Source organism: Miscanthus floridulus, chromosome 18 (genome assembly GCF_019320115.1).
Source record: "Miscanthus floridulus cultivar M001 chromosome 18, ASM1932011v1, whole genome shotgun sequence".
NCBI lineage: Eukaryota > Viridiplantae > Streptophyta > Magnoliopsida > Poales > Poaceae > Miscanthus > Miscanthus floridulus.
The window spans coordinates 56,695,280-56,767,368 of NC_089597.1; the positions used below are offsets into that span (position 1 = coordinate 56,695,280).

The 72,089-nt window shown below is 47.8% G+C and overlaps 1 long non-coding RNA gene and 1 pseudogene across 1 annotated transcript; one reads left to right on the forward strand and one right to left on the reverse strand.

The window, feature by feature from the left end:
• The first annotated feature begins 3,123 nt into the window (after positions 1–3,123).
• On the forward strand, positions 3,124–25,653 carry LOC136523885 (uncharacterized; annotated as a pseudogene).
• Positions 25,654–33,037: 7,384 nt separating this feature from the next.
• On the reverse strand, positions 33,038–37,376 carry LOC136522568 (uncharacterized). Its single transcript, XR_010775928.1, has 5 exons — positions 37,015–37,376; positions 36,800–36,930; positions 33,968–34,100; positions 33,718–33,825; positions 33,038–33,223 (listed from the first exon to the last, which is right to left on the reverse strand). It is a non-coding gene; the product is annotated as an uncharacterized lncRNA (long non-coding RNA).
• Between the last annotated feature and the right edge of the window lie 34,713 nt (positions 37,377–72,089).

Below are 72,089 nucleotides of genomic sequence, written 5' to 3' on the forward strand. Positions count from 1 at the left end.
CTCTACTCCGTCTTGTCCAGCGAGATGTCGCAGACATCGACGTCATCTTTTCTGAGTTTCAGGAGGGACCTATATATAGGACAGGTCAAAGTGTTAGCAGAGGTAACATAGCCAAAGCTTTAGCAAAATTTACAAGCTAAGGCTTCTTCCCTACCTCCTTGTTCAGGTCAAAATCCTTGTCCAAATCTTCCTCCGTTGGCCTCCTTCTTGCTTCAGGTGGGAAAGGATCCTCGGGACTTTCATATCCCTCTTTTGACTCATCATCCTCTTCTCTTCGCCTTCAGCAGCCTCTCCTTCAGGGCCTTCCTCCTCGTCACACTCCTCCTGAGTAAGCATCACTTCTAGATCTTTTTCTACCTCGTTATTGAACTGTTCCTAAGTAAGCTGGTCCTCTAGTGCTTGCTCCTCAAGGGTTGGCTGCTCATCATGCTTGGGGCATCGAGCTGCACGGTCTGTTGTCCGTGACATTATTTCGTGCTTTGTTCTAAAAGATGCAAGAAAGTGTGCTTTAGGTACGCGAGAAGGTATAAGAAATCAAAAAGGTCTATAAACCAAAGTAGTCCTATAAAACAACAATATAAAAAACAAGAAGTAGCAGTGGTAGAGGCCTCAGAAACATGTCAATCATCATCTGATCTTGAACTTGGAGCATCTAGGCATCATAACAGAGAAGAGAGGAGAAGGTAATGTAGGGGTGGCTGCTAATGATGCCAAGTTCCTCACAAGTTCTTGATCATCAGCTCATATTCCATATAATGTATGGACTTGGACAATTTCATCATCGGCAAAATAAAGGAGAGGAGAGGAGAGGGGAGATTTGGCAAAAAAAAGCAACTGCTGCTTAACAAACTAGCAGTATATAAGAGGAGTAGTAGGAGTAGTTGTAGGAGTAGTAAGAGGAGGAGTAGGAGTAGTAAGAGGATTAGTAGTAGGAGTAGTGGTAGGAGTAGTAGTAGCAGTAGCAGCAGCAGAAGCCACTACACACCAGCAGTATATAAGCAAAAAAATAGAGGAGTGGTAGTAGTAGAGTAAGAGCAGCAGCCACTTAGGAGTAGCAAGTAGTAGTAAGTAGAAAGTAGTAGAGTAGAGTAAGTGTAGCAGTAGAGTGGTAGTAGTAGATAAGAGAAGCAGCCACTTAGGAGTAGTAGTAGGAGCATCACTGAAAGAAGAGCAGCAGTAGGAGTAGCAAGTAGAGGGAGGAGTAGTAAGAGAGTAGGAGTAGCAAGTAGAGGGAGGAGTAGTAAGAGGAGGAGGAGTAGAAGGAGGAGGAGGAGTACGTAGTAGGAGTAGTGGTAGGAGTAGTAGTAGTTAAGTAGTAGTAGTAGCAATACGCCACTACACACCCAGCATAAGCAAAAAAAAATAGAGAAGGAGTGGTAGTAGTAAGAGGAGGAGGGAGTAGGAGGGAGTAGGAGGAGTAGGAGGAGGGAGGAGGAGGAGTAGTAGTAGTAGCAGCAGCAGCAGCCACTACCACACCAGCAGTATATAAGCAAAAAAACAGAGAAGGAGTGGTAGTAGTTAGAGTAAGAGCAGCAGCCCACTTAGGAGTAGCAAAGTAGTAGAGTAAGTAGAAGTAGTAGAGTAGAGTAAGTGTAGCAGTAGGAGTGGTAGTAGTAGAGTAAGAGCAGCCGCCACTTAGGAGTAGCGAGTAGTAAGAGGAGTAGTAGGAGTAGTAAGAGGAGGAGTAGTAAGAGGAGGAGTAGTAGGAGTAGTAAGAGGAGTAGTAGGAGGAGGATGAGGAGGAGTAGTAGTAGTGGTAGGAGGAGTAGTAGTAGTAGTAATAGTAGTAACAGCAGCAGCCACTACACACCAGCAGTATATAAGCAAAAAATAGAGGAGTGGTAGTAGTAGAGTAAGAGCAGCAGCCACTTAGGAGTAGCGAGTAGTAAGAGGAGTAGTAGGAGTAGTAAGAGGAGTAGTAGTAGGAGTAGTAAGAGGAGTAGTAGTAGTAGTAGTAGTAGTAGTAGTGGTAGGAGTAGTAGTAGTAGTAGTAGCAGCAGCAGCAGCCACTACACACCAGCAGTATATAAGCAAAAAAATAGAGAAGGAGTGGTAGTAGTAGAGTAAGAGCAGCAGCCACTTAGGAGTAGCAAGTAGCAGCAGCCACATGGTCGAATTATACAAAATCTCAGAACTGTACAACACACCAGCAAAGATAGGATAAAATCATGAAATTTTTAGGACAACAAAGATACTTAAATTATCTACAACTTTTATATTATCTAGGTTCACATAAAAGGTCATTTAAAGCATGAAAACATTTTTCTAACCAAAACTATACCAGTAGGAATTTTTTAAGCACACAAATCAAATGTTCTTTTATGCATTTCAGTACTCTTAAAGACAGGTCATTTAAACTGATGAAGCAATAGTTTAAAGGGTGGGGGCTCAATCTTCAGGGGGAACTTAGAAAGCTTAGGAAAGAACTTCAAGAAGAATTGATTACTCTTGAAAATTTAGAGGAAACAAACTCTCTTTCTATAGACCAGTGGCAAAGGAAAACCTGGATTATCAGTGAAAATCTTAGACTTCTTAAACAAGAAGAGCTATATTGGTATAACAGATCCCATGAAACATGGTTGTTGAATGGTGACCTAAACACCAAATATTTTCATAGAGTTGCTAGTGGAAGAAAAAGGAAAAACATGGTTGTTGAATGGTGACCTAAACACCAAATGATCATTCAGACCATCAACTACTAGGTACCACCAGCAGAAATGAGCCAATAGCAGCAGCTAGCTCATAGTTACAAGGACAGATTCAACTTTCATTGAACAACAGACATTTTAAGATAGTGGATAGCTGTAGTTTAGGTAACTAAAAATGTTGGCATGCAACATCCCAAGCAATAAAACAATCAATGTTGCCATAACAGCGACAAGCAGTTCTTTGAAAAAAAAGCAGTTCCTAGCTAGATGTCAGTAGCAAATGTCCTAATAATATCATGGTTTAGTTTTGTGTATTGTGGAAGAGAAACCTTTAATAGATACATATCTAGCATACACAGCGGCAGAAATTTCTAGCACAACAATAACCCCTTGGAACCTTAACCCTTTTACCAGAACAGAAAGAGTGCAGGTTAAATCATGATGTACAGCATAAAGAGTTAACAACTGGCACAAAATGGAGGAAATGCTCAACAGATGTATGGCAACCTCAAGAACAAGCCAGCCTACTTCAGAATGACATCTAGCAGGCAAAATTACTAAGAACAGATCATGCAAGATCAAACAGCTTCATGGTTTTCATGAATCATTTTCACCATAGCCTTGAGTGAAGTTGCATCAAACCAGATCTAATAGCTTGATGACCGAGCAGTTCTACTAGATTAACACACAAGCTATTGAGCAGACTCGCAAGGCAAAGCTAGCAAGAATCACCAGGCGGAGGCAGGGGCGGAGATCACCTGCGTGGCTTGTGGCAGGCGGGGTTGAGCTCGCCCGTGCGGCGCATGGGGCCCAAGGGTGGTGCGGGAGGCGGGCGCCAGAGCCGGCGTCGTTGGCGTGCGGGGGCCGGGCGCGGGGCGCCGAGAGCCTGCGTTGTCGGCGTGCGGGGGCAGGACGTCGGGGGCCGGGCGCGGGGCGCCGGGAGCCTGCGTCGTCGGCGCGCGAGGGTGGGCGCCAGGGGCCGGGGGTGGGACACCGAGCACCGAGGGCTAGTGTGGGCGGGCGTGGGACCGGCGACGGGGCCGGCAGCGTGGGTAGCGGTGGAAACCCTAGGCAGCCTGACGGCGTCGGAGGAAGAAGACAGCGCCCAGACGATGACTCCCGTGCGCTACCCTCCAATTTATACTAGGTATCATTTGTAGGGGCGGTTCCTAATCCAGCCGCCCCTACAAATACATTTTTAGGGGCGGTTCCTGATCCAACCGCCCCTACAAATATTTTTTTTAATTATAAATTCTATATTTTTATATCATAAAAACACAATTATAAATTCTACATTTTGTTCAAACTTTCTCAAATGAAAAAATGGACTATATAAGTATTGTAGATCTTGATGAGATGAACAACCTTGTTATTCAGAGTTTTTCATCTGAGGTCATTTAGTGTCTCATTTGAGCAAGTTTGACCAAGTCAAATTTGGTCAAATGAAAAAACAACACTTTGACTCTAGTATTATGAACTCTAAATAACTTCAAATTGAAAAGTTTTGAATACCAAGTTTGATCATCTCAGCAAGATCTACAATTGTTGTTTTGGTCAACTTTCCATTTGAGAAAGTTTGGACGGTTCAAATTTGTGATTTTTAAATTTCGACGCCTACAAACTAGTTTTCGGAACCCTAGCTTATCTCAAATTGAAAAGTTTTGAATACCAAGTTTATTCATCTCATCAAGATCTACAATCCTTATATAGTCCATTTTTCATTTGAGAAAGTTTGAACAAAATGTAGATCAAATTTCACAAGTGTGTGACATAGTTTCAGAAAGTCTATGAGATTCAAGAATTTATGACTAGTGTTTGATAAAACTTTCTCAAATGAAAAAATGGACTATATAAGTATTGTAGATCTTGATGAGATGAACAACCTTGTTATTCAGAGTTTTTTCATCTGAGGTCATTTAGTGTCTCATTTGAGCAAGTTTGACCAAGTCAAATTTGGTCAAATGAAAAAACAACACTTTGACTCTAGTATTATGAACTCTAAATAACTTCAAATTGAAAAGTTTTGAATACCAAGTTTGATCATCTCAGCAAGATCTACAATTGTTGTTTTGGTCAACTTTCCATTTGAGAAAGTTTGGATGGTTCAAATTTGTGATTTTTAAATTTTGACGCCTACAAACTAGTTTTCGGAACCCTAGGTTATCTCAAATTGAAAAGTTTTGAATACCAAGTTTGTTCATCTCATCAAGATCTACAATCCTTATATAGTCCATTTTTCATTTGAGAAAGTTTGAACAAAATATAGATCAAATTTCACAAGTGTGTGACATAGTTTCAGAAAGTCTATATGAGATTCAAGAATTTGTGACTAGTGTTTGATAAAACTTTCTCAAATGGTGAAATAATCTATGTAAGGATTGTAGATCTTGACGAGATGAACAACCTTGTTATTCAGAGTTTTTTCATCTGAGGTCATTTAGTGTCTCATTTGAGCAAGTTTGACCAAGTCAAATTTGGTCAAATGAAAAAACAACACTTTGACTCTAGTATTATGAACTCTAAATAACTTCAAATTGAAAAGTTTTGAATACCAAGTTTGATCATCTCAGCAAGATCTACAATTGTTGTTTTGGTCAACTTTCCATTTGAGAAAGTTTGGACGGTTCAAATTTGTGATTTTTAAATTTCGACGCCTACAAACTAGTTTTCGGAACCCTAGCTTATCTCAAATTGAAAAGTTTTGAATACCAAGTTTATTCATCTCATCAAGATCTACAATCCTTATATAGTCCATTTTTCATTTGAGAAAGTTTGAACAAAATGTAGATCAAATTTCACAAGTGTGTGACATAGTTTCAGAAAGTCTATGAGATTCAAGAATTTATGACTAGTGTTTGATAAAACTTTCTCAAATGAAAAAATGGACTATATAAGTATTGTAGATCTTGATGAGATGAACAACCTTGTTATTCAGAGTTTTTTCATCTGAGGTCATTTAGTGTCTCATTTGAGCAAGTTTGACCAAGTCAAATTTGGTCAAATGAAAAAACAACACTTTGACTCTAGTATTATGAACTCTAAATAACTTCAAATTGAAAAGTTTTGAATACCAAGTTTGATCATCTCAGCAAGATCTACAATTGTTGTTTTGGTCAACTTTCCATTTGAGAAAGTTTGGATGGTTCAAATTTGTGATTTTTAAATTTTGACGCCTACAAACTAGTTTTCGGAACCCTAGGTTATCTCAAATTGAAAAGTTTTGAATACCAAGTTTGTTCATCTCATCAAGATCTACAATCCTTATATAGTCCATTTTTCATTTGAGAAAGTTTGAACAAAATATAGATCAAATTTCACAAGTGTGTGACATAGTTTCAGAAAGTCTATATGAGATTCAAGAATTTGTGACTAGTGTTTGATAAAACTTTCTCAAATGGTGAAATAATCTATGTAAGGATTGTAGATCTTGACGAGATGAACAACCTTGTTATTCAGAGTTTTTTCATCTGAGGTCATTTAGTGTCTCATTTGAGCAAGTTTGACCAAGTCAAATTTGGTCAAATGAAAAAACAACACTTTGACTCTAGTATTATGAACTCTAAATAACTTCAAATTGAAAAGTTTTGAATACCAAGTTTGATCATCTCAGCAAGATCTACAATTGTTGTTTTGGTCAACTTTCCATTTGAGAAAGTTTGGACGGTTCAAATTTGTGATTTTTAAATTTCGACGCCTACAAACTAGTTTTCGGAACCCTAGCTTATCTCAAATTGAAAAGTTTTGAATACCAAGTTTATTCATCTCATCAAGATCTACAATCCTTATATAGTCCATTTTTCATTTGAGAAAGTTTGAACAAAATGTAGATCAAATTTCACAAGTGTGTGACATAGTTTCAGAAAGTCTATGAGATTCAAGAATTTATGACTAGTGTTTGATAAAACTTTCTCAAATGAAAAAATGGACTATATAAGTATTGTAGATCTTGATGAGATGAACAACCTTGTTATTCAGAGTTTTTTCATCTGAGGTCATTTAGTGTCTCATTTGAGCAAGTTTGACCAAGTCAAATTTGGTCAAATGAAAAAACAACACTTTGACTCTAGTATTATGAACTCTAAATAACTTCAAATTGAAAAGTTTTGAATACCAAGTTTGATCATCTCAGCAAGATCTACAATTGTTGTTTTGGTCAACTTTCCATTTGAGAAAGTTTGGATGGTTCAAATTTGTGATTTTTAAATTTTGACGCCTACAAACTAGTTTTCGGAACCCTAGGTTATCTCAAATTGAAAAGTTTTGAATACCAAGTTTGTTCATCTCATCAAGATCTACAATCCTTATATAGTCCATTTTTCATTTGAGAAAGTTTGAACAAAATATAGATCAAATTTCACAAGTGTGTGACATAGTTTCAGAAAGTCTATGAGATTCAAGAATTTATGACTAGTGTTTGATAAAACTTTCTCAAATGAAAAAATGGACTATATAAGTATTGTAGATCTTGATGAGATGAACAACCTTGTTATTCAGAGTTTTTTCATCTGAGGTCATTTAGTGTCTCATTTGAGCAAGTTTGACCAAGTCAAATTTGGTCAAATGAAAAAACAACACTTTGACTCTATTATTATGAACTCTAAATAACTTCAAATTGAGAAGTTTTGAATACCAAGTTTGATCATCTCAGCAAGATCTACAATTGTTGTTTTGGTCAACTTTCCATTTGAGAAAGTTTGGACGGTTCAAATTTGTGATTTTTAAATTTCGACGCCTACAAACTAGTTTTCGGAACCCTAGGTTATCTCAAATTGAAAAGTTTTGAATACCAAGTTTGTTCATCTCATCAAGATCTACAATCCCTATATAGTCCATTTTTCATTTGAGAAAGTTTGAACAAAATGTAGATCAAATTTCACAAGTGTGTGACATAGTTTCAGAAAGTCTATATGAGATTCAAGAATTTGTGACTAGTGTTTGATAAAACTTTCTCAAATGGGAAAATAATCTATGTAAGGATTGTAGATCTTGACGAGATGAACAACCTTGTTATTCAGAGTTTTTTCATCTGAGGTCATTTAGTGTCTCATTTGAGCAAGTTTGACCAAGTCAAATTTGGTCAAATGAAAAAACAACACTTTGACTCTAGTATTATGAACTCTAAATAACTTCAAATTGAAAAGTTTTGAATACCAAGTTTGATCATCTCAGCAAGATCTACAATTGTTGTTTTGGTCAACTTTCCATTTGAGAAAGTTTGGACGGTTCAAATTTGTGATTTTTAAATTTCGACGCCTACAAACTAGTTTTCGGAACCCTAGGTTATCTCAAATTGAAAAGTTTTGAATACCAAGTTTGTTCATCTCATCAAGATCTACAATCCTTATATAGTCCATTTTTCATTTGAGAAAGTTTGAACAAAATGTAGATCAAATTTCACAAGTGTGTGACATAGTTTCAGAAAGTCTATATGAGATTCAAAAATTTGTGACTAGTTGAAAGCTCTAGTTTGGTTTTGGTGAATTGATGAAACCCTAAGTGCTAACCTAGTTTATCAAGTGATCATGACATAGGTAGCACACTTCAAGTAGAAGAAGCTAATGAAGATCATAGCATGACAATGGTGATGGCATGTCGATGATCAAGGGCTTAAACTTGAAATGAAGAAAGAGAAAAACAAAAAGCTCAAGGCAAAGGTATAAACCATAGGAGCTATTTTGTTTTGGTGATCAAGACACTTAGAGAGTGTGATCACATTTAGGTTTGATAGCCGTACTATTAAGAGGGGTGAAACTCGTATCTGAATGCGGTTATCAAAGTGCCACTAGATGCTCTAACTCATTGCATATGCATTTAGGATCTAGTGGAGTGCTAACACCCTTGATAATATTTGTGAAGATATGCTACCACATGTGCAAGCTCGGCGGGATTCGGCGCTTTTGGAAAAATGAAATGTCTATTTTCTATTGCGCCGGATGCAAAATTCTTGGTGGTTGGCACATTGGAGCAAGGGTGAAGAAGTTAGAGTTGAAATGGAGTTGGTCAAAATGATGCTGGCGTCGGTCTACTGACCGGACGCTGGGTCACTCAGCGACCGGACGCTGAAAGGCTACGTCCGATCGAGCTGTCAGATGGCACAGTAGGTAGGGTTGAGCACCGGACGCTGGTCTGCGTCCGGTCAAGGTGGACCGGACGCGTCCGGTCGAAAAAACATGCCTCGGGGAGCTTACTGGAAACGACCGGACGCTGGGGCTTCAGCGTCCGGTCAGTTTTGATCGGAGCGTTCGGTCAGCTTCGTAGCCGTTGGAATCTGATGAACTGTGTTTGAAGCTGGTGACGCGTGGCGTCCATCGGGCGACCGGACGCTGAGGGCCAGCGTCCGGTCAGTTTGACCGGAGCGTCCGGTCAGAGCGCGTTTTGCCCAGTGAAGGGGTATAACGGCTCTATTTGATGGGGGCTCTATTTATAGCCCCATGGCCGGCTGTGGCTCACTTCTTTGGCCATTTTCATTGACATAGCAACCTTGTGAGCTAAGCCAAAGCCCTCCCACTCATCTACATCATTGATTCATCATCATAGTGAGATTGGGAGTGATCCAAGTGCATTGCTTGAGTGATTGCATCTAGAGGCACTTAGTGATCGTGGTTCGCTATGGATTTCGCTTGTTACTCTTGGTGGTTGCCGCCACCTAGACGGCTTAGAGCAGCGAGGATCGTCGAGCGGAGGTGGTGATTGTCTCCGGCTCCGATCGTGGTGATTGTGAGGGGTTCTTGACCTTGTCCCCGGTGGAGAGCCAAAAGGTACTTTAATGAATTGCTCGTGGCTTGTGTGATCCTTATCTTGTGTTGGTTGTGCGGCACCCTATTGAGGGTTTGGCGTGTGAAGCCAATTAGCGCGTGAACCTCCAAGTGAGTGAATCGCCACAACAAGGAGTAGCTTGCCGGCAAGCAAGTGAACCTCGGTAAAAATCACTGTGTCTGTCCTTTGATTCCGAGGTGATTGGTCTCCATTGTTATTCATCCTTGTGATTGATTGGTTCACTCCTCTACACGGCGGTATAACTATCCTAATCACTCTCTTTACTTTACCGCAAACTAGTTAACAAGCTCTTTAGTGTAGCTAGTTTTGAGAGCTTGCTTGCTTGGTTGGTGTGGCTCTTTAGTTAGTCTTTGAGAGCACACTAACATAGGGTAGTGTCTTTGCTATTGTGTGAATAGACACTATCTAAACTAGAATTGTGGTAGGAGGCTTGCATTTTGAGTAGGCTAGCGCAACACTTGCTTCGCCTCATAATTGTCTAACCTTTTGTTAAGTGTTGTTGTAGAAATTTTATTAGGCTATTCACCCCCCCTCTAGCCATTAGGACCTTTCACTAGTGTTTGATAAAACTTTCTCAAATGGGAAAATAAGCTATGTAAGGATTGTAGATCTTGATGAGATGAACAACCTTGTTATTCAGAGTTTTTTCATCTGAGGTCATTTAGTGTCTCATTTGAGCAAGTTTGACCAAGTCAAATTTGGTCAAATTAGTGTCTCATTTTGAACTCTAAATGACTTCTGGATGTTGCAATAGAGTGGATGTTCAAATAGAGTCATCTAGATGTTGCAAAGGGTAGTCTCACACACATGCATAAAATGTAGTATCACATACATACAAAAATATGTAGTCTTACACACGTACACAAATATATAGTCTCACACGCATGCATAAATGAAGCCTTACAAACACACACAACTAGCTAGCCCGCTGTAACGACTTTCCCATTGACACCTTTTCGTTCCCATAGCATTATATCTTTGGGGATGTTCTTTTCCACAACACTGATCTTCTTAGGAAAGTCGGTGAATAATGGCATCTCATCATAGTTATTGTAAGCTTCAACATCGTCCATGCCATCAACTCCAATAATGTGTTGTTTCCTGGAGGCAACCACGTGCTTTGTCTTCTTCTTCGGGGGGAGGTTACTTTGTGGGTCAGACATATAGAAAACTTGTGCGACATGTGAAGCGAGCACCCAAGGGTCATCTTGGTAGCCTAGATTCTCGAGGTCCAGGACTCTCAATCTGATCTCATTCAGTTGGTGTTGTTTGATCCAGCGGCATCGAAACAGGGCCACCGTTATATCCCTTCCATAGTCAAGTTCCCATATCTCTTCAATGATGCCAAAGTATTGGATCTTTTGCCCTAATCCATCGAGAGCCTCTATTCGAACGCCGCTGTTTTGGTTCACATATTTACTATCCTTTGCGTGGGTATAGTACGTTTACCCATTGATATCATAAGTATTCCAAGATGTAACTTGTCTCGATGGCCCCTCCGCCAACCTACTGATGGTAATAGAGTCTATGATTTCTCCAGGCGGTATGTTTTGGTCCTTCAACCATATAGTTAGTCATTGCTTGTGCTGTTTCATGACCCAATCATCCGAACGGCCATTTCTCTCCGCCATAATGATAGCCAAGTGTTTATCAATATACGGTTGCATCAGTTGTGTACTCTGCAAGACACTATAATGCGCCCGACTCACCTCTTTGTAATCATGGTCGATGAACACTTTTCTACCACTGGTGCCCTTCCCAGCCAGCCTACCCTTGTGATGAGAATCGGGTTTACCAATCCCTTTCTGTACTTTTAGGTACTCTTGACAGCACTCGACGACTTCTTCAGTACTGTAACCCTCTATCATGGAGCCCTCTGGGTATGCTCGATTATGCACGTATCGATTTAGAACCGACATGAACCGCTCATAGGACCACATTTCATGCAAGTAGCAAGGGCCAAGCGCCTGTATCTGATGAACCATGTGAATCATGAGATGTGGCATTATATCAAAAAAAGCAGGAGGTAAACACATCTCCAGTTGGTTTTGTGTCTCCACCACAAATTCATGTAGGTCACTCAGCTCTTCCTTGCCAATCGTCTTCTGTGAGATCTTCGAAAAGAAGTAGCACATGCGGGTGATGGCCATTTTCAAGAACTCTGGCTTTATAGCCCTGATTGCAATAGGTAGAAACACTGTCAGCATCACATGGTAATCGTGAGCCTTGCAGTGTGTTATTGACAAGTCCTTCATCGACACTAGCTTCTTCACATTTGCTGAAAACCTAGTCAGGACTTTGATCCCCCTCAGGAAAGTGCATATAGCTCTCTTCTCGTCTGGTGTTAGGTTGAAGCACGCCGCGGGCAGAGTGTATTTTCCATTAGCCTCAGGTACCGGGTGAAGCTGTGGCATCATGTTTAGCTGCACCATGTCTTTCCGTGCTTTCAGACCATCCTTTGACTTGCCTGTGTCTATCAAGGTAGCAATGAGACTCTCAAAGACATTCTTCTGTACGTGCATAGCATCAATGGCATGGGGGACCTCCAAGTCTGGCCAATAAGGTAGATACTGAAAGAAGATCGATTGTTTCTTGAAAGGTACGCCTTTGATAGGAGGTGTGCTTCTATCTCTGTTCGTCCCATCTGGATTCTTCTTTCCATAGATGACGCGTATATTTTTCACCATTCTGTACACATGTTCTCCGTTATGACGTCTCTCTGGAGGGGGTTCAATCTCCAGGGCGTTGTCATAAAATCTAAAGAACAATTTGCTGTGGTACTTGTGACTTGTCTTTAAGAAGCGTCGGTTCCTTAGGTAAACTATCTTCTTGGATGCATCTAGGTACACCCATGTAGTACCATCCAAGCAAACCAAGCATCCCGTCTTCCCATTGATCTGTCCAGACAAAGCAAACAACATGGGGTAATCATTGGTAGTAACAAATATTATTGCTCTACATATGAAGTCCTCCTTTCAGAATGCATCGTACATCTGCTCCCCATGCCTCCATAGTCTCTCCATTTCTTACATCAAGGGCTCGAGGAACACGTCTATATCAATGCCTGGTTGTTTAGGGCCAGAAATAAGAATAGTGAGGAGAAGGTACTTTCTCTTCTAACACAACCATGTTGGGATGTTGTACATGGTCAAGATCACTGGCCATGTGCTGTGGTTGCTCATCCTCTCATTGAAGGGATTCATTCCATCGGTGCTCAGGCCAAACCGTACATTCCTTGGGTCATCGCTGAATTCTTTGTGCTTCTCATCAAACCTTTGCCACTGACTACAATCAGCCGGGTGTGCAATCTTATCATCATCCACCTTGCGCTCATCATCCCACCATGTCATGAATGCGGCTTCTTTAGGGTTTAGGAACATACGTCTCAAGCGGTCGGTCACTGGCAGGTACCACATTACCAGGGCAGGAATTCTTCTCTGCTTTGCATCGTTGCCTAATGGAGTGTCCTCTGGGGGCTGAGATTCTTGTACCACCTTTTTTGTACCCTTCTTATTCCTCTTTTTCCCCGTGGATGGTTTGTCCTCACCGTAAAGGTCATTGTTCTTGTACCGGCTGGCCCCACACTGGGGACATTTATCCAATGACTTGAACGTTTCACCACGAAAAAGTATACAGTAGTTGGGGCATGCATGTATTTTTTCAACCCCCATTGTCAATGGACTTATGATCTTCTTCGCTTGGTATGTGTTGGCGGGAACTAAGTTTGGTTGTGGCAGCACCCATGACAGGAGATGCAATAAATCATTGAAACTACAGTCTAACCAGCCGTACTTAGCCTTCAGGATGAGCAGCTCAAGCATGAAACGTAGCAATGTCCAATGTGTCAGACAACCCTTTTCAACACCATACACAGTCTCCTTCGATGCTTTTGTCACTCTTTCCAAATTTTCTAGACCTTTCGGGCTATTTAGTAAAATCTCTGGTCCAAGGGTTCGAATCATGTCATCTAAATCATCTTCAACTCCGACACGTGCTCCACCATCATTATTGGCACCACCTTCGTCGTTACCATCCCAACCACCAGCATCACCACCTTGTTCATTGCCAAACTCGAAATCCATTTATGCATCAAGCTCGGCTGAATATTGGGACAGGGATTCTATGGTTTCATCGTCGTATTCCTCCTCATCCTCGTCGTTAACAATAACCGTTTCACCATGATGAATCCACACTGTGTAGTCCTCAACAAATCCTCGTATAATCAAATGTGATCTGATGATAGTCACATCTGTCCATGCCATACGGTTCTTGCAATCTTTATAGGGGCAAATAATTGTATCCTTATTCTCTTTCAATGTCGTTGCACGCTTCATTGCGGCTTCAATAAATTTATCCACCTCTTCACGGAAATCTGCCTTGAACCTTAACGAACCATACATCCAAGAGTTCCTGTACTCCATCTTTTACAATAACAACAAAATAAACATTAAAGGACTACTTATTCAGATATATATAAAAATTAATCAAAGTAATAATTATTTGAGAATAATTGTATATACCTCAGATATATATGAATATAAATCTAATATAATTACATGAAGCATACAAACACACCATGGTAGAGGAAAATTAATTAATGGCCCATTTATCCATAAATAATTAAAATACATATTTATTGATTACAATAAACAATTTCAAAGACAACAATTAGCAATAATTATACTTTACACAATATCTTTCGTACAAACCCTAGTCCAATTTTATCAAACATAAATTTACAAAAACGAAATTAATAAAAAAACCAAACCCTAGATCTAGATCACATGCACATGAAACATCCATAAAACTAACTAATGGTTCACTAAAATCAAGAAACATGGACCAAATAAGGGTATGATCTTGTTCCTCTCCCTAATTTACCCTAGTACATTTAAAAGTTGGGTCTAATTTGCTCATAAATAGCTCAAGCACCATAGAAGAGAGAGAAAAACAAAACTCTAATTATTCACTAATCAACCATTAAAACTTCAAAAAAAAGTGTGGAATAGCATTTTCTTACCTACTACAACCTCTCCACCAAAGGATTTGAGACCAAAACCTTCCCCCCTTAGTAGAGCAATTTTTGGGAGATGCCCAAGCCCTCCTCAACTTTCTTTCACGGGTTGGAGTGAATGACCCGAGGAGGAAGAAGGTGCTGCTTCAGTTTTATATGGGGGTCATTTGTAGGGGCGGCTGGTGATTGAGCCGCCCCTACAAATAGAAGCTATAAATACGGGCCATTTTTAGGGGCGGCTCAATCACCAGCCGCCTCTACAAATACCATTTCTAGAGACGGCTGGTGATTGAGCCGCCCCTAAAAATCATACTCCATTTGTAGGGGCGGCTCGTATCACCAGCCGCCCCTATTGTTCCATTTGTAGGGGTGGCTGGTGTCTGGGCACCCGAGCATGCCACTGTAGGGGCGGCTCCATCACCAGCCGCCCCTACAAAAAAATTAAACCGTTGCTACAAATCGTTTTCTACGTAGTGACGGGACACGCTTCAGCGGAGGAGGAGCCGCCACGGCCCAAGGGCATCCTGGAACGGATGCAAGTACCTCCTCCTGCTTGCCATCCTCGCTGCCACGGTCACCTACAAGTACTATACCACGTACCCCTTGCATGCATTGGCTATGTATATCCTATTAACTACACGTAACACTACTCTCCAATGGTTATGCATGCCAGGCTCACTACACAGCGCGGTACAACGTGTTCTTCTACTACAACGCGACGGCGTTCGTGGCATCGCTGGTGATCATCATGCTGCTGCTGAGCACACTACCGGACACGCATGTGGAGATGTCTGGCTTTTAGGCATCCGACGTCACAACTTACTCTAAACTTTCTCAATTTTTTACCACGGCCTCCACATGCGATAACAAGACACCTCGACAAGTTTCGTGATTTTCGGACTTCGTTTGGATTTTATATAATTTAAATACACTTTTCCCGCAAGTACATCATATCGTCATGTTACGACAACAAGATGCTCGTAATTTCATGCGAGTTCCTGGATACGGCCTCAACATACGCCAAACATCATGAATACCATTTTTTGAATGACCAAATTCCATTATTTCATGTACATGCAGTTCAAATTTGAAATAGTCAGAAAAATTCAACGAAACAAAAATAATTAAGAAAATATAGTAACAAAACTCAAAATTGTCCCAAATTTTGACATGAAGTTTTAATTACTATAGCAAGGCCCCAGAAAAAAATGGGGCGAAAAAAACAAAAAAAATTAATTTGCCGAGTGCCAACCTTGGCACTCGGCAAAGAAGCATTTGCCGAGTGTCAGGTCACAGGGCACTCGGCAAAGAATTAAAAATAAAAATAAAAAAATCCTTTGCTGAGTGCCGCTGGGCCCGGCACTCGGCAAATCTTTTAACCTAAAGGCCCAGAATGGGCCGTCCCAACCCCACCCCCTGCTCACTCCTCTCCCACCCGCCCCCACGTTTCCCTGTCGCGCTACCGCCGCCCCTGGCCGCCCACGCGTCCCCACCGTCGTCCCCCTCCGGCGAGGTCCTGCCGGGCCCGCCCTGGCGCCCCCGTCCCCCCCCCCCCGCCCCCGTCCCGGCGGCGCTCGCCCCGGCGCCCGACCAGTGCTCTCGCCTAGCCCCGACAGCCTAGCGCCCCCGCCTCGGTGGCCCTGCGCCCCCGCCCCGGCGGCCCCGCGCCCGTGCCCCAGGTCCCCGGCCGCCTCCCCGAGCTCGCCGGTAGCCCGGGCTCCGAGCTCCCCAGGGACAGCAACCCGGCCAGCCCCGAGCCGCCCAAAGCTCCCCCGGCCCTAAGCTCCCCCGTTGGCCCCGAGCTCCACCGGCCCCGCCGTGCCCTGCGGCCGGCCAGCAGAGGGAGAAGGAGAGGAGCAAGAGGAAGAAAGAGAAGGGGAGGAGGAAGAGGAAGAAAGAGAAGGGGAGGAGGAAGAAGAGGAAGAAAGAGAAGGGGGAGGAGGAAGAAGAGGAAGGTGCCGACCCGACCGCCCGTCGATCCTCGCGCTGTTCCGACCGCCCGTTGATCCTCGTGCTGCTACGGTCATCCCCGCCGTCATCGCCAGCCCTCGCTCTTACCGTTCTTGCCGCCAAGGTAAGCCCTACCCTTATAGTGTTAGTAGTAGTTAGTAGTGTTAGTAGTAGTTAGTTATAGTGTTAGTAGTAGTAGTTAGTAGTAGTAGTTAGTAGTGTTAGTTGTAGTGTTAGTTGTAGTAGTTAGTAGTGTTAGTTGTAGGGTTAGTAGTAGTAGTTAGTAAATAGTAGTAGTTAGTAAGTAGTAGTGTTTGTTAGTAGTAGTTAGTAGTGTTAGTTGTAGGGTTAGTAGTAGTAGTAGTTAGTAAATAGTAGTAGTTAGTAAGTAGTAGTGGTTAGTAGTAGTAGTTGTTAATAGTTAAGTAGTTTAGTATTAGTACTGTTAGTAGTTAATTAAGTAGTTGTTAGTAGTAGTGTTAGTAGTAGTTGTAGGGTTAGTAGTAATTGTTGTTGTACTACTTCAATACTTTCATCTGCATGGAAAAAGAACTAAAGTATGTGGCTCATCTTGATATATTGGTGGTTGTTGGCCTTCGTGCCCATGTTTGGTATATATGTGGTTGTTGGCCTTTGTGCCATGTTTTTTGTAGGTTTTGGGAACCTCCCCATGCAGGGGAGGTGCTACCAAAATTTTGAGTTGACACTAACCATTTTTGCCCTTTTTTCCAGGAGGACCTATGGGAGGGACTCGGCGACCCCAATCGTCTTCGTCGACGCTGCGGGTCTTCCTGCACCGCGTCGACTCGCCACTGCACCGACTCTCCACCGCCCCGCTACCCTGACCTCACCAGCACCCTACGTATAACCCCTCTATCCATATGTGGTCTTTGGTCGCGTAACCTAGTTAGGTGTCTCTCTTCCGAAAGAGATATGGTTGGAGGTATGCAGATCTTTGTATATCTACGACTGTATCTGTTTTGGATTATCCATGTTTTTTGGACAGCCCGCGGATGCGTAGATGGGTTAGTTTCCATGGTCCGCTCCGGTCCGAGATGGTTTTTTAGCATCACCCCCTGTTGTTCTCCAGATACACACTCTCCCTTGCAGGACGTGTATCAGGAGAACAGCGGGGAGGTGCTGCTGAAATTCTGTCTCGGATAGGAGCGAAGCATGGAAACTAACCTCATCTACGCATCCGCAGGTGGGATTATGACCTATCCTCACCTATTAGAGAGTAGGGACACTGCGTAGATGCAATTGATGGTCACCTATGGAGATGTTATATATGCTAGAGGATGGAGGACCGTCAATGGATGTACACGGGCCGGACAAGTCAGGGTGATGTCAGCATTGAATGGATGAACAAGATCGATCGTTTCTTGAAGCGTGCATTTGGCAAGGCCGCTAGATACATGAAAATGGCTTTATGTCCCTGCAGCAAGTGTGGTAACAGGAGAATGCAAAACCAGGAAGTCATGGGTATACATCTGCATGGAAAGAGAACTAAAGTATGTGGCTCCGCTTGATATATTAGTGGTTGTTGGCCTTCGTGCCCATGTTTGGTATATATGTGGTTGTTGGCCTTTGTGCCATGGTTTTTGCAGGTTTTGGGAACCTCCCCATGCAGGGGAGGTGCTGTCGAAATTTTGAGTCGACACTAACCAATTTTGCCCTTTTTTGCAGGAGGGCCTGTGGGAGGGACTCGACGACCCTGATCATCTTCGTCGACGCTATGGGTCTTCCTGCACCGCGTCGACTCACCACTGCACTGACTCTCCACCGCCCCGCTACCCTGACCTCACCGGCACCCTAGGTATAACCCCTCTATCCGTATGTGGTCTTTGGTCACGTAACCTAGTTAGGTGTCTCTCGTCCGAAAGAGATACGGTTGGAGGTATGCAGATCTTTATATATCTGCGACCGTATCTGTTTTGGATTGTCCATGTTTTTTGGACAGCCCGCGGATGCGTAGATGGGTTAGTTTCCATGGTCCGCTCCGGTCCGAGATGGTGTTTCGGCATCACCCCCTGTTGTTCTCTGGATACACACTCTCCCTTGCAGGACGTGTATCGGGAGAACAGCGGGGAGGTGCTGCTGAAATTCTGTCTCGGATAGGAGCGGAGCATGGAAACTAACCTCATCTACGCATCCGCGGGTGGGATTAGGACCTATCCTCACCTATTAGAGAGTAGGGACACCGCATTGATGCAATTGATGGTCACCTATGGAGATGTTATATATGCTAGAGGATGGAGGACCGTTAGTGGATGTACACAAGCCAGACAAGTCAGGGTGATGTCAGCATTGAATGGATGAACAAGACCGATCGTTTCTTGAAGCGTGCATTTGGCAAGGCCGCTAGATACCCAAAAATGGCTTTGTGTCCCTGCTGCAAGTGTGGTAACAGGAGAATGCAAAACCAAGAAGTCATGGGTATACATCTGCACAACAATGGGTTTATGCCAAACTACACCTAGTAGGTCCACCATGGTGAAGCCGATCATATGAGAGAGGAGGTGGTGAGACCACGTGTCGAGGCTTTCGATGCTGATGCCAGGGTAGCAGACATGGTAGATGACGTTCACCAAGCACAGTTTGCTGAAGGACGTGAGGAGGTGGAGATGCAGGCAGCCGTAGATGCGTTCAAGTACATGATGGACTCGGCGGCGAAACCCCTTCACGCTCATTCTGAGGTCTCTCAGTTGGATGCCATTAGTCGCTTGATGGGGTTGAAGTCCGATTTGAACATGAGTCGTGAAGGCTTTGATAAGGTGTTGGCCGTGGTTGGCACCCTGCTTCCAAAGGACCACATGTTGCCGAAGACCATGTACGAGGCATAGAAGCTCCTTAAAGCACTAAAGATGCCGTATGAGCAGATACATGCTTGTCCGAACAGGTGTGTCCTATTTTGTGAAGAACACAAGGAGGCAAATAACTGTCCAAAGTGTAAAGCTTCCAGGTTCCTAGAGGTAGAGTCTGGTGATGGTGGTGGCCAGAAGAGGCAGCTTAAGATACCTGCCCAAGTCTTACGGCACCTTCCCTTTGTGCCGAGGCTTCAAAGGCTATTCATGACTGAGGAAACCGTGAAATAGATGACGTGGCACAAGAATGGCAAACGGTACAATCCTGACAAGATGGTACATCCATCTAATGGTGAAGCATGGGCCAGCTTTAATGACAAACATCGTCTGAAATCCGATGAGGCTCGTAATGTACGTGTCGCGCTGGCAACAGATGGGTTCAATCCTTATGGCATGATGGCCGCCCCTTACACATGTTGGCCTATGTTTGTTATCCCCCTCAATCTCCCCCCTGGCGTCGCCTTTCAACGACATAACATGATCTTGATATTGATAATTCCTGGACACCCGGGGAAGAATATGGGTGTGTTCATGGAGCTTGTGATTGATGAATTGATCAAAGCTTGGAATGAAGGGTATGGACATACGACTGAGCTACAAAGCAAAGCTTCAAAATGTACATCTGGTACCAATACTCCATGCATGACTTCCTGGCATATGGGTTATTCAGCGCCTGGTGCGTTCAGGGGAAGTTCCCGTGCCCAATATGCTAGGAAGCTATGAGGTTCATTTGGTTGAAGAAGGGTGGCAAGTATTCATCGTTCGATCAACATCGTCAATTCCTAGATTCCAACCATCCATTCCGACAAGACACCAAGAACTTTAGGAAAGGTGTCACAGTCATAGACCCTAGACCGCACTTGAAGACTGGTGCCGAGGTTCATACTCAGATAGATGCTCTCGTGCCCAATGAAGAAGGTGGTTTTGTGGGATATGGTGAGCAACACATGTGGACTCATAAGTCCAGCTTGACGAGGCTCCCCTATTTCGATGACCTCCTACTGCCCCATAACATTGATGTAATGTACACTGAAAAGAATATCGCCGAGGCACTTTGGGCAACACTCATGGACACTGACAAGTCTAAGGACGACCCTAAGGCTAGAGTGGACCTGGCGACGTTGTGCAATAGACCACAGCAAGAGATGCGGCCTCCTGCAAATGGCAAGAACTAGAAAAGGCCTAAGGCCAATTTCGTCTTGAAACCCGAACAAAGGAGGGAAGTACTATGATGGATCAAGGCATTAATGTTCCCTGATGGGTATGCAGTGAACCTGAGCAGGGGAGTGAACTTAGGCACTATGCGAGTCAACGGGATGAAGAGTCATGACTACCACGTATGGATTGAGTGGCTTCTTCCAACGATGGTACGAGGCTATGTTCCTGAGCATGTCTGGCTAGTGCTTGCAGAGTTGAGCTATTTCTTCCGCCAGCTTTGTGCCAAGGAGCTATCTCGGACCGTGGTTGCAAACTTGGAGAAAGTGGCACCTGAGTTGCTTTATAAGTTGGAGAAGATCTTTCCACCCAGCTTCTTCTTGTCGATGCAGCATTTGATTGTGCACCTCCCGTATGAGGCACGTATGGGGGGGTCATGCAGGCCCGTTGGTGCTATCCAATCGAGAGATGTCTGAAGGCCATTCGCAAAAAATGTAGAAATAAAGCCAAAATTGAGGCTTCCATTGTAGAGGCTTCCATTCTGGAGGAGGTGACAAACTTCACACAGCTATACTACACAACGAACCTTCCTAGCGTGCATAATCCACTCCCTCGCTACAATGCTGACGAGAATGAATCCAACCTCAGCCTTTTCCAAGGGCAACTCAGAAGCGCAAGTGGATCGACCAATAAGAGGTTGGATAATGAAGAGTGGCGCAGTATCATGCTATATGTGTTGCAGAACCTAACCGAGGTGAAGCCGTTCATTGAGTAAGTTCTCAACGAACTTGTTTCAATACGCCGTCACTATTCTACATCCAACTGATTCTTTCTCGTTTGCACAGGGAATTTATTCATGTATCCTGGCATCAACCAAGGGGTCCTACCCCACGGCAAACTGATACCCTTCTTTCATAGGGTCCAAGAGCAGGGAGGCCTGATTTCATTTCTTGGTTCAAAACAAAGATATTGTCCAATTTACCTCGTACCTAGTTCGAGATTTTGAGTTTCGCGTACTTAGTCCGGCAATCTTTCATTCTTGCGCTTGCAGGCCCAAATCGATGCAACTATGAGTAAGGAGTTGAGATAGGTTGCAAATGGCTTCGACAATAAGGTGAAAGCTTATTCAGGTTATGATGTGAATGGATATCGCTTTCACACAGCAAGCTACGAGCGAGCTCGGCCCCATCGAAAAACCACAAACAGCGGAGTTTGTACTCCTGGCACTGATGGCCTCAAGTATCATGGCATAATCGAAGAAATCTATGAACTTTCATTTTATGGTTCGAAACCTCCTTGTCTCGTCATGTTCAAATGCCACTGGTTCAATCCTCGACTAACGAAACAGAGCCCTAATATTGGTCAAGTCGAGATTCGATAAGATTCCATCTATCAAGGAAAAGATGTCTTTATTGTGGCTCACCGGGCCGTGCAGGTTTATTATTTGCCATATGCGTGCCAAGGCAACAAGGCTCTTAAGGGTTGGGCTATTGTGCACTAGGTATCACCACATGGTAGACTAGCTGTCCCAAACGATGAAGATTACAACTTCAACCCAAACACATATGAAGGAGAGTTCTATCAAGAAGATGGGCTACTAGGGAGGTTGGTGATAGACTTAACCGAGGCGATCGGAATGGAAGTAGACAATGAAATGGTCGATGACGAGGAAGAAGGAGATGAGGTGCAAAATGCCAAGGACATAGAAATGCTTGAGCGATTACATTTAGACGATGACGATGAAGGCAACATTGAACCTTCAGACAGTGTTGTTTATTTGGACAATTTTGATAGTGATGACGAGACATATGATCCAGATAATCCCAATAATGATGATTACTTCTAATACATGTAATACTATGTTATTTTATAATCGTGTTTTGTTTATTTATTTAGCATCTATTTTTAACACATGTACTAATATGTCTTGTTTGTTTCTTTTTAATTGCAGGTGATTGAACAAAGATGTCGGGCAGTCGTGTGCCAAGGAACGTGAACTCGAGGTTCATGAGGGCACGCGATGCAGATCCGGATGCAGAAGAGGGGTCGTCGGACGGGAGGAGGCAGAGGGCCAGGAGCAGCGGTAGCGGCAGCGGCTGCCTCCTCTAGTCAGGCCGCGTGACGTGCTGGAGGAGGAGTGCCATACCCCGGACTCCTCGGACAAGGAGGAGCTAGTTCAGCACATGGACGACGAGGGAGACGAGGCACGGCAGGGCAGCGAGGCTGGAGGCACAGCTGGTTCGGACTCCTCTACTGTGGCCAGGATCTACTTGCGAGGTCCCTCGAAACTCCCTGGGCCTTCGCTTCTTCCTCTACGCCTAGTGATCCGCCCCCTGGGGGACAGGTAAGTAACTTTAGATTTTATCACAGCTACTTCATATAACCTGTTGAAAATTGTCAGAGAAACTAATAATGTTTGTTAATGACTTGTGCAGGCCCTGTCTGGTTGTGTCGCCTGGTGACTCACGCAACCCCAACCACATCCTGGGTCTTATGTGCAGGCACTTTTACCCCGGCATTGTCACGCACAAGGGGAACACTGAGCCAGCCAAATCGTGGGACCACTACAAAGATGCCCCCGACGCATGTGGAGATAAGCAGGAGCGGGTGAGGAGAGAGTTCTGGGTAAGTCTCGCTCGCACAACTTTGATCAATACATCGCATTCATTTGATTTTTTTGACATAATGAATTGATACATTGTGTCTGTCTGCAGACTTTTTTCAGATGTGAAGAGGGACAGGAGGATAGGGCGGAGAAGGTGATGGTGAAAAGTGCCAGGAAACGAATCACCGACATGCACTACGAGGAGCGCCTCACTTGCATCGTCAAGTACTATGCCACGCACCTTCGTGAGAAGATCACCAAGACACAGGCAAGACAGAGGACGCTGACCTAGGAATAGTACCTTGAGGTAAATGAAGTAGAATAATACTGATTCATTTTGAGATTAAGTAGCTTTAATTTAGTCTTCTTACATCTCAAATTCTTTATGACATGTAGACAATTCCATGGTGGTGCGAGTCGTATCGGGACTGCTAGGAGATGATCGTGGACAGGTGGCTCATGAAGGGTTATATCCAGGACCACGAGGCGGGGCGGGAGCGGCGTATGGCAGCGACAGGCCCCACACACCATCAAGGCAGCCACAGCCTCGACGCGTACAAGCAAGCATGGGTACGTGAATTTTTATTATTCTGACGCTCCATTCTGCATGTTTCTTCTAATCATCTTGTTGTCTTTCTCGCAGTTGGCGTCACATGGTGGGCAGTCCATCTCCAATTTTAGGGCATATGGTTTGGCTCGCAAGGGTAAGGCGACGTCCGCTGTCACCTTCACCCCGAATGACCTGTCCGAGTCCTACAGCAACCCGAGCGTCCACACCCACATCAGTTTGTACGCGTCGGAGGCAAGGTCGGTCCATGGGCTAGACTGGGATCCGAGCACCGACGACATCGATGGGACGATGGTCATGAGGCTCGGACAAGGCAAGAAGCATGGGCGGTACTGGATTGGAGATGGCACCCTCGAGCCCAGCGAAATTCCCTCCCTCTCCTAGATCCGAGCACAGACCCGAGCGGAGGCCTGGCTATACACCAACGGCCATCCCCTTCACAGCAGCGGGTCGACGCACTCCAGGTTAGTCCCGTTTAACTCTTCGTATATTAATCTTTAAATAACTTAGTTACCTTTGCATTACTGAAACATTCGATTGAAATGTTGTAGGCCGAGAACGAGAGGATGGCTCAGGAGCTGTGGGACCTGGCGGCGAGGACCGAGCAGGCCGAGCGGGAAAGACAGGCCGAGCGGGCCGAGTGGGAAAGGCAGGGCAAGCAGTTGGCGGAGATTACGACGTTCCTGCAGAACTTTGGGCAAATGCACGGTGTAGCTGTGCCGCAGTTCGCTCCACCGTCGCCGCCAGTTAGAGCTAGTCCTGTGAGTATGAAACCAAATTGCTTCGACTAGTGCTTTCATTAGATGACCACTCTAACAGATGCAATCTCTTGTCCTTTATGCAGCCTCCGTCGGCGGGTTCGAATAATCCATCTCAGGCGCAAACAGGCGACGGCACTTTTCCTTCACCAAGCACTCAGTTTCCTCCTCACCGGTAGTTTGTATCTCTTTTTCACTGCTTGATGAACATGTTATGCACTGTGATCAACTATCGACTTGTTTCGATGGATATTGGACCTATTATGCTTGTGATGTCGTGTATGTGAGATATTGTGTGATCGACATGTGATATATATGTGGTATTGCCTTTGTGATGAGATGGATGTGATATATATGTGCTATATTGTGTTTGTGATGTCACAGATGTTATATATATCTCTTATATGCTGTGTTTGTGAATATAGAATAAAAAAATTAGCCTCTTTGTCGAGTGCCCTGACCCTAGCACTCGGCAAAGCTGGGAATTCTGCTCCCAGTTTTGCCGAGTGCCAGGGCCAGGGCACTTGGCAAAGATTTTTTAAAAAAAAAAATATTTGCCGAGTGCCGCCCTGACAGGACACTCGGCAAAGAAATTACGAAAAAAAATTAAAAAATATTTGCCGAGCGCCGACCTGACAGGATACTCGGCAAAGAAATTATTAAAAAAAATAAAAAATATTTGCCGAGTGCCTCCCCGGTAGGGCACTCGGCAAAGAAATTTTGAAAAAAAAATAAAAAATCTTTGTCGAGCGTCTCTGACATGACACTCGGCAAAGCATGTGCTAACGCAAACGGCGCCGTGACGGTCACTTTTCTTTACCAAGTGCCGAGATTGCACTCGGCAAAGACTTTGCCGAGTACTCGATAAAAAACGCTCAGCAAAGAATTCTTTATCGACGGATTTTTTACCGGAGGCTCTTTTCTGAGTGCTGCCCTCGACAAAAGCTAGGCACTCGCCAAAGCGCCTGAATCGGCAGCACCTTCAGCTTCCACGGGTACCACGTCCGCGCGCTGCAGGCGGCCATGGTGCTGGACCTTCTGGGCCTCATGGGCGCCTTCACGGCGGGGAGCTGCCGGAAGGCCAGGACGTCGGCGTACATCGTGGCGCTCGCCTGCGCCTGCGTCGCGTACCTCGTCGTGCACCTGCTGCTGCACTTCTGGGTCCGGAGCAGCCGCTGCCCGTCCACCCGGCGGGAGGTCTCCGAGCTGCTCAACCTGCACCACCTCTGCCTCTGTTGTTGTTGCTGTGGCCGTAGTGACGACGGCGCTGCCGCCGCGCAAGATTCTCCTAGAGGGACACGCGCACGCGTGTGATTATCAAGGTTGTTAGTCGCGATGTTTGTATGCATGGTGTGCGAGTGAAATATGTCCATGACAAGAAGTCTGGTCCATGAGGAGTCAATTCCTATCTTTGATGCTTTGACTGCCAAGAGTCAAATATACTCCGGCTGTATATAGGAGTTATATATAGAAACTGAAAACTCCGACTCATGCATATGTATGAGAATACACATACATTTATTTTTTTTACCATGGATAAATGAAAATAATAAAAAAATGTCAGGTTTGGCCAGTCATGTCCGATCAAAAGGTCCGGTGTGCAAGTAAACTCATAAAAAGAGGTTGAATTAGAGGCTTTTTTATGTAAACCACTAGGAAACAAAGCTAACACAATGCAAGTGGGAATTGGAATCAGGTTTTCTGAATTCCGTTATTTGGATGCATGGAATTTAGATATGGAATAACAATTCCAATACCTTGGTATTAGACTATAACTAAAACTAGGCTCTCCCAATAGAGAGCCTCACCCCTCTGTATTGGGTGAAATTGGGAGTCCCCTTGAAAGCCCTAGTTTAGTTTTCGCTAATTGATTAAACCTATTGGACTAACCATGTGCTCTAAGTGTGAAATTGAGATAGGTTGGTCAAGTCCAAGAGATGGAGCTAGATGGCTCTTAAGTGATGGAGGTGGCCAAAAGATGATGATCTTGTGCTCTCACTTGGAAAAGAAGAAAGAGAAAAACAAAATGAGCTCAAGGCAAAGGTATAAATCATAGGGCTATTTTGTTTTGCTGGTCAAGACACTCTAGAGAGTGTGACCTGGTTTATGATAGATAGCCGTACTATGAAGAGAAGAAAATCATGGTAAAAACGGTTATCAAGTACTACTAGGTGAAATAATTCATGCATATGTATTAGGACCTAGTGAGTGCTAACTTGAACCTTGAAAATGCTTTGGTAAAACGCTAACAGACGTGCACAAGTGTTGTGACACTTTGGTATTGGCATATGGAAGAAAGGGTGAAAGAATAGAGCAAAGGGAGAAGGTGTAGGGGTGTCGGACCCTGTTGGCAGGGCATCGGCCCATGCGTCGCCGGTCCAACGGCTTACCCTACACTCACATAGAAAATGGCGCGAGCCGTCAGGATCGGCTCGGCAAGGGCATCGGGCCTTCGGCCGCCGGTCCGACAGATGACCTAAAAACGCGAGCAAAGACAGAGAGCAGCCAAACGCATCGTACCGACACTATGCATGTCCGACGCTAGGCGTCAGACTGGGTCCGATGAGATTTTCACGGTTCAAGACCTCTCCGTGTAAATTTTACACCCCATTGGACCGATACTGTTCACATCCGAGTCTGAGTCTGAGAGTGGGTCCGGCAGTCACGATGATGTAAAAAAGGTGAAAAAGGCTCAAAAGATGAGGAGGGAGAGAGCCGTTGCACGCGGCAATGGTCAAATTTGAAGGGAAGGACACACGACGCACGGGCGTTCATCGCTGCAGGGCATCATACCCAGGTGTCTTGGTCTAATGGTCTCGAAAGCGTGGGTCCGACGGCCAGTTTCGAGGCCAACAACTAGTGGAGCCTTGGGGGCTCTATTTAAGGCCTTTGGCCGACCTTTGCTCACTCTCTTGAACATTTTTACATGTGATACATCCCTCTTGAGCTAAGCAACCCTCTCCCACTCATCTCCTTGACTTGATTGTGCATCTAAACTGAGATTGAGTGGTTCCTAGTGCATTTGCTTGAGTGATTACATCAAGTGGCACTTGGGGATCTTTTTGCTGAGGTTCTCTTGTTACTCTTGGTGGTTGCCGCCACCTATACGCCTTGGAGCAGCGGAGGATTGTTGGCACGAGTTGGTGATTGTTCGTGGCCACATCTGGGATTCTTGTGAGGGGTTCTTGTGCCTATTCCCCGACAGAGCGCCAAAGGCAACTCTAGTAAATTGCTCGTGACTTATGTACCCTCATTTGTGTTGGTTCTTACAGCGCCCAAGTGTTGGGCTAGGCGTGGTGCCTATTAGCGCGTGAACCACTAGTAAGTGCGTCGTCACAACATGGATTAAGTTGATGACAAGAAACAGAACCATAGGATAAAAATCGTGTCTCATTGTCTATTCGATTTCTCATTGGATTTTAATATTGGACACTCACCCGGTTCGGTATCGCATTCCTACCACCTGTATTTACATTTCTAGCTTTCATCTTGTGATAGTAGTTGCTTGCCTTGCTTAGCTTGTGTAGCTAGTAGAGTAGAGTAGTGATTAGTTGTAGCTAGTTTTATCTAGTTATTCTTGCTAGCTAGCTCACTAGTTAGTTTAGTAGCAACTTAGCTCTCTTGTGTGATTTAGAGATCAGAGCAAACTAGAAATTGATAGGTGGCTTGCCTTTTTAAGTAGAGCTAGAGCAAAATGCATCATCACCATTTAGTTGACTAACACCTTGCTCTAGTGTTTTGTAGAAAAATTTATTAGGCTATTCACCCCCTCTAGCCATTTAGGACCTTTCACCCCTTACCCCGGCACCTCCCTCGCCGGTCTTCCCCCGACGCCGCCCCTGATCAGCGCGTCACATGACCTCACCTATGTCGTCTCCTAGCCGGGATGACTCCTCTTCGCTCGCACCGTCTCAACCCTCGAAGTCCCCCAATGCCCCTGATCTGCAACCCCAGACACCTTCGCTCCGTCTTCCCTAACTATGGTCGACCACCTCCTTCTTCCAGCTCTGACACGCTCCAGCCTACAACCTCCTTCCTCCGACCAATTCCTCTTCTCTAGCTCTGATAGACTCCAACCGACCACCTCCTTCTACCGTAGCTTTGGCAAGCTCCTTCTTTCCCAACTCTAGAGGTGCGGTTGCTATCGTTGACCAGAAGAGCCAGGAGAAGATGTGTCAATTCTATGTACATCCAAATAATAGATTGGGTAGTGTAAGATATTTCAAATATAAGGCTGCTTTGGTATTGGTATTCAATGCAATTCCAGCACATTCAATATTTACATCCAAACGGACCTTAGTATATTTGAATGGTATATTGAACTGACAGTACAACGCCCAATTTAGTTCTAATATCTGTATTGTCAGTGGAGAGGTGAATATGTAGGATTTGATCTTTTTTATTATTACTTTTAGATAATAAAAAGTTCTGGTTTAATCTTGACTTTTTTTATTAACGTTTAGGATATGGGAAAAGTTAAGGCTTTGTAGGTCCGTTTATCTTATTTATTTATGAATCACGGAAAAACACATACGCTCACAAATACGTACTCATGTCAGCCAAGACGTGATATTATCTTATTTAAAAGGCACATATTACATCATAATATAGGAGCGCAAATGCACAAATGCATCATATTATCTTATGATATTATCTTATTTAAAAGGCACATATTACATCATAATATAGAAGCGCAAATGCACAAATGCATCATATTATCTTATTTACCTGATTTAACGTGGTGGTGCATTCAATTTAATCAAATATTTATATAGTAAATCTGTTTGATAACAACCAAGAAAAATAGGAATATAGATAAAAACAGCTCGATTTGTGTTTAGATTGCCTATGGCTAGAAATTAGTTCAAACTACAAATTAGTCATTTAAAATTTAACCAACTAAATTATCAAACAAACCCATAAACGAAAGAGTCATCGGGCATATTCTAACACTTGGCCAGTTGGCCAGCACAAGTAAGCAAAAAAGGAAAAAAAATGCGCTAAAAAGAAAAAGGCAAAAATGGAGATATTTTTACTACCACGACATGTAGAACAACTTTAGCATATAGTTTTGTAGCTCGTGCTAACACTGTTCATGCGAGAAGGTTATACTTGATACAAAACAGTACAACGTAGCAAACTAGCAATCTATATGGGCCCCACTGTACTAGAAAAAAGAAATTAAAAGCACTTTTCTCTATCCTATCCACCACTCACCATTTTTTTCTTCTCCTCAGTACCGTGCCAGAGGGACGGAAAAACAAGGCTGCAGAGAGATTATTTTCTTTATTGGCACCCGGTGTGCTAGAATAGGACACCGGTGCAAGAGTTTAAGCTTTTCTCTATGTGTTGAGAGCATCTCCATCGGTTTCTCAATAATATATCCTCAATATATATGTATTGGGTAGTCAAATATTGTTTTTTAAATATTGAAGAAGTTGATGTAGCAGTATTCCAATATATTTCCCCCGATACTCATATACAAGTTGGGGCATGTAAGAGAAAAGATGGCTGAAAAGTAATAGTTAGGGTGGTCCTTGTGTTATTAGGGGAGATACAACTTCCCCTTTATTTGAGGGAGATGATGAAAATCTTGCTGAGCAAGAAAAAACATAGTTATCCCTAAGTACTCCCTCCGTCCCAGAAAGAAAGTCATTATGGTATACATGTAGGTCAAACTTTTTCAACTTTGACTACGTTTGTAGAAAATACGTGCAACATTTCTATCTCTAAATAAGTTTATTATGAAAGTATATTCAACGATCCATCTAATCATAATAATTTTGTATTATAAATATCAATATTCTTTTATATATTATTCGTCAAAGTTAAAAAATGTTGACTTCTCGCAAGAATGACTTCTATTTTAGGACAGAGGGAGCAGAAGATATTTGGGAACTACTGAAGCTGAAGACACCTCCTTGGTTTGCACATTGCGAGCGCCCTTACTTCTCTCCTTTGACTTGAGCAAGCATGAACCCTCCATAAGTAAAGCTCTTGCCTGCAGCTGCAGCTGTTCTGGTAGCGATTAATTACTACGGAGCAGGCCCAATTCTTGAGTTCCTGCCTTCCAGTACTACTGCAGGTGACTGTCTATGCAGGACTCTAGGGGTTCCCTATTGGGTCGACTTCTACAGCAGGCCCATGGCTGGCCCACGGTTTGCTTGAAGGACATGAAGCAAGGTGGTGTGGACTTCAAACCATCAAGGACCGACCTAGATGGTTTACTAGGAAAGCTAGATTATGTAATAGAATAAGGACTCTCCAAATTGTAACCGACTAAGACTAACAACCGTCCTGCCCTCTGCCCTATATAAAGAGAGGCAGGAGGTACCCCTTATACACACAATCATACAAAGCAATCCAACACAAAGGCTCACGCCAACTGGACGTAAAGGCTTTTACTCGATTTCGAGGGCCCGAACCAGTATAAAATCGCCGTCTCATGCGTTACCATCTAGTTGCTGAGTTCGTCGAAGCCCACCGAACATCGTCCCAGGTACCCCATGACAAGTTGCCGGTCATCAAACACCGACAGCTAGCACGCCAGGTAGGGGCTTTCGCCGAATTCATGCTCGAGAGCTCGGCGGACCTCAACAACATGATTTTCCCGGCGAGGTCAACCTTCATCTTCGTCTCCTGGATCTGCATCGCCGACGACTACGGCCTTCTCCAAAGTCGTCTCATGGAGGTCCAGGCGTCTCATGATACTCCGGCTGCTTCCGCAGCGGTGCTGGATCAACTCGCCAAGAAGTTCTCTCAACTCTCGATTTCTGATCCAACTCAGATCTCGAGAGTCACCGCGGTTCATGACTCCAACTCGGACACACCAACCTTGCCCGACTCAGAGTCCCATCCAGGTTCCATAACTGAAGACCCAAGTTGTTTTCCACTCGGACTGCGTAATTCGGCTTCCATCTACCAAGAGTCGATTCAAGATCTAATTCAATCAGCGCAAGAGATCCCTCGGACGGGAGCTCAGAAGGGACTTGTGCTATCTGTCACTCCTCAAGGCTACGTTGTACACTGGTCGGGTACTCGACCCAACACTTCTTCTACAGATCCATCTCGCCTAGTCGGCATGGTGGAGCTTCTGCCTTATCAAGATGGCAGTACTCTTCCAGCTGACGATGATCACAATTCTACGGAGATCTTGGATAGTGTGACAACTGCAGAATCTGAAACTCACTTGGCCCCAAGACACTCCATAGAAGTCTTCATGGCCGGTCACCCACCATACATCCGTATGCCCCAAGCACCAGACATTGAAGATGGAGAGGAGACTCTGTCCAACATCTCCCCGGACACTCCGGTGCCCAACGGAGAGACGGGCGAACAGAGAAAGGCTAGGGAAAAGGAAGAACAAGGCTCGACAGGCTCGACACAACCGCGCCCAACACTGCAAGGAAGAGTGGGAGCGATATCAGTCGGCTTGCCGAGACATTGAACAACGACGCTTGGCTGCAGAGACAGCATACGAACAGCGCCTACGGGATGAAGAAAGAGAACAACAACGTCAAGAGCGTGATGCCTTCAGGTCCTCTGCTTCACGCAACCTTGACGCCGAGTTCATGGAAGTAGCTGGCCACAGGGTCTTCACTATGCCCTACGCCAATGTCTACGCCCTGGCAAATGACATGGCGGCCATAGAAAACCCTACCGAAGACCAACAATGACTCAAAGTCATTCTGGAATCCACGGTCCTCTAGATGCAAGCGGCAAAGGAGGCTTCCCAAGTTAGCCCTTCTCGAGGGCCAGATCAGCGAGCTCGAGCCCACTCTCGTCTGGGCCCGCAGGGTAACCAAGGAGGAGGTCAGTGGGTACCAGCCCACTCCCGTCTAGGGCCGCAAGGTAACCAGAATAGGAATTAGGGTGCCGCACAATCAGCCTACCGCCATCAAGGGTACCAGTATAGCAATAGGGAGAGCGGAGGCGAGTCCGAGCACAGGGAACTACAAGGATTTTACTCTAAAGCCACGCCTAAGAATGGTTACAATATGGGCGTTTTGGTTGCAATATGTAACAAATACTTCGAAGTTGGTTTCGTTGTGAGTCGTGGCATTTATATATGTTGCAATAGGTTATTGCGACTCAATTTTGATGTGTTGCGATACTGACTTTCGCAACGAGCACAAAAAGCAAATGCCACGCACGATATGGTCACAATAGGAGATATTGCAACCAACAGCATCGTTGCATTAGTAATTGTTGCCACTGACACACGTTGTAGCAATATACTATATTGCCACCAAACATTCTGTTGCAAAAATGAGCCAAATATTGCAACGCCATTGCTTCGTGGGAACATAACTAATTGCCACGCATTATGTTCCATTGCAATAAAATCTTCTGCCACGAAAATCATTTGGTGGCTACATCTATAATTGCGACACAATGTTTCATTGCAATAACTTATGTTGCCACAAAAATTGTTCGTTGCACATGAGTGGTATTGCAACGACGCATTGATTGTGGTAACTAAGTCTTATGGCATCACTCAACCTACGTGACAATATTATTTATCACAGTCATTGCATTTCTATTTATTGCGACGAGGAGATTTTTGGTCACGCAAGTTGCATTTTGATATTTTGTTAATATATTATTCATGCAAAATAATTATAACAATATTATAAATTTCATCAACATATATATGAAATAAATCTTTCATTAATTTCGACAAATCATTCAACCAAAAAGTACAATCATCATAATGTTAAAGTAAACATGAGCGCACTAGAATAAAACTATCCTCAGACTACAGAGTAACTACGTTTGCCCTAATAAAAGAACTATATCTTCATTCACTTATCCATATCTTTGATGAACCATCAGCACCAGCATGCAGGAATAATCCCTTGTTCTTCTAGCTACCCAAGCTTCCCTGCATTTTATAAACAGGTACAGGATGATTTAATCTATTGTCCAAACATTGGTCCTGATTTGCATGGATAAAGCAGGTTCAATTTCTCTGATGAAATTTAAACAGATCATTTAAAAGTTTGGTCTCTAGCCATTATTTGAAATTATCACAACAGGATGGGAGGAATATAACACACTAAACTATGTAAATGAAATACATAGGTAAATGACATTCTTGTATACTTGATAGTTCTTTAAGATCGTTACTGTATAGACATAGACACATAGTGGAACGGTCCTGGGGTGTGACCATCCTCTTATTACGCAAATTCTAACTTTTCACATTGGTTATACATATTTCTGTCTTTGCGCTGAATCAAAGAAAGAAGTCTGCAGCTGAGCATGTGGAGAATATATGGATATAAAATATGTATGTACTACTCAAATGCTGCTGAAACATAACATTTCTAGTGCTAAACAGAAACTTACTGTTGAACGGAAGCTAGAGATATGTACCTGCAGCTTGTCACATATGATTGCAATCAGCGTTAGCAACTTGTCTTGATTCTAGTCTATAGACTACATAAACCATGACCAATTCACAAGCTGGTTACTGAAGTTGAACTGCGCGAAAACCATTACATGATTCAGTTGGCTGTGGAGTTTTAGCAGAAAATGGATCAATACTGAAATGAAAGAAGTGTGTGCTCTAAATAAAGAGCAGGAGAAAGCACTAAGATTAAGGCTGCAGCTTGTTGGTGCTTACAACATGGTCAATTTGACAAGAGAATGCACTGTGTAGGTATGTCAATCATCACCATCATTGATTTATGCAAAGGTGAATTTGGAGAGCCATTTACCAACATGGTCACCGCTGTATCCTCGTCACTGCAAACTAGCTGCAAGACATAAGTCAGACTCTGCTCTGCACTATAAAAGGAAAATTAGGACATGTCTAATATGTAAATCTACAGTCCATGTCAAGATATGTAAATCTACAGGCCATGTATGAATATGTAAATCTACATGCCATGTCTGAATCACAGGCCATGTTTCTGTAAAATAGAAGGAAACAGGATTTGGTTTCTTGGTTCGTCCTTACAGATGCTGACATTGTAATCTGAATCATGATGTAAAATGCACGCTGCAGCACATTTCAGTGTTTAATTACCAAAGTTTTGAAAATCGACGATTACGTCTCGCCTAGGCGTGCCTAGTCGCTAGGCTATGGCCTGGCGCCTGGACTAGGGGGGTAATCGCCCCTCTAGGCGGGCGGAGCGACTAGGCGGAGCTAGGCAGCGACTCGGCGGCGCCCAGGAGCCCTAGGCGGCGCGGAATCAAGCTAGGCGGGCCACGTGGGCCATCGCGCGCGAAAGAATGGTTCCGCAGGCGAGCGCGCACGCAGAGCTCCAGGCGCGGGAAAAAGCCGCGCGCTGCTGCGCTGGAGAAGGATAAGGGGGAGAAGGGGAGAGAAAGTCGTACTCGCCTCGACCTCGACCTCAGCGGGGAAGCAGGACCCGCCGGCTGCGCTGCTCGCCTGGAAGCAGATCCCGCCGGCGAGCCTCCTCCCCGCCTGGCAAGACCCGCCGGCGACGCTGCTCCCCGCCGGTCTCCTTCCTCCTCGACGAGCTCGTCCCCACGAGTCGTGCTCCTCCTCGCCGGTCTCTTCGTCTTCGTCGCCAGAAGCTCCTCCCGCCGGTCTCCTCCCAAGGTCTGTATGTCCTCCTCCCCTGCTCCTCTGTTTGCTTGTGTTTTGTGTTGTGAGAACTGAGAATCATCAATCATGTGATGTAATGTACTGCTAGTCTACTATCCATTTTATATCGAGAGAATTCCTTATTTGACACTGGAAAAATGAGTCGTTCCTTTCTTGGCCCTGAAATTTTCTTCGTTCCCTATTTGACACTCACTTCAACTTTCATCCCTAATTTGACACTACCGTCAAATCCGTTAGCTAACGGTGTTAACTGGCTGTTAAAAAGACGTTTTTGCCCCTAGAAAAAAGCGGCGAAGCAAATTTGAGAGGAAAAAAAACCTACGCCCGCCTCTGATGCATGCGCCCAGCTGCAAAAAAAGGCGCAGGTTTTTTTTTCCTCTCAAATTTGCTTCGCGCTTTTTTTCTAGGGGTAAAAACGTTTTTTTAACAGCCAGTTAACACCGTTAGCTAACGGATTTGACAGTAGTGTCAAATTAGAGATGAAAGTTGAAGTGAGTGTCAAATAGGGAACGAAGAAAATTTTAGGGCCAAGAAAGGAACGACTCATTTTCCCAGTGTCAAATAAGGAATTCTCTCTTTTATATCCTGTGTTGCTGCCTGCTGTCCCTTCATGTTTGTGATTTCAAAAGGCTATCATATGCTGCTGAAATGCTGATAATGGATGGGAGAAGGCTCAGACCTCAGATAAGTACCTAACTTGCTATTTCCTATTTTTTGTATCACTTGTATTGATGCCCAATTGCATCTAAAAGTGTTGTCCACTTCTATTGCAGCAGTGCTGCAGGAAATTCAGTGATCAGTAGTGTATCCACTGCAACTAAGGACAAAGGACCTAAGGTATGTCTACTGGTCCTTCCCTATTTTTTATCTAAATTATTCATGATTTGTGCTATAAATGTATATATTATATATTGATATATAAATATAAATTGGCAAAACGCCTAGCATCGCCTAGGCTAGCCTAGGCTGGACTAGTCGCTAAGCTAAGGGTCATCGCCTAGATTTCGCCTAGCGCCTAGCAAAACTTTGTTAATTACTACCATGTACCAACTCCTAATTTTAGTGCTGTCAACAGCAACTAAACTCTACTAAAATTGAGAATAATATGCACACATACTACTATATATTTTGAAGTTTCTTGGTTACTCAGGTCTAGACTCAGAAGTCTGAATACAACACACATTGAACTACAAGCATTGCAAAGAAGCATTGGCAACTGCTACAATCACATCTCACCCCCTTTTTTCCTCTCCAGATTTCCCCTAACAAATCATTTCCATCTCAGTTTGCATCCTTGTAGCCTTATTTTGGTTGTCCACGTTACCCTGAATTTTATAAACAGGAACATAATAATTTTATAGCAGTAACATCCTGCCCACCGCAAACCTCCCAAATGCATCCTGCCCACTGCAGACATATCTAGATCATCTTTTTGATCTGAACAAACCATAAGATGGGATGTCATACTGCTGCATTGTTCCTTGCAATACATTCACAAATATTCAAGTTTGAAGAAACACACAAACATAAATATTTCAGAGAGAAAAAACGATTTTAATAGTCCTATTATTTACAATCACTGATCACTTGCTTCTGCTATATTATTATGAGACTATTAGGATGCAAGTCAGCAAACATCTAATAGTGGTAAAAAAAGCTACAAGCAAGTTAGCAAGCAAGAATCTCTAAAAAATTAGCAGCAAGCAAGAATACCTCCAAATTTATCACATCTCTAGAATTATTATAAACTAAAAATTCTAATAAGGAATAAGGATCCCTATAGTACTATGAACAGAAATGAAGCTTTCATCAATACTCCAAAAGTTGGCAATCACATTCGCAGGCCAACAACCACATAGGGGACACAAAAGAATCACACACCTCCAGGCGCCAGCCAAGCGGAGTAGGCAGGTGGATTGCAGATGAGGGGGCAAGAACCACCAGGAACCAGGATGGAACAGCAGCAGAGCAGCCCACTCCCGATCTTCGGATCTCAGCAGCCCACTAAAATACTACAAAGAATCGCTATCTTCTTCAGTTAATTAGGAACTAAACCAAAAAAAATCTAACCTAACCCAGATGAATCATGGCCGGACCTTGAGCTTGAAGGTGGCGGGCACGCACGGGGACGGACTTGCTGGGGACAGGAGACCTGGACTCTTGCGCCCGATGCTGGCCGCTGGCAGGCACGGGGCAGCGCCGCATCCGGGGCTTGGCGTGCCGCGCGCCTGTCCCAAGCAGCTGTGCTGCGCACCGGCCGACCGGCGAGTCAGGCAGGGCGGGCTGGCAACGCGGCGGCGGCGGCGCGGCAGCGAGTGCTGCCGGGAGCTCCAGCGCGGGCGCGCAACACGGGGGGGCGCCTTCCGTCGCTAGGCGGGGAGCCGGGGACATGGGGCCGTAGTGCCGCGCAGGAGGGTGAGGGCCGGGGTGAGGTGGTGAGCGCCTGAGCGGCGGCTAGGCAGAAAATAAACTGGCAAGAGGAGCAGTAGTGCTAGCGAGAGCCGTGCCAAATAGACCATAGAGAGGGAGAGGAGGGAATGAATGTGGATTTTAGGGTTAGGAATGGTTTTTAGCTCTTTTTTTTTAGCAGATTGGAGCTGGTCTGGCGGAATTGGGCGGCGTTTGGGCCCAAATTAGGCTGGGTTCATTTTAAGGCCCTGTTTGGTTTCAAATAAGTCACCTACTTATAAGTTAAAAAATGAAAAAAGTGACTTATTTTGCCAAACACCACCAACTTATAAGTCACCCCTGCTTATAAGTTTTAAGTTGGTTCACCCCTGCTTAAAACTTATAAGTCACCTTTTTTCGCGTGGGGCCCACACCTTTAATGAGCTTATAAGTCATCTACAACCAAACAGGCATGACTTATAAGTCACTGGTTTTCAGTCACCTGACTTAATAAGTCACCTGACTTATAGAAACCAAACAGGGCCTAAAATGTTGAAATGTTTGAGCGGCAGGGAGCAATAGGTTTTGTTTGGTAAAATCTCGGTCGTTTGAGGTTGATCCAACGGTGAAAAACAAGGGTGAAGAACGAGGCATGCTTCGACATACTTTAAGACGTGCTGAATCGCTGACTTATTTTTCTTTTTAATATTTATTTTTAAGCACCATATAAAGCAATCATAAAAAAGTCTTTTATAATTTAATTTTTTTTAAAAATATTTGAATGGATTTACAATTTTCTATAATTTAGATGAATCTTTTTATGTAATTCTAATTTGAATTGTCCGCATGCTACTACAAAACTGACCTTAAGTACCGGTTTCCTATGAATCGGCAGTCACAGTGTCAGCCGACCCATTAGTGGCGGTTCGTGGTTGAATCAGCAGTAATATTGGGGTCATCACTGCATGTTTCTGTCACCGTCGACTTTTGGCTTAAACTGACAGTGGTATTGGGTCATCACAGCTGGTTCGTTGCTTGAACCGACAGTGATAGGCTACAACAAAAAACTTTATAACTTTTATCATATTATGTCCAATGAAGACAAAAATTATACTAAAATTGTAGTACTCAACGAGATCTACAACTTCGTAGTTCAAACTTTTTTATTTGAAATTGCTTGGATGTCCAAATATGCATCACAAGATTTATAGAGTTAATACCAAAGGAATCCATATTGTATAGTCACATGTGAGTGTGTAGTGGTAAGGGAGGATCTCGGATGGAGAAACAAGCAAAACAAAAGTGGTAGATCCCAAAACGTTATACCACTTTGTAGTTCACTGATTTTTTTTTATTTGAAATTGTTTTAATGCCAAAATATTTGATTTACAAGATTTTATATAGTTATTAATACCAAAGGAATCCATATGCTCTATAGTCACAAGTAAGTGTGCAGTGGTAGGGAAGGATCTCGGATGGAGAAGCGACCAAGATAAAAGTTTTATGTATCGGAAAGTTATGCAACTTTGTAGTTAACAACCTTTTCATTTGAAATCATCTATCTAAGGAAAATTATGTTTGAATTTTCTCATATTTGAAATATAAATTTTTCAAACAACCTCGAATGAAGAAATGACTAAAACCAAAGTTGTAGATCTCAAAAAGTCAACTTTGTATTTGACAACTTTTTCATTTGTATTCATTTAGAGTCTGAAATACTCATTTCAAAACTAGGTAAACATAAAATGGGGAGAACGGATAAAATAAAGTTGCTCTCCTCATCACTGCCACTTTCCATACTGCTGGGTCACAAAACCAATAGTGATAGGGTTTTTGAACTGGCAATGATGTGCTGTTCTAGTGGTATCTCTAATAAAATTCAATAAAATCATAAAGTATATTTTGGTTCATATGTTTCACTCTGCCCCATATCATGGAGTTGAATAAAAAAATCATTTGTTTGCTAGGAATGATTAATGGTTCTATCTCCAAATTATCATAAAAATAATTGTAAGAATACCTAAATTTAGTTGAGAAATTCCATGAACTTTCATGACAACATGTTTTTGGTATGTAATATTATAAAAAAGTAAATACTTTTAATAAAATGGTACTGTACTTGTTCATAAATAGATATGTCTCTCTCTTGAGTACTTGTACGTCAATAATTAATAATACATAACATTCTCTCTTAAGTCTTGAATACTTGTGCCCATGCACTTTGATTGTACGACATACCAGTCCATATGTGCGAGTACCGACCAACAATTGAAATTTAATATATTCAGCAAGATTTGTAGCGTACATGGAACACCAAACGATTTGTAGCGTACAATTGAAATTTAATATATTCAGCAAAATTTAATATATCTTGTTCGCTTTCTCGTAAACGATCGTAAATTTCCAGTCGGGAACAGTGTTTTTCTCTCACACCAAACCAGCCAGCAGTAAATAATCCACGATACGATACGGCCTCCCGAACAGACAGTAAATGGAGCGCTCGTTTCTTCTGTTCCCCGCCAAAAGACAATAATGTTTTCCTCAGCAAGAGCTGTGCTAGGAGGATTTTGGATCCTAACTGCAGTCACCTCAAACCAGGGGCGAAGGAGAAGATGAGGCGCGCGCCGTTTGGACAACAGCCCCATTTTTTTGCAATTTAGTTTTTTTTAAGAAAATTTAAGTTTAACCCTTTGGACGACGTAAACTAATCTATCCTAGGGGTCGACGCCATGACCTACGGCGCCGAGGTAACACGTCTCGGTGTTGTAGGTATTGGCGTAGAGATGCCTACCCGGGAAAAACCAGGCATCCAAGTGGCGCTGACGTGGCAAGTAGGTCAGCGCCACGGATCCTGGCGCCGAGGTCGGAGCCACAGATCTTGGCACTGAACTCGAAGCCAAGATCCCTAGCGCCAACCTCGGAGCCACAGATCTTGGCGCCATGGTCTTATACCTATACCGCACGCCGCTCTTCCTCTTCCTCTCGACTCCGGCGCGAGCTCTCTCTCTCGTCGATCTGGCCGCCGTCCGTGCCAGCACCTCCGGTCGCCCGCGCCATCGTAGCAGGTCACGGCACCAGCTCCGAAGAGCTCCGCGCCCTTGTCCTCTCCTTCGGCCGCCCTCATCGACCCATCTGCCTCCTCCGCGCGTGTCGGCGGCGAGGGCGGCCCCCCGCATCTCCCCGGCGTCCCCGCCGGCCGACGGGCAGCCGCCCCCCCACCGGCCGCCCTGTGTGGCCACCCCTTTCCCTCGGCCGGCCGTCAGCCAACTCAGGTAAGGTAATTTTTTTTATTTTCTGTAATTTCGTTTTACAATTTAGTTAGTTTAGATAGTTTAGTTAGCTAATTTAGTTATATAGTGATGTAATTTCGTTAGTTAATTTAGGTAGTTATGTCGAGGTTATATATTTAGGTAATTTAGATAGATTGTTTGATTGTTAGTTATTTATGTACTTTTGTAGGTAGTTAATTTAGTTATTTAGTTTATTTGTAAGTTAGATAGTTAGGTAATTAAGTTATATATAGGTAGTACTTGTAGTAATTGTAGTTAGTAAAATTACTTATATAGTTAGATAGATAGCTAGGTAGTTTAGATACTTATTTATTTAGATAGACAGTAGGATACTTAATTATATATGTAATTTAGTTATACCCTTATTAGTTAAACCCGTAATAACTTTGATGTTGTGCATACCAACTAGATGGACAACGTAGTCACCCTATATCATTGAGGAAGTGTGGAGGAAGATGAGTTTAGGAATGTCAGTTTTGTTGGAATGCAAAGGGTGCCTCTCATGTTCGATGATCGGCCGTTGTTTTCTGAGTTGGTTGGTAGTGCTCGTGATGAGCTTCATTGCAATTCAAATGAGGATGGTATCTCAGTTGAGGGGGTACTTCACTATGGTAAATCAGGCTGTATTTTTAGGCAGTTGGTCCCAATTGCATCAGAGGCTCAATGGGACAAATATGTCAAAACTTTCATGAAGAATGAGTTTCAATGTTTGGATTTGGTTGTGTAGAAGTTGTCCATTGATCCCACCCCTCATGGGTATTCACCCCCTAATGGGCATTCACCCCCTCATGGGTTCTCTCTAGAACCGGAGAATCCAGCACCTTTCGACCCTCCGTTACCCAACCACGAGGTGGATGTGGAAGACGTGGTTCTGGTGCCCGATGCTCAATCTACCCCGACTGATGGTTGGAGTATGTCTTGATGTTCGTGCAGAATATTGGTCGGATGATGGAGTTGTTGCCCCTTAGGAGATCCCTTTGACCCAGAATCATCCAAGTGACGTAGTAACACTTTTGTCGGGGACAAAATACTAGGGTACCGAAAGAGGAGATAATAACCATCAAACGTTGATGCTTCCAAACAGACAAGAACACAACTACACTTCTTGTCCAACGACCGAAGGTTGGTTCCACCTCGCCCGACCCCTAAGGGTTGGCTTCGCCTCGCCCGACCCCCGAGGGCTGGACTCCGCTTCGTCCGACGTCCGAGGGCTAGCTCCGCCTCGTCTGACCCATAAGGGTTGGACTCCGCCTCGCCCGATGACTGAGGGCTGGCTTCGCCTCGGCCGACGTCTGGGACCAGGCTCCGCCTCGCCCGATGTTCGAGGGCTGGCTCCGCCTCGCCCGATGTCTGAGGGCAGACTCTGCCTCGCCCGACGTCTATAGGTAGACTTCGCCTCGCCCAACGTCTGGGGGTGGTTCCGCCTCGCCCAATGTCTAGGGGCAGACTCTACCTCACCCGATAACTGAGGGCTGGCTCCGCCTCGCCCGATGTCTAGGAGTAGGCTCTACCTCGCCTGACGTCTAAGGGTTGGCTCTGCCTCGCTCGATGTCCGTGGGCAAGCTCTGCCTCGCTCGACATCCAGGGGCTAGGCTCCACCTTGCTCGACGTCTAGGGGTAGACTCCACCTCGCCTAATGTCTGAGGGCAGACTCTGCCTTGCCCGACGTCTGAGGGCTGGGTCCGCCTCGCCTGATGTCTAAGGGCGGACTCTGCCTCTCTCGACGTCCGGGGGCTGACTTTGCCTCACTCGACGTCTGGGGGCAGACTCCGCCTCGCCATAATTACATGCATAGATGAGGTGGGACACTCAAGTCAACCACAATACTAAGGATCATACACTGCACGCCTGTAGGAAAGTACCATCAGGATATGACCAGACGAGCACTTTAAGCCCTTCCAGGCATGTCAGATCCCAAATAGTGTTGCGGGCGCCGACATTTATCCTACAGTGTTATGGGCGCCGGCATTTGCCCTCGGACATGAATCCTGACAGAAACATATGACAACCACTACGGTCCAAGAAGGAAATTCATGTCATCTATAGTAACAAACATGGGGCCTCTATGCCATCTGCTCCCCATAGGGTCATGGCTCAGCACCGTGGTGCGTTGCTCCGCCCACCGGGACAGGACGGGATGTGAGTACGGCCCTATTAGGATCAGCGAACGTGTTATCCCTAGCACCGTCTGTCGTGTTAGCAGGACAGGCTCAAAGGAAAAGGAAGATCCAGCACCTTCAAAGGACCTTCTCTGCCTTTAGTTTTTCCTCTTTCTCCCATCTGTAATCCCCACTCCCCCTTGATCTATAAAAGGGAGGGTAGGGCACCCCACTAAGGGGATGGATCGATTCAACACACCACACACCACATAACACACAGCTGAGCAACAACCGAGCTCTTAGCACTCGTTCGACCTTTCCATCAAAGACTTGGGACCTATCCCTCTCTCAACCATTTGTAACCTCTACTATGAACCTTTTAGTGCTAATAACATGAGCAGCAGCAGCAAACTAGACATAGGGATATTCTGCCCGAACCAGTATAAACCTTGTGTCTTTTAGCACACCATCTGGGCCTAACGCGCAACAAATACAAATTTACTAATTGGTGTTTACTCGAAACACCGACAGTTGGCACGCTAGGTAGGGGACCTTTGCGTGTTCCGACATTAATATCAGGCCATAGATGGCTAGCCATGGAATCAGCTGGATCCTAGATGCACACGTTTGCTTCGATGACCTAGACTTCATCGTCATGGTGGGAGGAGAGTTGGCATTAGCTCACGCCGCCATCCAATCTCTCCCCTCCATCAGCCTCAACGATGAGAGGTGATGAGGACATGGCACCTTCGGATACGAACAATGATTATAAGGTGCGCTCGTTCCTACATTTGCAAAGTGGCTTTGGTTATAATTCACTTGGTTCCATATGTACATGTCACTATTTGATTGTAGGTTCAAATGTGTTTCATAATGGAAGTTCATCAAAGTTGAACTTTTGGTTCGTTGGTAGCCCGATAGTGCCTCATTAGGAAGGCCATAACTCATCCATCCGGAGTGCGATCGAGGTCAATGAGCACTTGATGGAAAGCTTGTTTGATAAGCTTTCAAATAGATCTGGTCCCATATCAATATCACATCGACAAGGCCTCCAAATTACCAATATATTCTATCGCTATTTCTGGCGGGAGCTACACTATCGTCATGGGCTTGTTAGATATCCTTAGGACCTCGGCCTAAGTTGGAGCACGCCCCAAGAAGATGGAGAACACCTAAGAGATGGCCTTGGACGTTCTCCTCCTTGGCCACCACCTTAGGAGGCCAACAAGGATATCCAAGCCAAGCCAGAAGATAATTTGATAAGGAAGCCAATCCAAGTGGTTTCACATCAAAAGCTCTTCGGAATCAACAGGAATCGTCGAAACAAGTCAGCGTCCAGAATCTGTCAGGGTGCTGCGACACCTTCTTTTGGGCCGTTGGGCCTTGTAACGTGTTGGGACACCTTTAGGACATGAAGAGGGATCCTTGGACGTCCCTTAGGCTATATAATCAGTAGCCACCACCTACTTTAGGGTTTGGGTTTTGCTTAGATTATTCTGTTAAGAAACAGTTTCGCCGTTCATCGGTTTGTGAGACCCCAACTCGTGAGATTACTCATACATCTGCAATTTAGTTGCGATCTTTCTTGTTCTTGCTTGTGTTCTTCGTTGCATAGGCAGGGATTAGCCTTCTTGGTGAGGTCAACCTGGTCCGTGACTCGGTTGATAACTAGAGGAGCTGTGGTGCTAAGATTGCAGGGTTCGATCTTTCGATCTGAAGCCGGATCGGTGTGTCATTCTCCGCCACAACGATAGTTACCATCACCTGACGGAAGATCGGGATCCCCGTCTCCATTAAGTGGTAATCAGAGCTAAGGTTTACCATCAGGTTCACTTTTATTCTCTAGTTTGAGAGTTTCGCATTCGTCCTATAGTCCAGTGCCATACTTTTATTTCCTATCCTAGAACCTTCCGCGCCATAGCCTTTGCATATTTCAGTTTCAGAGTCCGCTTTGTTGAGTTTGTGTCCTAGGTCAAAGTCTTGTTGCTGGTTTAGATTGTATTCTTTTCTAGTTTGTGTTGATACCTCCACCCACCGCTATTCCGTATCACCATCGGTTTGCATCTTGTGTCCACTAAATCCCTGATTCGAGCAGCTTCCTTAAAATAGTCATAACTTTTGCATCCGAACTCAAAACGGGGAAAATTTTATATCTACGGAGAACGCCAGAAAATTTTAGATCTATTTCATCCCAGCTTTGCTGGGTTCGCAAAAATTAGATTTGTAAAATTCGATTAGGAAAATTGAGTTTCTAGGCCCACAAGTTTTGGTATGCTTTTTAGAGCACAGTCCTAATTTTCTATAGGCCACATCTTTTATTCAATTGAGATCAAATTTTTTGTGGTTTATTCTTGTGTGCTCCTTGATGAGAAAAAAATATCAAAAGAGCAAAAGCAAGAAAAAAAAGATTGGACAAAAAAAAAATAAAAGAAAAAAATAGTAAAAGAGAATAGAAGATATCGAAAAGGAGCACATAAGGAACACTCAATAGCTCTATTATTTGTGGTACCTTTTGCCTTGTTCATATCCGTTGCTACCTTTAATACTTGTTTCTTTTTATCCTTGTTTCCTCTCTTGTTTATCACAACTGGTGATAGGAACACGTATAGGCCAGCAACTAGGACAAGTGCTCTGGACATTTATTCAATATTGCTATCTGTCACTGACTTGTGTGCCAGATATATATATATTTGTTTTTTTTTTCGTGCCTCCCAAGCTCCACATATATACTTCAGATCAGTACAGAAAAAAGGTCCTTGCAATCTTGGTACCACTGCCTCACAGGTATCACAAACCAGCCAAGTTGTCTCATGCCTCGGCGAACGAGGTCTCCCCCTTTTATCGACTCTTGAAAAAAGCTGTCCGCTTCGAATGGACATCTGAGGCCCAGGAGGCACTTGACATGGTCAAACTACTTCTGACAAAGGCCTCGATCTTGGTTCCTCCAACCGATGGAGAATCCCTTCTGCTGTACATAGCGGCCACCACACAAGTGGTCAGCGCCGCCCTGGTAGTGGAGCGGGAAGAAGAGGGTCATGCCCTCAAGGTGCAGCACCCTATGTACTTCATCAACGAGGTACTATCTGACTCTAAGACCCACTACTCCCAAATCTAAAAGCTCCTGTACGCCATCCTCATCACAAAAAGGAAGCTATGCCACTACTTCGAGTCACACCCAGTGATGGTCGTGACATCGTTCCCCATCGGTGAGGTCGTCCAAAGCCAGGACACCATAGGAAGAACCGTGAAATGGGCACTTGAGTTGATGGATCAGGGCATTATGTATGCCTCCTAAACAGCAATCAAGTCCTAGGTGTTGGCTGACCTCATCGTAGAATGGACCGAGATCCAAATGCCACCGATGGTCGTCGACGAAGAGTACTAGACGACGTATTTTGACGGGTCGCTGATGAAGTGGGGCACTAGCATAGGGTTGGTCTTCATATTGCCCCTCAGGCTACGCATGAGGTACATGGTTCATCTCCATTTCCCCTCATCCAATAATGTGGCTGAGTATGAAGCGCTCATCAATGACCTATGCATTGCCATCGAGTTGTGCATCTAACGCCTCGACATCCAGGGCAACTCCTAGCTGGTCGTCGACCAAGTCATGAAGGAGTCAAGCTATCATGATGCCAAGATGGCTGCATATTGCCAAGAAGTCTAATAGCTGAAGGATAAATTCGACGGCCTCGAACTCAATCATATCTCGAGGTGCCTCAATGACATGGCCGACGCGCTTGCAAAGGCGGCATCCGACCAAGAGCCGGTGCTAATAGGAGTCTTCACCAGTGACCAACACAAGCCCTTAGTGCGCTATGAAGGGTTGGAATAGACCAATGCCAGTTTGCCCGATCCAGCCTTGGGGGCTAACCAACTAATAGCTCCGTCCGACCCCAAGGTCATGAAGCTTAAACAAGATCCAGTAATAGAGCCTGATCCTCTGGTCGACTAGAGAATGCTCTACCTCAACTACCTACTCCATGACACACTACCGATGGATAAGACAGAGTCTCGACAGCTCGCATGCCATGCCAAGTCCTTCGTTCTTGTGGAGGGCGAACTCTACAAACAAAGCCACACCGGGATCCTACAGCGCTGCATCCCCATTGAGCAGGGGAAGCACTTGCTGAGCGATATCCATGGTGGGGTCTATGGTCACCACACCGTGCCTAGAACCTTGGTTGGAAACACATTCCGATAGGGCTTCTACTAGCCCACTATAGTAGCCGACGCCGAGCAGATCGTGCGCACCTATGAAGGGTGTCAGTACTATGCTCGACAAACTCACCTCCCAGCCTAGGCACTCTAGATGATCCCCATCACATGGCCCTTCATGGTCTAGGGGCTTGATCTGGTTGGACCTCTCAAGAAGGCACCCGAAGGATACACTCACTTGCTTGTCACCATAGACAAGTTCACAAAATGGATAGAAGCTCGGCCGATCTCCATGATCAAGTCCAAGCAAGCCATGCCGTTCTTCCTCGACATCATCCATCGCTTTGGAGTACTGAACTCCATCATCACAGACAATGGTACATAGTTCACCAACAAGAAATTCCTTCAATTCTATGATGAATACCACATCTGGATTGATTAGGCTGCCATCACGCACCCCTGAATAAACAGGGTAGGTTAAGCATGCAAATGGCATGGTCCTATAGGGCCTTAAGCCTAGGATCTTTAACTGGTTGAACAAGTTCATCTCATGGTGGGTCGCTAAGCTCCCCGTGGTACTCTAGAGCCTAAGGACAACTCCCAGTTAAGCCACCGGCTACACGCCCATCTTCATGGTCTACGGTTCTGAGGCCATCCTCCTAACCAACCTTGACTATGGAGCACCAAGGATTAGGCCATACGACGAATAGGGAGCCGAGGCATCCCATGAGAATACCATGGACTAGCTAGACGAAGCACGTGATGTCGCCCTCCTCTGCTCGGCTAAGTACCAATAGGCGTTTGCAATGGTACTATAGCCAATGGGTGTGGGGTCTAGCCTTCAACGTTGGGGACCTAGTCCTTCATCTCATACAGAGCAACAAGGACCGCCACAAGCTCTCCCCACCCTAGGAGGGGCCATACATCATCATGGAAGTACTCCGGCTAGGCGCCTACAAGCTAAAAACCATCAATGGTGAGGTCTTCACCAATGCCTAGAACATCGAGCAGCTATGTTGTTTTTAACATTAAATAAACGCATACTTTCTCTTATCAGTTTTGTCATTACAATCTCCAATCTTTTGTGACATCCGACCCCTGCAAGCGCGAGGGCAGGGGTCTCACTAGGGGGATGGTATGAGTACATTTATCCTGCGAGCATTCTCTATGTCTGCCCTCTTTTCTCACGGTAAATCCTAAGAGCTTGGATTTTGGAAACAAGCTCTGAGTAAAACTAGGCGGACTATAAGGCACCTACGTGCCAGCAGCTACGGCGCCTTTGCTCTCTAGTGTGATCAGAGCTAGCTCACCCATGCTCCAAGCTTTTATGAACTTAACTATGGGAAGGGTTGGAAGGCACTAAGCATTTGGAAAAAGAGGGAGAAGAGCTAAAAAGCTGTTTACTGTAGCGAAATCTAAGAACTTGTCTGTTTTCGCACAAATTCATTGCTTTGCTTCCCTACTTAACTAAATTCTTATGCAGGATGTTCGCATCCTTTATATCCATAGGAAATTCTTGTTTCAATAGGTAGCGCGAATCGACCGAACGACACGACCATTGCCAGGGAACGGATGTGACAAGCTTCCCATTAGAAAGTGATTTCATCATGAAAAGGGACTGATGTATTCATGAATACAAAAAACTACTCACACGGGGGCTCCCCCACAACTTAAATGGTTGTATTTCCTGACCAGTTCTACTCTAAATACTACTACAGCCGTCGTGCCATGCTCTCCATCGGCAACATCCTACCGCTCCACGGGATCCCTGAGGGTGCCATCATCTACAACATCGAGCACCTCGTTGATGATCGTGGTGTCTTTACCAGGGCATCCAGGGACTACGCCATCATGATCAGCTACAACCCTTACAACAACACCTCAAGACAAGGCAGCTCCTGGATGGGGATGCTGCCCACGTGAAGTATGGCTGCCATGGCTACTGGATGTCTCCAACATCTCATCAAACTTGATGAAATGGCTGACCTAAGCGGCTACAAGGGTAAAACCCCCCATCGGTGTAGCCCTAGGCGGCTTCCCCACCGACGAGGCTCGCTCAGAGAAGATTCGCTGGAAGAAGTCTTCGTACGGCTTCATCCTGATGAAGGCCTCACAGACGGTGACAAAGCCAGTGACGTGCAGCACCCTCCAGTGTGCCTCCTCCTTCGACGAAAGTGGCCCCTTCTTGGCGAAGGCGGCCAGCATCATCTCATCTACATTGGATGACCTTTAGCTCAACATTGTGCTCTGGATTCACAAGCGGATCTGTGACTTCTCCTCTCCCTCGCTTTACCCTCTATCACTTAGGAACCGTCGCGGTGCACGAACACACTCCATGAGAAGGAACAAGGAGGAGAGGCAACGCCTCAAGAATAGGTGGAGGAACAGGACAAGAACCCTCTCCCTTCCCCTATTTAAGGTGGAGATGCAGCAGTTGGAGAAAGGTGAAGGGTTGGGGCAAAAAACCCTCTCCCTTCCCCTATTCAATGCGGATGGGAATTCGATGGGATGTGTCGGGGACCTAATACCAGGATACCCCAGAAGGTGGAACCAATAACCACCGAACGTGAAAAACTTCTGGACGCATAAAGGCGCCGTGTCATCCCTTGTTCAAGTGATAGGAGTTCTGTTCTGCCTCGCCCGACACCTTTGGGGCAGGCTTGGTCTCGCCCGAGGGCTGAGGGATAAACTCCGTCTCGCTCGATGCCTTTAGGGCTGGCTCGGTCTCGCCCGAGGGCTGAGGGATGAATTCCGTCTCGCCCGATCCTAGAGGGACAGGGTTAGCCTCACCCGATGCCTTTGTGAGATAACCCTGCCTCACCCAAAGGCTCAAGGCTAATCTCCGTCTCGCTCGATGCCTTTAGGGCGGGCTCGGTCTCACCGAGGGCTGAGGGATGGATTCCGCCTCGCCCGATCTCGGAGGGGTAGGGTTAGTCTCGCCCAAGAGATAGGGATTGGTCTCCGTCTCACCCGACGGCCAAGAACGAGCCTTGCCCTGATCGATATCTATCCCTCGTAATGATGGGTACAGGACGAGACAAGACGTTCGGGTCAACCATGGCTCCAAGGACCATACCCTATGCCCTGGCAGGAAAAGGACTGCCAGGGAACGATAGGACTGATGCTTTAGACCCTTCCGGGCACCGCAGAACCCAAAAGGCATTACAGGTGCGTGCACCTCGCCCTATAGAGTTGTAGGCGCCGCCTTCAGCTCTGAGACACGGAACCCGACGAAGATATACGACAACCGCTACGCTCTAGGAAAGGATTTGCTATCTCCATGAACGACGGGTATTCCGTCACCACGCTGTGGACCCAGGGGAGCGGCGCCCGCTTCCCGACCCCCCAGGTCCTCCCAGTCAGAAGGCCTTGGCCACGGTGCTACACCAGACCCCGACCCCGCATTCTCCCAACAGGGAATCATGGGAACCAAAAGGCGTGCGGAGCAAGGCTGGGGGAGGCTCATAAGTCAAAACCACTATACTACAGCCCATACCCTGCACAGGGCAGCATTCTGTGACTAACCTGACATCCTATAGAGACATCGACAATAGTGTAAGCACTTATCTTCCTTCGCACTCATCAGAATGGAGGACCTAACCAGGTAGACATGAGCCATAAGACTAAGTAGAGTACGCATCCTAGAGCCCTCACCCTTGTAAAGCCAGCCCCTTCATCTATAAAAGGGGATGCGCTCCCTCCATCAAGGGGGGAACCAAAAAAAAACAATAGAACGCACTCATATACACACGTTCAAGCGGCTACGAAGCTCTTGACCACCTTTCAATCCTTCCATCAGAGACTTGGGACCAGTCCCTCTCTCGATAGTTTGTACCCCTTACTACAGACCGTTCACGGTGCTAATAACATAAGCAGCAGCAAACTGGACGTAGGGACGTTCCGCCCGAACCAGTATAAATCCTATGTCCTTTAGCGCACCATCCGAGCCTAACGCGCATTACTATAAATTTACTTGCCGGTGCTTGTACGGAACACCGACAGTTGGCGCGCTAGGTAGGGGTTTGCGCATTCCAAATCAGGTCTCGGATGGCCACCCATGCAATCACCTGGGCCCCAGGCGCACACGTGCATTTCGGCGACCTGGATTTCATCATCATAGTAGGAGGAAAGCTAGCGCTGACTCACTCAGCCGCCCCATCTCCCCCTTCCATCAACCTCAGCCGTCTCAGGCTTGAGGGCCCACCGGGCAACTCCTGGGGAGTCCCGTCACCCAAGGAGGCCTCTCACAACGCCACCATGTGCCCGGAAGGGTCCGTATGGAGCGCCCCGACAGCATTTCCATTCGGTCTCCACAATGCTGCGGCGACCGCTGGCCGCCTTTTGGCGCTACGTGTGGTTCAATCACCCACGGACATCGAGTTCGTAGGGGCGATTGAGCGGGATACGGAGACCCTCTACGAGCTCCTCAACGAGGAGCCTGTATCGCTCTCCAGCTTAGATTCTAGTAGGGGGAGCCACCACCCTTCCCGGGAATGCTTCATGATGCAGACCCCCGAGGGTCACGTCGAAAGCGCCTCTAGGGAAGAGGCCACCCCTACAAACAATCCTGATAGCAGATCCGAGGAAGAGAGGATAGCCCCATCTCACCTAAGGATAGAGCAGTTGAGGGCCCGGCAGCAAGAGATCAATGAGGCCGGGCAAGGGCTCGTCCGGGAATATGCGGACATCAATCGCGAGATTGAACGCCGCAAAGATGGGGGGCGCGCATGCCACAACCCGCACCGTACATCAAAGGATCCTCACTGATGATGGGGCCTTTCCTCACTTTGCCCAAGCCAGCCAGAACATCGCTGCAGCAACCGCCTTGCTGCATGGCCTTCCGGAGGCCGCGACGTCCGAGGATCGATGCGCTTATCGGGAGATTCGCACGTTGCTTGAGCGTGCAGCAGCGCAGCAGGCGGAAAGTTCGTTGTCTCGATGACGCAAACCCGACACCAGCCAGCGTGCGCCCTCAGTGCGCCCCACCAAGGACGCCTCCATACACCAAACACCGCCAGCCGAAGGGCATCCCTCCGCCGTCCCAGTACATCAACGCCTCGGCCGTGGCCGCGACATACGCAGCATCATTGACACCCAGAGACGTGCCCACGGCGACGATGGAGAAGCAGCGCGCCACGGCTATCATCCCCGACGTGGCGGGCGCTACGACAGCAACGAGGACCAAAGCCCGAGCCCCGTCCTGCCAGGCCCTCAGGCCTTTGGCCACCACATCCTCAATGCTGCGTTCCCCCTAAGGTATCGACCGCCTACGAACATTCCTAAATATTCTAGCGAAACAAATCCCGGGCTTTGGCTCGAAGACTATCGGCTTGCATGTCAGGCCGGTGGTGCGAGTGATGATAACTTCATTATTCACAATCTCCCACTGTTCTTGGCCGACTCGGCAAAAGCATGGCTGGAGCACCTACCGTCCAATGCTATTCAGAGTTGAGCGGATCTGACTGAGATCTTCGTGGGTAATTTCCAGGGCACGTACAAATGCCCTGGAAACCCATGGGACCTCAAGAACTGCCATCAGAAGGTCGATGAAACCTTCCGCGGGTACATCCGGTGCTTCTCTCGACAGTGCAACGAGCTCCCGAATATCGCCGATGCCGACATGATAGGAGCCTTTCTATCCAGGATGACCTGCGAATCCCTGGTCCACAAGCTAGGACGCAGGGGCCCACGAACTACCAAGGAACTTCTAGACATCGCCACCAGTCACGCCTCTTGAGAGGAGGCGGTCGGAGCCATCTTTGATCGCTCCAACGGAAAGACAAGGCGGGACAAGGATGCCAGCGAAGGCACCTCCAACCGTCCCGCCAAAGGGAAAAATAAGAAGCAACGGCACGACAACTCACTCGTTGATGCTGCCGACCGCAAAGGTGGCCGGAAGCCCATGGAGGGCACTCCGAACCAGTTTGAGAAAATGCTCGAGGGGCCATGCCCAAACCACGCCTTCCCGGCCAAGCACCTATATAAGGAATGCGGCCTTATGTGCAAATACTTGGCCGGGGGCCTGAATAAGGGGGAGCAGGGGAAGGAGCCTATTCCCACCACTGATGACACGGAGGAGAAGGACGATGCCTTTCCAATGCCGATCGGTGCCCTCATGATCTTCAGAGGATCAGCGACCTATGACTCCAGGCGTTGCCAGAAGGTCGCACGTAGAGAGGTCTATACCGCTGGACCGGCCATGCCAGCTTTTCTCCGGTGGTCGGAATCCGCCATAACCTTTGACCGGACCGACCATCCGGATGCCATCCCACACCCGGGAAGGTATCCGCTTGTCGTTGACCCGATCATTGGTCCAAAGCGGCTCACCAAGGTATTGATGGATGGGGGCAGCGGCCTCAACATCATGTACGCCCAGACGCTCGACGAGATGGGCGTCGACCAAACGCACCTCCGTCCCGTCCGAGCACCTTTCCATGGCGTCGTGCTTGGAAGGCAAGCCGTGCCACTAGGGCAGATTGACCTGCCCGTCACTTTTGGGGATCGATCCAACTACCGAACTGAGACCCTCACCTTCGATGTAGTAGGATTCCCGGGGACTTTCCACGCCATTTTGGGGCGACCATGTTACGCGAAGTTCATGGCCGTACCCAATTACACGTACCTAAAGCTGAAGATGCCAGGCCCCCGTGGGGTCATCACCATCGGCACCTCCTTCTAGCGCGCTTACGAGTGCGAGGTCGAATGCTGCGGACATGCATCCGCGGTCATCGCATCCGAAGAGCTCGCCACCCTCAGGGAGGAGGTCATTGAAGGGACACCCGACGCAAAGAAGTCGTCTGGATCGTTCGAATCAGTAGAGGGCTCCAGGGACATCCTCTTAGATCCCAGTAGCTCCGAGGGCAAAAAAGTCCGAATCGGGACCGCGCTCTCCTCCACATAGGAAAGCGTGCTCGTCGACTTCCTCCGCGCCAACAAGGACATCTTTGCATGGAAACCCTCGGATATGCCGGGCATCCCGAGGGAGGTCGCCGAGCATACTCTCCAAATCCTCCTGGGCTCCAAGCCAGTGAAACAACGCCTGCGCCGCTTCGATGAGGAGAAACGCAGGGCCATCGGTGAGGAGATAGCCAAACTACTAGCCGCAGGATTCATTAAGGAAGTATACCACCCAGAGTGGTTAGCAAATCCTGTTCTTGTTCGAAAAAAGAGCGGGAAATGGAGAATGTGTGTTGATTATACTGGCCTCAACAAAGCGTGTCCAAAGGATCCGTTTCCTTTGCCACGAATAGACCAAATAGTTGATTCCACCTCGGGGTGCGAAACCCTCTGCTTCCTTGACGCATACTCAGGCTACCATCAAATCGCGATGAAAGAATCCGACCAGCTCGCGACATCTTTTATCATGCCCTTCGGATCATTTTGCTATATTTCAATGCCGTTCGGTCTGAAGAACGCTGGGGCAACGTACCAGCGCTGTATGCTTAGTTGCTTTGGAGACCTCATTGGGCGAGCCATTGAGGCCTATGTCGACGACATTGTAGTCAAATCCAAGCGGGCTGACCACCTTGTCGCCGACCTTGAACGCACCTTTGTGAAACTCCGGGCGAACGGCATCAAGCTCAATCCCGAAAAATGTGTTTTCAGGGTCCCGAGGGGCATGCTGCTCGGCTTCATCGTCTCCGAGCGTGGCATTGAAGCCAACCCAGAGAAGATATTAGCCATCACGAGGATGGGCCCAATCCAAAACATAAAGGGGGTTCAGCGGATCATAGGGTGCCTTGCTACCCTCACCCGATTCATTTCACGCCTCAGCGAACGAGGACTCCCCCTTTATCGACTCCTAAAGAAAACTGACCGCTTCGAGTGGACAGCCGAGGCTCAGGAGGCGCTTGACATGGTTAAAAGATTTTTAACTAAGCCACCGGTCCTAGTTCCTCCATGCGATGGAGAATCCCTCCTACTATATATATCGGCCACCACCCAAGTGGTTAGCTCTGCCTTAATAGTAGAGCGAGAGGAAGAAGGGCACGCCTTCAAGGTGCAGCGCCCTGTATATTTCATCAGCGAGGTGCTACCCGACTCCAAAACCCGCTACTCCTAGATCCAGAAACTCCTCTACACTGTCCTCATCACAAAAAGGAAGCTACGTCACTACTTCGAGTCACACCCCGTGACAGTGGTGACGTCATTCCCCCTCGGTGAGGTCGTTCGTAGCCATGACGCTATGGGAAGAACCGCAAAGTGGGCACTCGAACTAATGGATCAGGGCATTTCTTATGTCCCCCGAACGACGATCAAATCTTAGGCACTAGCTGACTTCATCACGGAGTGGACCGAGGTCCAGATGCCACCAGCAGCCGTCGATCAAGAGTACTAGATAATGTACTTCGACGGATCGCTGATGAAGAAAGGCGCCGGAGCAGGACTAGTCTTTGTATCCCCCCTCGGGGTCCACATGAGGTACATGGTTCGGCTTCATTTTCCCTCATTAAACAATACTGTAGAATACGAAGCGCTCATCAATGGCCTACGAATCGCCATCGAGCTAGGCATCCGATGCCTCGACGTCAGGGGTGACTCTCAGCTGGTCGTCAACCAGGTCATGAAAGAATCAGGCTGCCATGATACCAAGATGGAGGCGTACTGTCAAGAGGTCCGACGTCTGGAGGACAAATTCGACGGCCTCGAACTCAATCATATCCCCAGGCGCCTCAACGAAGTGGCCAACACGCTCGCAAAAGCAGCATCCAGCCGAGAGCCAGTTCCAACAGGCGTCTTTGCCAGTGATCAACGCAAACCCTCGGTACGCTACGCAGGGTTGGAACAAGCCGACGATGGCCCTTCTAGTCCGACCCCCAAGGCCGATCCGCTAACTATTCCTCCCGACCCCGAGGTCATGGAGCTTGAAGAAGACCCAGCAATGGAGTCCGATCCTCCCAATGACTGGAGAACACTTTACCTCGACTATCTCCTCCACGACATGCTGTCGACCGACAAGACAAAAGCCCGATGGCTCACACGACGCGCCAAATCCTTCATTCTTGTAGAGGGCGAACTCTACAAACGAAGTCACATCAGAATTCTATAACTCTGTATCCCTGGCAAATAGGGAAAACTTCTACTGAGCAACATCCACGGTGGAGCATGCGGTCACCATGCCGCACCAAGAGCCTTGGTTGGGAATGCATTCCGACAAGGTTTCTATTGGCCCACCACAGTAGCCGATGCCGAGCAAATTGTACGCACCTGCGAAGGGTGTCAATACTATGCTCAACAAACACACCTCCCGGCCCAGGCTCTCCAGATGATCCCCATCACGTGGCCCTTCACGGTCTGGGGGCTCAACCTGGTTGGGCCACTTAAAAAGGCGCCCGGGGGCTTTACCCACCTGCTTGTCACCGTAGATAAGTTTACAAAATGGATTGAAGCTCGGCCAATATCCACAATCAAATCCGAGCAAGCTGTGCTGTTCTTTCTCGACATCATCCATCGCTTTGGAGTACCGAACTCCATCATCACAGACAACAGCACGCAGTTTACCGGTAGGAAATTCGTTTGCTTCTATGATGAACAACACATCCGAATCGATTGGGCAGCCGTCGCGCACCCTCGGACGAATGGGCAGGTCGAGCGCGCAAATGGCATGCTTCTTCAAGGCCTCAAACCCAGAATTTTCAACCGGTTGAACAAGTTCGGCGCGCGTTGGCTCGCTAAGCTCCCGTCTATGCTCTGGAGCCTAAGGACGACTCCTAGCTGGGCCACCGGCTACACACCCTTCTTCATGATCTACGGTTCTAAGGCCGTTCTCCTGATGGACCTCGACTATGGAGCACCAAGAATCAGAGCATATGACGAACAGGGAGCCGAGGCATCTCACCAAGATGCCATGGACTAGCTGGATGAGGCCCACGACATCGCCCTCCTCCATTCAGCTAAGTACTAGCAAGCGTTACGGCGATACCACAGCCGACGGGTGCGGGGTCGAGCCTTCAACATCGGAGACCTCGTCCTCCGTCTTGTGCAGAGCAACAAGGATCGCCACAAACTCTCCCCACCCTGGGAAGGGCCCTACATCGTCGCGGAAATACTTCGCCCAGGCGCCTACCGGTTGAAAACCATCAAAGGCAAGGTCTTCACCAACGCCTGGAACATTGAGCAGCTACGTCGTTTCTATCCTTAAAATAAGCTTACACTTTTCCTTATCAGTTTTTGCCTTAACAGAACCCCGATCCTTAGTGACTTCCGACCCCTGCAAATCGCGAGGGGTCAGACCTCACTTGGGGGCTGGCATGTGATCGTAACATATGTCATGTGTAATACAAGTATTAGGTCATGTGTAATACAAGTATTACGCTTGCAAAAAATCCCTGTGTTATACTTACAAACATTCTCTAAGTTTTTCATTCGCCTCATAAACAAGTCTCGAGGGCTAAGATCTTGGGAACCAATTCTGAATACAACTGGTAGGACTATGAGACACCCACGCCCCAGCGGCTGCAACCTCTTTGCTCACCAGTTCAATCAGAATTAGTTTGCCCATGTTCCTAGCTTCCTATGACTTAGACCATGAGAAGAGTTGGAAAGCGCTAAAATTGTTCCTACAGAAGGGAGAAAGATAAAAAAATGGCTTGCCATAAGCAAAGGATGTAATTTTTTGCACAAATTCACCACTTACAAAGCGATGTCATTACAAAAAGGAACAATATACTCAGAGGACTGTTTACTCAGGGGCTTCCCCACAACATTATTTCATTATAGTCTCAGCTCAGCTCTACCCCAAGTGCTACTGCGGTCGCCGCGCCATGCTCTCCATCGGTGATGTCCGGGGCGTGTACACGGGCCAGCTCGTCTACTGTGGTCACCATGCCACGCTCTCCATCGGCGACATCTTCGCTGGATCCTCGAAGGCGCCACCATCTACGACGCCTCCACCGGAGCGTCTGGGGACTACGCCATCGTCGTCAGCCGCAACCCCAGCAGCGACGCCACCGCCATGGTGTCTAGGGACTACGCCATCATCCCCAGCCATAACCCTGACAACAGCATATAGGCAGGAAACGCCTCCCGCCAAGGGAGGAGCACAGCGAACGACGGCGCAGTCAACGACGTACAACGGCCACCAACGCCTTTTTTCCTTCAGCAGCAGCGACTCCTCAGCAAGGGCCGCGCGCACCATCTCACCTACGTTGGATAACCTCTGGCTCGACATCATGCACTAGACTCACGAGCAAGTTTGTAAGTTCTCTATCTCTCTCTGGCATTACTCTTCCTCACTCAGGAACTGCCACGACGCACGGACGCGTTCGGTGGAAAGGAAGAAGAAGGAGAGATAGCGGCTCGGAGGCAGAAGGGGAGGTGGGATGAGAACTCCTCTCCCCCTCCCTACTTAAAGAGGAGGCGCTGTAACTAAGGAAAGGCGAAAGGTTGGACAAAAAACCCTCTCCCTTCCCCTTTTTTTAAATACGCAATCAATGCTGATTGATATCTGAGGGGATGCGCCAGAACTGACGGGATGAACCCCAGTCTACGAGGCGTCCCTCTTTGGTCAAATTGAACACTGCCTGGGTATGGCCCACCACTGACCCGCTCCGGACGCGGCGATTAAGGCACCCACATAGGCAGACAACTTTTCGCCTCCCCATGCAGGACCATGGATGACCCGATGACGGGACCTTTCAGATCTCCTGGGTCGGCCGTTCGGCCCAAAAGACACGACGAACGAATGACCAAAGAAAGATAAGCTTCTCAGCTTTCTCACTTTATGCGTTAAAATTCGTTCGCAAGTTTCTGACCCTATCAAACAGCGGGGACGCGAACATCACTCAGGGGCTGCCGAGGATGACTACCAGTCTAGACATCCTCTTCACCCGACCCCTCCGTACGCTTGAAACTAAGGGTGCGACATACAGGCACAAAGCTTTGAGTAAAACTAGACGAACTAGCAAACCCTACGCCCCGATAGCTACGGTGTTTCTGTTCACCAGAAAAATCATACTCAACGCCCCTCGCGTCTCTAGTTTCGACGTCTGCCTTCTCAAAGAAGGGATCGGAGGGGTCCGCCTATAGAGTCTCCCCCAAAGGAAGAGCTGTCAGGTTGCCCAAGTTAATCGAATGGCTTGGATCGTCACCGAGACACGAAAACAAAGAATAGCAATTCTTACGCAGGTTATTCCAACCTCGTCACAAACGTTAGGGCCCAGACCCATCTGGTAGGAGCTTTTCCGCCACTCATACCACCAAGGTAACATTACCGACCCCACCTTTATTTTCAATTAAATCTTGCATTCAAAACATTACATATGCAGAACATTACATCCCAACGATTCGTGTTGCACCATGAAACGACTGTCGCCTCATTCAATATAGGCAACCACAGGCTGAGGTTTGAAGGTCGGCCCGCGAAGGGCTCGAGGCCGCCTCACGCCGAACAGAGCTAGGGAGAGATAACCGAGACGAGCCCCAGCGGCCCTGCTCGACCCCGCTCAGAAGCAAACCGGGACGTCTCAACCTTCTCTCGTTCGATTCTAACCTCGAGCCAAACCCACAGAATCTCCCTCGAGGAGAGGCCACCGGGCCCCCTGAGCTTATCGAATGACTCAGGCATCTACCGGGAGGTGGGTTAAGAAGTTGTGGAGTGCCACCAGAGGGCTCTGCCGACCCCATCAGCAAATGATGGACCCAGATTCCGCACGAACGTACCCGTTAGCGAGCTCGTTGAGCGCGGTACTCAAGCCGTCGAGGCAAGTGTCGTTCACTCAGCCCCTTCGATTGCGAAAACCGAGGACGGGGTAACACGCAAATAACGGCCGACCCCTATCAAACCCTGACAAGGCTCGGGGGCTCAGGCCAAACAATACAGGGTCACAGGTTCAAAGGCCCCACCTTACCGAGCCCATAGAGTCCCCAGTTGGGATTTCTGTTGGAAGACAGGGCAGGGAATATTGTGATGACATCCATTGTCACCAGAACCACGATTCCGATCTCCAGTAACACCCGACCCCAGCAAGTGCGGGGGTCAGACCTTACTCGGGGGCTGTTAAGGTACAGCTACCTCCTCTCCTTCTTTCAGAATGATCTCCTCGCATTATAATCAGCAGCATAATTCAGGGGAACATATTGGTAAGATCGTAAAAAACAAAATTAAGACGCAAAAGCACGAAAGGCGTCCAGACTCGAAAAGTACCGACACTTGTCCACATATTACATATAAGTTGTTCTCAAAATTGTTCGATTAATTACTCCCGCGGAGGGAGAACCATCTCTTTCAGATTGTCTGCTAGGTTCTTCGCAAGGGGAGCGACCATCTTCTCCATTTCCTCCAGTTCTTCATCCTCGTAGGTGGACGGAAAGCCTTCGCTCATCACCTTCAGGTTTATTTCCTTCTCGTAATGGGCGTGGGTGACGGTGAAGGCCTGGGTAATCCTGGCGTGAAAGGCACTCTCCTCAAGTTGGCCCACCCGAGCTGTGATACCTCTGACACGAGCCGCGAGCGGGCTGGTCTCCACCGGCTCCATCACATTCAGGGCGTTAAGGACCACCCCGACCGTAGCTTGTAGAAGATCGTGCTCATCGCTCTCAACCTAGAGGGCCCTTCACGTATAGGCAGCCTCTTTCTCCAGCTTGGTGGAGACATTCTCAGCACTCAACCTTCCCTTCACCGCGTCACCAAGCTTCACCCGGAGAGAGCGGACCACCTCGACGTCCTCGTCCACCTTCTGCTGGAGGGCCGCGGCCCTACTCTCGGCCTTCCGTCGGAGGTCACGCTCCATCTCCAGCTCCTTCAGGACTTCTCCGACCTTCTCATTGGCTGCGGCATTCCTCTGCAGCAGCTCATCTTGCTCTTTTTGGAGTCTGGTAATCTCCTCTCCATCCAGCTTAGACCTCGCCGACAGGTCCTCGAACATCCCGTGTGCCTCCTCCGCATCCTGACGCGCCTGGGCCTCCCGCTCCTAGATGGTAGCAAGCTGGGCGGCCATGTCTGCTCACAACCAGGCCTCCTCGGAGAGGTGATCCCGCTCCGCCTTCTGCTCACGGAGGAATTGGGATTTTTTCCAGCTACGAGCAACAAGAACCTGAGGAGGAAGAAGACTGATATCAGAAATACGAAAACACAAAAACATACGAAGAAAGAAGAAAGCCTAGAAAGTACCTGAGTGGTAGGGATAATGATCTCACAGAGGGCTCCTCTGGCCTGGTCCAGGGTGTTCAGCATGGTCGAGATCCCGATGTCAAGACCCTCCCGCTCCATGCTCTCGGAATGATCATCGAGCGAGAAAAGAGCCAACGACGGGTCTTGAGCGGCCATCCACTGGAGCGGCGGCTCCCCCGCGCAGGGGAGTGGCTTCCTCCCGACAAAGGGGCCGGTGGTGGCTCCCTCCTAACCCTGTGCAGCACCACTGCCACACTCGAGGACCCTCCGGCTGGACCCTCCTCCGTCTAGGCGCCTGGCGGCGTAGATTGCACCACGCCCTCGGGTGCCACCACGACCGCGCCTGGCTGATCCTGGCTTGGCGCAGTCACGATCACCTTCACCGGCGGTATGTGGTCCTCGACTGGCTGTTCCACGCCCGCCACGGAAGAGACCGCTCACTTAGTAACCTCCGCAGGCATGGGAGCCACCATGGACGCCGTCGGTTCGGCCAACGCGGCCCCGACATCGGCACCACTCCTGCCCGAAACAGGGGTGACTCTAGGCGACGCCGTCTGTCCCACTTGTAGGGCGAGACTCTTCTTGGGCGCCAGCCCCAGGGGGTGACCCGTCCACAAGAACCTACACAAAGGTAATAACCGTTAAGTCAAAATAAAAATGGAAAAAGGATGAAAACAAAGGAGTCAAGAGCTTACGTTGATGTCCTCGGCCGGTGGAAGCGTTTTGGGGATGGATCCCCAGATCCCTGCCCTGACTCATCTGGATGGGACCGTTTCATGCCTGCCCCCTGCTCCAGGGCAGGGGGGTTCATCTTGTCGGGCACGGTGCCGGAGTCGCTCCCCTCCATCGTCTCGTTGGGCGCGGCACCAAAGCCGTCCCCCTCCATCGTCTCACGGGGTGCAGCACCGGAGCTGCTCCCCTCCATCGTCTCATGGGGCGCAGCACCGAAGCTGCTCCCCTCCATCACCTCACAGGGTGCGGCATCAGAGCCAGGCGCGGCTCCGGTGCCACCCCCCTCCACGGTCGCCTCGGGGTCGGCGGCAGCAAGCCCAGCGTCCCCCGTCCACCGATCCTCGGCCGACACGCCGTGCGAAGCGGCGGACTCGCTGGCCTCCACTGACCTCATCGATTCACTTCCCTCTACGTGAAAAGGGAAGGGCCCCTACACGGGTGGGTGGCCACTTGTCAGCGTTTCCTTATCCTCCAGGATGCCCCAATCCACGTCGACGGCTACCTCGTCGTTGTCATCGTCATCATCATCATCGTCGTCATCCTCACTACTCATGTCCTCTCCCCGATCCCGTGCCTCCTGCTTCAGTCGTTTCACCTTCTTCATCTCCTCCTTTGCTTTCTTGTCCCGCTCGGCCGCGAGTCGATTCGCCACCGCCACAACCTTGTCCTTCGGCAGCGGAGCCGGACTATCCTTGAAGACTAGCCCCCTCGGCTAGCCCCAACATTACAAAAGCAAGTATTAAAAAAGGGAGATTCAGGAGAAAGAAAAGAGTGCGGGAGAAGAGGGCTTACGAATTCGAAGAACCCAGGCTCCGGCCGCATTGGAGGATGCCCGGGCACCGGATACACAATGTCGAGGACCCTGCCGGTGGAATCCTTCGTCGGCTCCGTCGCCTCCTTGATGCGCTGCGCCACTTCCGAGTAAGGGAGCGCCTCATCAACAAGCACCATCCCCTCGTACGATATCCCGGGCATCATCCGATGTAGGGGAAGCACACGCGCCATCAGGGGTGCCACCCTCCTAGCATGGTAGGCACCGATGATCCCTGTCCCCTTTACACCCTGGCCCTTCAGGGCTTGGAGGGCGGAAAGAAGGTCGGTGATGTGTTTCTTGTCTTTGGACTGGATGCCCCAGCCCCACGACTCCGGAGCATCCACAATAAGACGTCCGGTGTACTTCGGTAGGGTGGCACTCACATCATCCCTAACATAAAACCACTGCGAATGCCATCCCTTGTTGGATGTCGCCAGACGCATGTATGGGTAACCCTTCGATCGGGTATGGCGTAGATGAATGCTAGCACACCCCATCGGCGCGTTCACTTCTTTCCCCCCAATCTTCTTCTTCGACAGACTAATGCTAAAGAAATACCGCCACAGATCAAAATGGGGATCGATCCCCAGGAAACCCTCGCACAGGGCAACAAACGCTGCCATATGCTGAATCCCATTGGGAGTTAGATGCTGCAGCTCTACCTCATAGTAATCTAATAGCCCCCGAAGGAATCTATGTGCGGGTACTCCGAATCCCCGCTCATGGAAGATGGCAAAAGAGACGACATACCCTTCAGGCGGCACCGGCTCACCCTCGTCGCCAGGAAGCAACCACTCCTGGATGGCGGACAGTGGGTAGAGAAGGCCACGGCGGACGAGGCCCTCCAGATGCCGGGAGGTGATGCTTGATCTGCCCCACAACTCCATTAAAGTAGTGGGGGGGGGGGAAGGGCAGGTGCGAGCTTGACGGCGGCTGGAACACGAATGTAGGCCGGTCGACGGTGGTAATGCGGGCGCGAGAGGCTGGAAAGATTGGTGGCGGAGGTTTCAGAACGCAAAGGAAGGGAATGAAATACGGAACCCTGGGGGCGAACCCCGTGGTTTTATAAGGGGCGACGGACGCGAGAAGGGCAACCGTCTGCCTCGATCTCCGGGCCTGCCACACGTGCCACCACGTCACATCGTGGGACACACGCGCGCAGTCCCTATCCTCTCACCCCAAAAAATCTCGGCGGACGGTTCGCCTTCCCCAAAGTGAATCCAGACTCTCTACCCACTAGGGAAACGCAAGCCACAAAGGCCTTTTCTTTTCTCTTTGGCCCACCTAGGGCCCAGAAGCTCGCCGGCTGGCCTAACTAAGAAGGGATCCACGAACGATCTGCAATCAAGGGCAGAAACACCAGTGAGGACAGCCCCGAATCAGTTCCCAGTGAACGGGATGCCACGACCCACTCAGAAAAGCATCCAGTTGATAAAAAACTAAGTCCTTCAGCCTTACCCGCGAAGGGGCCGATACAACCCCCCGAGCGACTCTACTCGAATCACCCAAGGGCTCAGGGGCTACACCCATTGGGTGCGCTCGCGCGCACCCTCCGACAAAGTAACTTCAACAAAATCAAGAACACCCTCCAGGCGGTTCTACTCAAATCACCTAGAGGCTCTGGGGCTACTGTCAGGGACCTAATACCAGGATACCCCAGAAGGTGGAACCAATAAGCACCGAACGTGAAAAACTTTTGGACACATAAAGGCACCGTGTCATCCCTTGTTCGAGTGATAGGAGTTATGTTCTGCCTCGCCCGACACCTTTGGGGCGGGCTCGGTCTCGCCCGAGGGCCGAGGGATAAACTCCGTCTCACCCGACGCCTTTAGGGTGGGCTCGGTCTCGCCCGAGGGCTAAGGGATGAATTCCATCTCGCCTGATCCTGGAGGGACGGGGTCAGCCTCACCTGATGCCTTTATGAGATAACCCTGCCTCGCCCAAAGGCTCAAGGCTAATCTTCATCTCGCCCGATGCCTTTAGGGCGGGCTCGGTCTCGCCCAAGGGCTGAGGGATGGATTCCACCTCGCCCGATCCCAGAGGGGTAGGGTTAGTCTCACCCAAGAGATAGGGATTGGTCTCCGTCTCACCTGATGGCCAAGAACGAGCCTCGCCCTGATCGATATCTATCCCTCGTAATGATGGGTACAGGACGAGACAAGACGTTCGGGTCAACCATGGCTCCAAGGACCATACCCTACGCCCTGGTAGGAAAAGGACTGCCAGGGAACGACAGGACTGATGCTTTAGACCCTTCCGGGCGCCATAGAACCCAAAAGGCATTATAGGTGCGTGCATCTCGCCCTGTAGAGTTGTAGGCGCCGCCTTCAGCTCTGAGACACGGAACCCGATGAAGATATATGACAACTGCTATGCTCCAGGAAAGGATTTGCTATCTCCATGAACGACGGGTATTCCATCACCACGCTGTGGACCCAAGGGAGCGGCGCCCGCTTCCCGACCCCCCAGGTCCTCCCAGTCAGAAGGCCTTGGCCACGACGCTACACCAGACCCCGACCCCGCATTCTCCCAACAAGGAATCATGGGAACCAGAAGGCATGCGGAGCAAGGCTGGGGGAGGCTCATAAGTCAAAACCACTGTACTATAGCCCATACCCTATGCAGGGCAGCATTCTGTGACTAACCTAACATCCTATAGAGACATCAACAATAGTGTAAGCACTTATCTTCCTTCGCACTCATCAGAATGGAGGACCTGACTAGGTAGACGTGAGCCATAAGACTAAGTAGAGTACGCATCCTGGAGCCCTCACCCTTGTAAAGCCAGCCCCTTCATCTATAAAAGGGGATGCGCTCCCTCCATCAAGGGGGGAACAAAAAAAAAACAATAGAACGCACTCATATACACATGTTCAAGCGGCTACGAAGCTCTTGACCACCTTTCAATCCTTCCATCAGAGACTTGGGACCAGTCCCTCTCTCGACAGTTTGTACCCCTTACTACAGACCATTCACGGTGCTAATAACACAAGCAGCAGCAAACTGGACGTAGGGACGTTCCGCCTGAACCAGTATAAATCCTATGTCCTTTAGCGCACCATCCGAGCCTAACGCGCATTACTATAAATTTACTTGCTGGTGCTTGTACGAAACACCGATAGGACGCGTCTTGACCGACAGGACGCGCCTTGCTCGACGAGATGGTGCTTGGTCAAATGGGACATGGTCTAGGCATGGCCCACCACTACCACACATTGGGCATGAGAAACAAGGCACAACCGCATGTAGGTGGCTCTCTGCCTTCCCAGGCATGACCTGGAAGGGCCCAACAATGGAACCTCCATCAAGGGGAGACCAACGGGCCTCCTAAGTCGATCAGACAGCCTAGGCGAACACTGAGCAGCGAGGTTGAGGAACCAAACAGCCACCGAAAGATAAGCACCCTTATTTACTTACTTTACGTATCAATTTCACTACCAAGCCTTTGACCCCAGCAATGGTAGGGGCATGGACATCGCTCGGGGGCTACCGAGAGTGTCTACTCGTTTAGACAATCTCTTTGCCCAACCCCTCCTTATGTTTAAAAATCGGAGGCATGGTGTGCGGGTGTAAACTTTGAGCAGAAATGGTCAAACCGCTAGACCCTACACCCTAGCAGCTACGGCGTTGTTGTTCACTAGCATGATCAAATTCTTTGTCCCCGCACCCCAAGCTTTAGCATCTGCCTTCTCGAGAAGGGTTCAGAAGGGTCTACATGTGGAATCTCCATCAAGAAGAAGCTGTCAGGTCGCTCAAGTCGATCGAATGGCTCGGATCACTACTAAGTGACATAAACAAAAAATGGTGATGCTTGTGTAGGTTACACTGGCCCCGTCATGAACGTCGGACCCAAACCCCGCACAGACATGTTCGGTAAGAGTTCCCCATCACTCATGCCACAAAGGTAACATCACTGACCCTCACCTTTGTTTCCATTATATTGTACTTTCATCCCATATATCCAAGCATTGCATGTGCAATTGCCGCATCTCAACGCTTCGCATTGCATCATGAAGCGATAGTCGTCTCATTCGATATGAGCAGCAATAGACCGAGGTTCACAATTGCTGGCCTATGAAGGGCTCGAGGCTGCCTCCTGTCAAACAGAGCTAGGGGATAAAAACTAAGATGAGCACCAGCGGCCTTGCCTGACCCCGCTCAAAAGTGGACAGGGACATCTTGACCTTTCTCGTTCGATTCTAACCTCAAGCCAAACCCACAGAATCTCCATCAAGGAGAGGCCAACGGGCCACCTGAGCCTATTGAATGGCTCGGGCATCAGCTGGGAGGTGGGTTAAGAAGTAGTGGAATGCCACATGAGGGCTCTGCCGACCCTATCAGCAGATGATGGACCCAGATTCCACTCGAACATGCCCGTTAGCGAGCTCATTGAGCGCAACACTCAAGCCATCGAGGCAAGTGTCATTAGCTCAGCCCCTCTGGTTGCGAAAACCAAGGATGGGGTGATGTGTGAAACACGACCGACCCCTATCAGACCCGAAGGGGCTCAGGGGCTTGAGCCACCTGATCCTAGATTGAGAGACTAAGGTTTGAAGGCTGGCCCACGAAGGGCTCGAGGCTGCCTCATGTCAAACAAGAGCCAGGTGAGCCTCTGTAGCCTTCGCCCAACCCACATAGAGGCGGATAGGGTCATCTCAACCTTCTTGTTTGATCCAACCTCTAGCTAAGCCCACAGAATCTCCATTGAGGGAGAATCTATTGGAAGGTGGGTTAAGGAGCAACGGAATGCCACCGGAGGGCTTTGTCGACCCTATCACAAGCAATGGGACTAGATTTTGTTTGAACATCCCTGTTAGCAAGCTCATCAAGCGCGTTACTTGGGCCATCGAGGCAAGTGACGTCGCCTCAACCCCTCTGGTTGTGAAAAGCACGGATGGGGCGATAGTCACAAAAATGAGCCGACCCTTGACCGAATCCCCGCCATGTGTGCGACTTGCAAGGAGACCGAATGCACAGTCATAGAACGATAGCTAAAATCCTAAGGAAGAGTACGTGTGAATACAAGAGTAGTTTCGCTATCCTCTCTTTGGTCTCTAGTGACAATCGACCATAACAACCGTAAGGGGTCGGATCTCACTCGGGGGCTAATAAAGGTATAAACACCCTTTTTTCGAAATAGTCGCCGCGTTGGACCTTTTTTCTCATGTTAAGGTTAGTGGTAAGGTTTGTGGGAATGAATAACCGAGCATGCTTGGTCAGACTACAAAAAACCCACGCCCCGATGGCTACAATAACTTTGCTCACCAGCATAATAGAAGTTTCCCTCTTACATGCCTCGGGCCGTAGGGTCTTAACGGATAGAAGGGTCGGATTGCTTGAGCCCCTTTTTTCGAATACAAAAGGGTAAGAAAGCAAGTTCAATCAAATGAAACGAAATTATGAATTTTCCTGACGAAATGAAATTATGAATCTGTTTTTAAGATACAAAAGGGTCGACACTTGTCCATAGATTACAAATAATGTCTACTAGACCCATTCAACTAACTATCCCCTCTAGGGGAGCACTATGTCTTTGATCGTATTCGCTAGGTTCCGTGCAATAGGAGTTACAGCCATCTTGATCTCATCTAGCTTGGAGGCTTCGTAGCCAGGCGCGAAGCCAAGGCTCATTGTCTCCAAGTCAATGCTCTCCGCATAGTGAGAGTGGGCAATAGCAAAGGCTTGGGTGATCCCGGTGTAAAAAGCATCCACCTCAAGTTGGCGCACCCACACCATGATGTCTATGGTAGCAGAGGCCACAAGTGACCCGATTCCCTCTGGCCACGCCACCTCTAGGTCATCGAAGACCACCTCGATGGCAGCGCGTAGGAGATCATGATCATCGCTCTCTGCCTGAAGGATCCCCCATGTCTCGGCAAGCACCATGCGTAGCCCAGCAGAGACGCTCTTGGCCTCTAGCCTTCAGGCTACTGGGGTTCCAAGATCGACCCTGATGGAGCTGACCCCCTAACGCGCCTCGTCGTGCTCTCAGACAGCCTAGTCACGCTCCTTGTGAGCCGCACCACACTCCAAGCAGAGTCTCTCTATAGTCTAGCATAGCTCATCTCGCTCCTTGCATAGCCGAGCTATCACGTCGGCATCTAGGCTTGCCCTCTACTGTAGGGCCATGGACCTCTTCTTGGCTCCTAGCTTGAGTTCCTGCTCCTTCTCCACCTCGGCTAGAAGGTTGAGGGCCCACTGGCCGACCTCGGTGTCCCTTTGGAGCAGCTCGTCCTGCTCCTTCCGGACTCTAGAGGCCTCCTCCTTGTCCTATCGTGCCCTCGCCGATAGATCCTAGAACATTCTCTCGGCCACCTCCATGTCCCGATGTGCCTCGGCCTCCCACTATCGGAGACCGGCCGCCTCCTCGACCAAGGGAGTCAGCTCGGCCACCCGCTATTGGGTAGCAGCAAGCTAGGTGCTCACATCCCCATGCAGCCAAGCCTCCTTAGTGAGGCAGTCCCATTCCACCTTTTGCTCATGGAGGAACTAGGATTTCTCTTAGCTACAAGCGATAAGGGACTGAAAAGAAGATCAATATCAAAAACACAAAAATACATGAAGAAAGAAGAAAGTGAGAGGGGAGATTAAGCAGATACCTAGCTAGTCAGAACGAAGATGTCACGCAGGATGCCTCTGGCTTGGTTCAAGTCTTCCATCATAGCTGAGATCTCTTCATTGAGATGATCCCGCTCTATGCTCTCGGTAGCATCGTTGAGCAAGAAGAGAATCGACGTTGGATCTTAAGGATCCATCCACTGGAGCAGCGACTCACCCTATGTGGGCGAGCGGCTGCCCCCCGATGTTAGGGCCAAGGGCGACCCCCTGCTGGTCCTCTCCACCACCGCCATGATGCCCGAGGACCCTTTGGCCATGTCCCACTCCATCCGGCCTACCTCGGACGCCGTCACCTAGGCCGCTAGTGGCATGGATTGCGCTGCTTCCTCAGGCACCACCATGGCTATTTTTGGCTGTGCATAGCTTGTCACAATCATGGCCACCTCCACTTGCGATGCCTGGGCCTCGACCGGTGGCATCGTGCCCACCACAAATGGTGCCATAAGCACGAGCGGCAGCTCTATCTGCTCTGACATAGGCAGCGGAATCACCTCCACCGCCAGTTGCTCGGCAACCTCCGAGGGCGCTCCTTCAGCCTGATGTCTGCTTGACCCACTGAGGGCACGGACGCCACTGCGGGCGGCGTCTGACCGGCCGATGAGGCCGCAATGTTGGCTCTGGTCCTTCCCAAAATAGGAGTGATGTCAGGCGACGGCCCCCATCTCGCTTGAATGGCAACGCTCTTCTTGGGCATCACCACCAAAAAATTGCGCCGCCTCAAGATGCTGCAAGAACACAAAAAGCATGAGTCGTGATGAAAATAGAGAAAAAGTAGAGGAACTGGTGGCTTACATTGGCGCTGTTGGGTGGGGCTATTTGGGGGACGACCCCCAGGTCTCTGCTCCATCTCATTGTGGTAGGACCATTTTGAGCCTACCCTCTGCTCCCGGGCAGAGGAGCTCGCCTCCCTTGCCTCTAAGGGCACGATGGTTGGGCCACCGACCTCTATCAGCACCTCGGGTGCGGCGGCAAATTTGCCCACCCCTATTAGCTCTTAGGGCACGACAACAGAGCCGCCCCCTCCACCAGCACCTTGGGCATGGTGGCAGATCCCCTTGCCCTTGCTGCCTCTTGAAGCATGGCGGTGGGGCCACTCCCCTCTGATGGCACCTTGGGCGCGGTGGTAGAGCTGCCCGCTCCCACTAGTCCTAAGGATGGGCCGATGGTTTGGCCTATCTTTGCCGACCTCATGGACTCACTTCCCCTGCATGAAATGGGAAGGGTCCCTGCATAGATTAGTGGGTACCTATCAACATATCGTCCCTCTCTAGGTCATCCCACTCGGCGTCGACAACTACCTTGTCATCCTCCTCGTCCTCGTCATCGTCATCATCACTGTCTGTCTCCTCTCCTCACTCCCATGCCTGCAACTTTTGTTACTTCTTCCTCCTCTCATCCTCCTTGACCTTCTTTTGCCACTCGGCTATGGTGCAATTCGCCATCGCCACGAGCGGGTCCTTTGGCAGCGGGGTCGGGTGATCCATAAAGATGAGTCTCTTTGGCTGGTTCCCCTATCTCAATATCAGCATCAAGGGGTTAGAAGTTCAATTAAAAAGGAGGCATGAGGAAAGAGAACTTATGAAGTCAATGTACCTCGGTTCTGGCCTCATTGGGGGTGCCCCCGCACCGGATACACAAAATCAAGAATAGCACCGGCATCATCCCGTGAAGGCTCCATCGCCTCCTTGATGCGCTACGCCACCTTGGAGGGTGAGAGCGCTCCCTCAAAAAGTGCCATCCCATCAAGGGACACCCCCGAGCGCCATCATGTGTAGGGGAAGCGCATGCCTCATTAGCGTCGCCACTCTCCCTATATGGTAGGGGTCGACAATCCCTGATCCCTTCTTGCTCCTCTCCTTCAAAATTTGGATAACGGCGAGATGGTCCTAGATTTTCTTCTTGTCTTTATCTAGGACCCCCACTTCCTCCATGGTTCTGGGACCTCTTCGATGAGGCACCCGGTGAATGCTGGCAAGGGGGCGGCCAAGTCATCCTTGACATAGAACCAATGCGAATACCACCCCTTATTGGAGGTCGACAGATGCATCGGCGGGTATTCATTTACCTAGTTGTTGTCAAGCTGAATGCCGGCACATCTCATCAGCATGCTCAACTCTTGCCTCTTCTCCTGCTTCTTTAGGAGGGTGATGACAAACAAATACCACCACTGGTCAAAGTAGGGACTAATCCCTAGGAACCCCTCACACAGGGCGATGAATGCCATAATGTGCTAGATCCCATTGGGAGTAAGGTGCTACAGCTCCACATTGTAGTAATTCTACAACCCCCGAAGGAACTTGTGGGCTAGGGTGGCAAATCCCTACTCATGGAAGTGAGCAAAGGACACAACATAGCCTTCACGCAGTGACGACGCATCCTCATTATCAGGCAGCCACCACTCCTCGGTGGCAGTCTGCGCATAAAGAAGGCCACAGTGAACAAGGCCCTCTAGGCACTAGAGGGTGACATCAGATCTACACTATGGCTCCATTATATGATTAGGGTGGATAGATGCGAACTTGACGGTGGCTGCGATGCGGATGTGGGAGGCTTAGGCGATTTGTGGCAGAGGTTGCAGATGCAAAGGCAAGGAGGCAATGTATGAAACCCTGGGGGTGAACCCTTTGGTTTTATAGGGGTGATGGATGGGAGGAAGGCAACTGTCCACCTGGATCTTCGTGCCTACTAGAATTTTCCACCACATCACATGGGATATGCGCCCCCAATCCCTATCCGTTCCCACCAAAGTCGTGCAGGACGTTTCGCCTTCTCGGGTAGACTAGGACTCTTTTCCTATAGAAGGGATATGGGTCAAAAAGCATTTCTCTAGCCCACCTAGGCCCAACAGTTCGAGGGCTAGCCCAATGGTTTCGATGGCTATCCCAACAAAGGATGGGCCCATGAGTGGCCAAAACTTAGGCGCACGAGCCTCAAGGGAGTCTCGATCCATGATCGAGTCTCA